The sequence below is a fragment of the Bidens hawaiensis genome, unplaced genomic scaffold, assembly GCF_021521415.1.
Source record: "Bidens hawaiensis isolate Kalapana, Puna unplaced genomic scaffold, B.hawaiensis_p1.1 tig00012466_1, whole genome shotgun sequence".
NCBI lineage: Eukaryota > Viridiplantae > Streptophyta > Magnoliopsida > Asterales > Asteraceae > Bidens > Bidens hawaiensis.
In genome coordinates, this window is record NW_027492016.1 from 347851 (window position 1) to 419939 (window position 72089).

General features: G+C 35.4%; 6 protein-coding genes and 5 pseudogenes across 11 annotated transcripts; 6 read left to right on the forward strand and 5 right to left on the reverse strand.

Annotated features, from left to right (window-relative positions):
• The first annotated feature begins 668 nt into the window (after positions 1-668).
• On the forward strand, positions 669-2982 carry LOC143541027 (putative 3-beta-hydroxysteroid-Delta(8),Delta(7)-isomerase). Its single transcript, XM_077033946.1, has 4 exons — positions 669-813; positions 2137-2283; positions 2379-2487; positions 2559-2982. The coding sequence occupies exons 1-4, from the start codon at positions 669-671 to the stop codon at positions 2821-2823; spliced, it is 666 nt and encodes a 221-aa protein (XP_076890061.1). The 3' UTR covers positions 2824-2982.
• A 2798-nt stretch (positions 2983-5780) lies between these two features.
• On the forward strand, positions 5781-6352 carry LOC143541028 (uncharacterized). Its single transcript, XM_077033947.1, has 2 exons — positions 5781-5968; positions 6085-6352. Exons 1-2 carry the CDS (start codon positions 5787-5789, stop codon positions 6266-6268), a joined length of 366 nt encoding a protein of 121 aa, XP_076890062.1. The 5' UTR covers positions 5781-5786; the 3' UTR covers positions 6269-6352.
• A 6937-nt stretch (positions 6353-13289) lies between these two features.
• Positions 13290-16385, forward strand: LOC143541010 (GTP-binding protein BRASSINAZOLE INSENSITIVE PALE GREEN 2, chloroplastic pseudogene; annotated as a pseudogene). The gene is made up of 3 exons (XR_013136683.1): positions 13290-14732; positions 15711-15878; positions 15975-16385. The product of XR_013136683.1 is annotated as a GTP-binding protein BRASSINAZOLE INSENSITIVE PALE GREEN 2, chloroplastic pseudogene (transcript).
• A 164-nt stretch (positions 16386-16549) lies between these two features.
• On the reverse strand, positions 16550-18621 carry LOC143541011 (uncharacterized; annotated as a pseudogene).
• Positions 18622-21727: 3106 nt separating this feature from the next.
• Positions 21728-22435, reverse strand: LOC143541030 (protein EARLY RESPONSIVE TO DEHYDRATION 15-like). The gene is made up of 2 exons (XM_077033948.1): positions 21953-22435; positions 21728-21882 (listed from the first exon to the last, which is right to left on the reverse strand). Exons 1-2 carry the CDS (start codon positions 22302-22304, stop codon positions 21728-21730), a joined length of 507 nt encoding a protein of 168 aa, XP_076890063.1. The 5' UTR covers positions 22305-22435.
• Positions 22436-29552: 7117 nt separating this feature from the next.
• LOC143541031 (uncharacterized) lies at positions 29553-31838 on the forward strand. The gene is made up of 3 exons (XM_077033949.1): positions 29553-29734; positions 29849-30130; positions 30667-31838. The coding sequence occupies exons 1-3, from the start codon at positions 29609-29611 to the stop codon at positions 31771-31773; spliced, it is 1515 nt and encodes a 504-aa protein (XP_076890064.1). The 5' UTR covers positions 29553-29608; the 3' UTR covers positions 31774-31838.
• Positions 31839-34779: 2941 nt separating this feature from the next.
• LOC143541012 (putative methyltransferase PMT6) lies at positions 34780-39855 on the forward strand (annotated as a pseudogene). The gene is made up of 8 exons (XR_013136684.1): positions 34780-34997; positions 35089-35191; positions 37212-37714; positions 37807-38096; positions 38594-38981; positions 39063-39309; positions 39377-39515; positions 39627-39855. The product of XR_013136684.1 is annotated as a putative methyltransferase PMT6 (transcript).
• A 1484-nt stretch (positions 39856-41339) lies between these two features.
• Positions 41340-42414, reverse strand: LOC143541032 (transcription factor MYBC1 pseudogene; annotated as a pseudogene). Of its 3 annotated transcripts, none has more exons than XR_013136689.1 (2): positions 41650-42414; positions 41340-41533 (listed from the first exon to the last, which is right to left on the reverse strand). The product of XR_013136689.1 is annotated as a transcription factor MYBC1 pseudogene, transcript variant X3 (transcript). The 3 variants fall into 3 exon arrangements; XR_013136687.1 differs by having other exon boundaries at positions 41340-41536; XR_013136688.1 differs by having other exon boundaries at positions 41340-41536; positions 41628-42414.
• Positions 42415-45409: 2995 nt separating this feature from the next.
• On the reverse strand, positions 45410-48750 carry LOC143541033 (actin-like). The gene is made up of 4 exons (XM_077033951.1): positions 48694-48750; positions 48216-48609; positions 45731-46344; positions 45410-45647 (listed from the first exon to the last, which is right to left on the reverse strand). Exons 1-4 carry the CDS (start codon positions 48748-48750, stop codon positions 45582-45584), a joined length of 1131 nt encoding a protein of 376 aa, XP_076890066.1. The 3' UTR covers positions 45410-45581.
• A 3898-nt stretch (positions 48751-52648) lies between these two features.
• On the forward strand, positions 52649-55734 carry LOC143541034 (uncharacterized). Its single transcript, XM_077033952.1, has 2 exons — positions 52649-53677; positions 55569-55734. The coding sequence occupies exons 1-2, from the start codon at positions 52722-52724 to the stop codon at positions 55573-55575; spliced, it is 963 nt and encodes a 320-aa protein (XP_076890067.1). The 5' UTR covers positions 52649-52721; the 3' UTR covers positions 55576-55734.
• A 1301-nt stretch (positions 55735-57035) lies between these two features.
• Positions 57036-60021, reverse strand: LOC143541035 (uncharacterized; annotated as a pseudogene).
• Positions 60022-72089: the final 12068 nt, after the last annotated feature.

Sequence of the window (72089 nt, forward strand, 5' to 3'; positions counted from 1 at the left end):
GCCTATCTCCGGCCGGCTCTGGTTACATTTATCTCGAAATGCGGTCTCCATTTTAGTCTGGTACTTATCACTTCGGTATGGTCTTGAACCCAAGACGACCCTAGCAACAACACCATTGCCGTTGCTGCCTTCGTTGTTGTCACTACCACCTCTTTCAATGCCACCTTCATAAAAACATTGTTTTTTTCTATCTAAAACGATTCAACCCGAACCAAATTATATCTTTTTAAAACCATCTGTTTTAACTCAATACGTTTTGTTCATAGCCCGTTTCGTTCCGAACCCATTACCCAACCTGACCGATTTGTCTTGTTTCTAACACTTGCTAGTGTTAAGATCTAAAGTTGCTATAAGTTATCAAATAACCAGGACGAACATATCAAATTATGACTTGTAATTTAATTTAGTAAATATAAGTCGAAACTAGATAAAATACGCGCAACATAAATGTAAAACCGGATATGATATTCGTACATTCTTTGGTTATCCTCACGCCCTACATACGATCATACAGGAGTTAAACGATCATATGAAACCCGTGTGTGGATAACCAAATGCCTAAATATAATAAAATGGGGGTTTTCACTTGAGTTGGATCAATCCAGCCATCTAATCTAAATTCTAAACCGAGTTATTGGGCGAGTTGACTTGTAACTGTAAAAGCGAGCATGGCCTCGGAATCGATTCATCCTTTCATTCCCAAAGATCTGAATCTGCCGGATTATGTTCCGATTCAACTCTCTCAATCTACCATTCTCGGTGTTTATGGCACTGCTTCCGTACTAGTCGTCTCCTTCGTCTGGATCCTCGCTGGTAAATCCATAGTGCGACTTATATTCCACTACTTATTTTATATGTGTATCTGCATTCCATTCCAATTATTTTTTTTTGAATTCACTCAATTAATGCATTATTTTTACTAATTATTCATTTACACTCTTTGTATGTTCAGTTTTTCTGGTCAGAATGAATTGGTGGTTTTAGATTATTAACCTCTTCTAGAATTTTTTTTTTTTTTGTAAGTTGTAGCACAGTCATTGTTTGTTTTATGTGGTGTGCTTCAAGTTTAAGATCCTTTGAAGTTGATAAGTAACCAATTTCACATCTCAAGTCAATATGCTAGATTTTGTTTGCAAACCCTAAATCAAAGGTGTTAGCACTAGCTTCACTTTCATACTCAATACTCAATTATATTAACTTTGATGTATGATTAACTAATTTAATATAAACACAAATTGAATCAGAAAAAAAAAAAAAGACTAATTTCTGCTGCTAATGATAGTCAGCTGAAATAACAGGCAGCTCAGCTGTAGCATATTTATGTTGATTTTTATTACTACTTTATGGATCTTTCTTAGTTTTAGTTTAAATATATATAGGAGGTGTTGTATGTTTTTCACTGTTAACGCCAAATCCTAATTCAGATAACTCTGTTAATTCAAACTTCAGGAATGGCCTCTCTCTCTCACACACACACACACATACACAGGGATACACACCATAATATGTTAACTCTATTATATGTGATGTGACTTGTGAGATGAGATTTAGGAGCCTTAGTTTAGGAAACACTCACGTTAATTTAATAGGCCTGCAACGAACAGAATTTTTAGCCAACAATTTAGCTGGAAGTCAGTTTTTGTTCATTTATCTAATAAACAACCGAACATGAACACATGTCTCGTTTATTCATTTATGTTCGTGAACGTTGGATTACGCTCATTCATTTAAGTTTGCTTATGCTCATCTGCTTCTGCTCATTTTGTTCTTTTGCTTACATTTCTTAAAGTTTGTTAAATTTACGTTCGCTAAGATATTCATTTAGATTTTTTAGGACATTAAATATTAGTCTAGTTTTAATTAGCTCAGTTATGTTTGTTCATCTATGTTCAATTGTGCTCGTTCGTTTACATTCGTGAACCATTTGTTTATTATTCGAACAAACAAACATAAATGAACACGGGCACATTCATTTCCTTAATGAACCAGAGAACCCTGTTTGTTTGTTTGTTTACGTTTGATCGTTTGTTCAGTTAAAGTTAAATGAACGAACACAAACATGCTCCGTTCGTGCTCGTTTAGTTCGTTTACAGGCCTAGAACTTAATGGAAGCTTGTTCTTATAATGTCGTGACAGGGCGCTTTCCCAAAATATCAAAAGTAGACAAAATTCTCATGTGCTGGTGGATTTTCACTGGCCTCACGCATATGATCCTCGAGGGTTATTTTGTTTTCACCCCCGAGTTTTTCAAGCAGAAGAATCCTACTTACCTTGCAGAAGTTTGTAAGTTCTTGATATACTTTCTACATTGTAGCTCTAATCATTTATGTATTTTAATAAACATTAAAATCAATTTCATGTTTCTTTACAACTCACAGGGAAAGAATACAGCAAAGGTGACTCCAGATATGTTGGAAGGGATTCAGCAGTAATTGCTGTTGAAGGAATTACAGCTGTTCTGGAGGGCCCCGCTTGCATTCTATCCGCGTATGCTTACTTTTCATTACCTTTTTAACATAATTAATATTCTCATTTATTAAAAAATTGAAATTTTATAGGTACGCTATAGCCACAAGAAAATCATACGGTCACTTGCTTCAGATAGCTATTGCTCTTGGACAGCTCTATGGAACAGCTGTTTATTTCATAACATCTTACCTAGAAGGTGACAACTTCGCTGCAAGCACGTATTACTATTATTTTTACTACGTCATCATGAATTCGTTTTGGGTTTGGATACCGTCCCTCATTGTGATCCGGTCCTGGAAGAAGATATGTGCAGCAGTGCGCATACAAGAACAGAAAAAGACCAAAACGCGTTAAAAGTTGATGGATTTATCATTTTGCCCTTTATGTCACTTATTGTTATGATTTATGAATGTTAACCATTTTGGAATTATTTATTGTTATCATCAGGAATTCTCAGAACTTAACCTCATTTCATTTAGGATTTGCAAACCAGATTTCATTTAGGCCTGTTTTAAAGCTTGTATTGTTATGTTTTTGTGTTTCGAACAGTCAAAGTAAGAGAAAGGTTTTTGGGTCACCTTGATACTTATGATACTTATGGGGCATATTCTAGGGGTGATTGAACCCAAACATGACACACATATATATAATATATTTATTCTTGTTAAAGACATCAGCCATAAACTGGTAACATTTGAAATCGTGCAACTTGAGCATAACCTCTGTAACCCACTTATCTAAACGAGTCAAATGGCTTGACGAGTTACATTTAATGGGCTATATGGATTGGCGGGTTGGGTCAGATATGTTTAATTATACGTCAACATGAATACAAGTAGTTTAAGTAAAGTGGTTAACATGTCAACCCAAACATGACTTGTTTATTAAATAAGTTATATGTCTCACGATCACACTAATGTCCCATGTACATGAGACAACAAAATGATATGCTTAATTTACCCACAATAGTCTCGTAAAAGATGGAGGTATCAAGCTCGTTAAAGATTATAATGTATATTCAAATATGGGATATCAATAAGCCAGATTGGTTCAAGGATTGGCTATAGGGAATGAGACAGGTTTAGATAATCCCAACCCTATACTCGGTTACAAAACCCTGTCCCAAACCCGTCAGGTTTCCATCGGGTATCGGGTAAACCCACGGGTTTACCCGTCCCAAAACTAGTCGGATATCTATCCAGTTTTGGCGAAATATAAATAATTGAATACACAAAATATACAGAACCAAAATTGCCAGGTTTATATTTTGATTCTCATGTATTTATATTATTTCATTAAGCTATTGCCCAGACCATAGTTCACTCTATACATAATTCTCAATTCACTTTTTTCTTTTCTCCACATGACCCTTCTCAACGTCCAGGCTCTGTCATTTTAATATATGTTTATAATTCATTTTTAATATAGCTTCATATATATAAAAATAAAAGAAGATTATGTCGGGTTACACTCGGGCATATAATTAGGTAAGCAGGGTATGTTATCGGGTAATCAGGTATATAACAAATCCTGTGCCCGTCCCAAACTCGCGGAAAATTTCAAAACTAATCCCAAACCCGTCCCATACCCTAATAGGGACGGCTATTGCCTACCCCAAATATTTCAGGTTTCGGGTTTCATTGTCATACCTGACTAGGTTCAAGGATTAGTTAGGATATGTTCGTTTTAGGAAAAATGCAAATATACAATATCGGCTTTCAAAGTACAAATTTGGTTCTCGCGATTAACTTAATTGAATCTCATTATGAAATAAAACTCCTCATATAACATCAGGGGGTGTGTTTGTATGCTAAACATCTAATAAGACTTAAGTGGGTGTGTTAATGGAGCTATTACCCATTCAGCTAAAGACTATCGCTTGAATATACCCCGCCTTCCACGCACACAGCAGTTGTTAATCAATCAGCAACGCTCTCCCTTTTCTTCACCTCCGAGTCACCGTTGGACTCCGCCGCCGTCTCTCACTCGCTGCTTCTGTTGCCTGTCTTCAGGTTCTCATCTTATCTTAAGCTTGATCGTCATGTAATCGGCTTTTGTTTCCAATTGCTTTGAATTTAATCGATCGAAAAGATATGGTTCGTTTTGCTAGGGTTCCAATTGTTTTGAATTGGTTAAATCGGGATGTATTAAATATGTTTGGTAGAGTGTTTGCTTTGGGGTGTATAAATAATTTTCTTTTCTTCATTTTGTTTGGTAGTTGTATATTTTTTTTTTACTATTCCTTTTGGATTACGAAACTTGCAGAATTACAATATGCATAAATATTTATAATCCAATTTTTTTATATAATAATACTTGGACAATTACATCAGTAGCCTATGTTTCGAAGCCCTTTATTGCTTTTGTACTATTCACATTCTCCTAACAACCGACTCCTAGAAAAGGCGCATTGGTTAAGCTGTATTTGACTATGCAGCAGCAGCTTATCATTTTTGGGTGCATACAACAAAAGACAATTGTTTGGTGAAAATTTGAACATACAGTATATCTCACACATATGCTAACCTATTATAAACAATATACAATAACCATCACCGAAAAGAATGGAACAAAAACACTTAACTTACGAAGTTTAACATTTCCATATAAAAGAACACCACCACTATGGAATGGTCTTATATGGCCTAAGTGAAGTAATTTTGTTTCGTTTTTTTCGGTGATAGTTATTGTATATGGTTTATAACAGGTGACCATATGCGTAAAGTATATTGTATGTTGCTTAAATCTTCACTAAACAATTATCTTTTGTTGTATGCATCTAAAGATAATAACCTGCCAATTCAAATATAGGACAACTGATACGCCTTTTCTAGGTTCAGTTGAGACTGTAAATGATACAAACAAAAAAACCCGCTTAGATTTTACAAGACTAGGTAACTACGTATGTAATTCTACGAAATATGCACACTCTTACTTTTTTTTGCATTCAACTCTTCTATTACCAAAGGCATTAATTAATTTATTTTTTTGGTAAACTGGGATTAAAATTAAAGATGCAAGAAGATGAGATCTGAATGATGCATATAGGTTCTGGTTGGGGTTACTCTTGAATAAAAGAAAGAAATATATCAACCTCTTAGTATGTAATATGTATCATTTGGAAGAGTTGCAACGTTTTGACCACATGAAACTTTATTTTAACAATCCAATGGGATAATTTGATTATCATTTACATATTAGTTATGACCTTAAATACAATTACATAGCGAAGTTGATATAACATGTATGCCTTCATAATTCTCCTTGTGTGTGGTCAAATTGTTTTGTTTTTTTTGCAATTTTGCAGTGTAAGAGTTATGGCATCAAAGTTGAATATGTTACGTTCAAAGACAGCTGAAGCTTCTAAACTTTTATCCAAAAATGGAAACACCTATTACCAGCAAATACTAGAACAGAACAATAAATACATTGCGGATCCACCAACTATAGGAAAATGCCAAGAGTTATCACATCAACTATTTTACACTCGCCTTGCCAGGTTTGTTACTTTCAACCTGTTTGACCCGTTTTCTTTTTAGTCAAATCTTATAGATTAACACGCTCGACTCTTTAGAGATTAATCGTAACCCAATTTATACTGTTTTCTTGAACTAGTATTCCTAGACGATATGATGCATTTTGGAAGGAGCTTGATTACGTGAAACAACTGATCAAAACGAAGGACATTAAAACTGAAGATATGGGGATTGCTGCGTTGTTTGGGCTCGAGTGTTTTGCTTGGTATTGTGCTGGAGAGATTGTAGGACGAGGATTTGCTATTACCGGTTACTATGTTTAACCTCTGATGTCAAGGCTAGCTCGACATGATTCAAGTTAATAAGGTAGTCTGCTTAGAAATGTAGTTTTTGTTGCTAAAAGAATTTAGCACACAAAACTCATGTGTCATGTGTCAGGATCGCTGCCAAATAATTTGAACTTTTTTACTTTACAAGTTATAATATTTGGTGTGAGTGTGCATCATATAGTTATCATATTGATATGTGACCTTTATATTTGCATGCGGACAATGTTAATCAACTAATCGCAACTCAATTGGCTATGTTTTTATCATGGTTTGATGACAAGGAAGTCCTTATTTAACCGTATTTAGCGAAATTCTTGACGATTGGATTCATAGGGGAAACATTCAGGGAGCACGTATACAGGCATAGACAAGTGGCAACTACTGATTGCCACATAATAGCATCAACGACAAGTTCATATCAACCTAGGCTTGTTGTATCGTGTTTGTATCAAGTTGTTTTGTTAATCCTTCAGGTGATCAACATGACTTTCTGGTCTAGGGCATTAGGCTTGCTCAATATAGATGCAAATATGCACTAGAATTTCCAAAGCTTAATATAGAGACATAATTATAGAAATTGTCTTTTATCTTTCACCTAAATTTTACTCGTTGTCGCTGATCTTCAAAATTGATCTTTTTTGTCCTTTATGTTTCAAAATCCTTCAGCGTTTGTTTTTTCGTCTAACCTAGTTAAAAATCCTTGTTAAGTCAGGTCATGTGCCTTACACATAAGGGCAAATTAGTAATTTTACCTATTAAATTAAAAAATTGTTTTAATAAATAAAGAAAAACAATAAAAAAACTAAAAATATATATTTAATTAATTCTTTCTCTCTCCTTCCTCCACCTTTGCTACCAAGCTCCGGCAGCCACCACCGCCACCGTCCCCACCTGCTACCACCACCAGTCCCCACCTATCACCACCACACCTTCACTGTTGTTCAGCATCACACCAACCGAACCCCCAGCCTCCAAATCCAAAATTGTACAATCACTGTCACAACCTGAAACCACCGGTGCTGCCACTCATGAAACCACCCATTGGGTGTTACCATTGTCGACGATTTCTTGAAACCACCCATTGAGGAGCAGAGGACTTGTTTATCCCAGGCGGCGGCAGGACGGAATTGGTCGATTGTTTAGTTTCAAGTTTGTATTCGTCTTGCTGCTTAGTGCCTCTATTTTCTTGGCTGCGGTTTTTTCGGTTGTGAATTTGCATCATAGGCAATATGGGTTTGATGCTAAAGCTTCAGTTAAGAACAGTGGTAAGGCTATTGTCACACCCCGCCAAGGCGGAAGCGCGGGCGCATGACGTCATGTATACCGTAAGCATATGATTATCGTCAACATAGTAGCATTAAGATACCAATAGTCTTAAAAAGAATTTATAAACCGTAACATGTTTTTAAATAAATTAGTTTAAGATAAAATTGGGATTCTTGTATATGGCCCCAAATATTAATAGGGTTATACAAGCGAAACCCCTCCAAAAGATATTCTAATTGTGCCTTGAGGTCCCGTCTTCATGATTCCTTAAGTGCTTGTTAAATCTCTGAAAAACATACGTTTTAAAATGTCAACACAATGGTTGGTGAGTTTACCGATTTTTAGACTCGATATGAAATCACGTTATTCATAAAGCATTGAATCACTTCACAAGCAAGTATACGATAATCTGTTGAAACAAATACGATGATCCTCCGTAGACTAGCTAATTCTATGAATTAATATGACGAACCCTGAGCCTATAACCAAACCACGACTTATATCCTTTTTTGCCCTGTTCAAATCTCACAGATGGAATATACGCACCCTGTTTCGATGCAATATCGGAGGTTAGAGCGACTAACCTAAAATAGGGGGAAAAGTCAACGACAATAGTACTATCCGTATATTCCTGTGGCTAACTCCGTTAGCTAATGGTTATAGTATGTAAGCAAGGGACTTATAGCACTACATAGTTCAACTCATGTTCGCATAAGGATTAATGTTTTGTTACTAATTATCGTATATAAAAGCAGTTGTGTATGTTTTCCACCCCGGATTTATAAAACAATAAAACGGTAAAACAGTAAAAGGGGTTAGTGAAACTCACCTGCCGAGTTTAGTTTTGTACAGGCTAATAATTTGATTAAGTCCAGTTCCCGTGACCTTCTAGTGTCCTAAACACGAAAGGTCATATAATTTTAGTTATCGACTAGCAAGTCTGTTTATGCTAGTCGCTTTCACCCAACTAGCCGTTTCGTTTATTATATTTGTGTCGGTTGCTTTCACCGACCGGAGTTTCGTTTATTACATTTGTGTCGGTTGCTTTCACCAACCAGACGTTTCGTTTAATCTTTGGACGACCCGTTGGTGATACGATCAAAATACCGTTTTTCTAAGTCGTGGAATATTATCTTGTAATAATCGTATGTCGTCTTAAAATCCTATTTTCGACCTAACACACTCGTTTAGACTAGAATGTACATATTTATAATTATATGTTTGATATGTAGAAAATAAACATTTAATACAAACCATAGTTTTATGAAGTATAATGTGGTTATATTTTCGATTATTTGTTTCTAAAATACCCTTTTTGTATGTTTAAGATTCTAATTATTTATATATTTTCAAATACGTATTTTCATTTTACTAAGTATTTATATCTATTTGTCCAATAATTGCATTTCTTCCAAAATTTATTCTTTTAAACATGTTTTTAAATCTTTAACCAACTTTATATATTTGTCCGGCATATATACGTAATTGTTTTAAAAAAAACAAACTATCCACGTCTGTTTAACTAATCAAAGATCCGTATATAATTTTTAACACAAGTATGTTTTCATCATATCGTGAGTCTTTTAAGTGTTTTTTTTTAGCAAGCTTTTCATGATAACGCACATCCATTAAACTTGTTTTTCTTTCCATTATTTAATCTAAACTTTTGGGTGAATAACACATGAACTTGTTATGAAACTAAAGTGAAACATAAGGTTAAAAGAGTTTTTAGCTCACTTAGTAATATGGATTATGTTTAGAGAATAAGAAGACTGAGAGCTTGTGCTTGTTCCACTCTGTGATGCTCGGTTCAAAATTTAACGCTCCTTACTTTAGCTTGGGAACCGGAACCGGGTTGGTGCACGTTCATTTTACGGGAAGAAGCCGAAGCGTGTATCACGCCGGTTTCAGGTCTAACACGGTCTGTAGAGATGTCTCGTGTCAGTTTCGAAGCCATAATCGGGTGGCGCGCTGGTGGTGAGCGGTGTTTGGTGGTGGTTCCGGGAGATGCTTCAAGAGAGAGAGGCGGTGAGATAGAGAGAGAACCGAGGGTGTGCATATGTAACCAAAAGAGAGATTAAAAGAGAGAGTGTTGCAGGTTCTTTGTGTGTGTTGGGTTCTTGGACTTTCGTTTTTTTTTTTTTTTTTTATATCTATGAAAGAGTATGGGTAGGTTTGTAGCATGATTAAACATATATGGTATGGGAGTTGTAGTGAAGAGAAATATATAGAAGGTTGAATAATGACTAGGGATGGGGTGTGATGCATGATGATGGTTTCTTATCATGGAAAGTTGGTAACGTGATGTGGTGATGGTTGTAAGATTTACATAATTAGATTATACTATACAATCCTTGTGTGATCATATAAACCTTAAATTGTCAACAACCAACACAAAAACAAGTGGTAAATGGTGGGAAACCTAGACTAATAAAACATAATTGTGTTTACTTAAAACTCAATTTTTCTAGTTAGTTTAAATATATGTTTGGCTCATTTGAAAATATCAACAAAGTTAGTATTGTTTAGTTTATTCAGCGTGCGATCCGTAAATCCCCATAATTACTTAACGTCTGTGGTATGAAACAATGGATTTCCTCAACTCGTGATTAATAAATGACGGCGCTTTTAAAAAAATTTAGTTTAACGTAAGTATACTTAATTAAACCTTAAAGTTGTATGGACGTTGACCAAATTTGATGGGTGTCATAGCTGTGCACTATGGGCGCGGAAGAAGGGGGAGAGAAGGGTGCGGTGGGCTCCAAACACCATAGAGGGGCGCGGAGGGGGGGGGGGGGGGGGAAGGGTGTAGGGGACGATGGGCGCGGTGGGGGGATGAGGTGGGGGACCCACCACCAACAGTCTACTAACCGTTTAAAAAAAATTAAAATTAACATTTCTATATAAATTCAAACATTTTTCACAATTTTACTCAAACAACTTTTATATTCACACCAAATTTAACAATCTTCACAACATTCATCTTAACACCAAATCGTGAATCCTAACTCGAAACCGAACCTGAACACGAGCTCAAGCTCAACACCAAACCCAAACCCGAACCCGAATCAAAACCCGTGGGATCCGAGTTGTATGTGGTGGGTTTGTTCGCTCGCAAATAACGTCGACCTTAGCAACCCGTTCTATGCAAACCAACAACGACAGGCGATTCCTCCAACCATGCCAGCGTTTACCCCCGATATGTTCTTTCGGGCGCCAATGCCGTATACGTCCTCGCAAGTACCACAAACCCAAATACCCGAAACGTAAGTCCGGCGTCCAAAAATAAGTCATAAAAAAAGGAACCTGGGTGACGTTCGAACAACCGAAAAGGGCGAACGACAAATGTGGGAAGCGGACGAGGTAATGGCGTTAGCCTTAGCGTGGATCGACTCTTCCGATGACTCGATTCAAGGTATATTATAAAAATATTTATATGTTTTCCATGTTATATTTTTTTGTTTACTAATATTAAGCTTTTATATGTATCGAAGGTGATGGCAAACATTCACTGGAGTTTTGGGTACAAATACGCACCAAGTTCTTCGCTTTAATGGGTCGAGGAGAGTATCGCGGGAATGACTCCGTCTACAACAAATGGAAGTCATTACGCACACAAATAACCGACTTCATAGCCGTTCACACCTGCGTTGTGAACAACAAAAAAAGCGGCATGGGCGATGCCGATGTGTTGGAGGCATTTTTATAATAAAGATTTTAGCATGTTGGATGTTTGGAGACAATGCATAAGCTCACCAAAGTGGCATACGGTCCTGACATCATCACCACCGCGACCGTCCAAACGGTCAAAGACAACGTCTACTTCGGCCGATCAATCGCCGTCACAGCCCATGTCCGATGGTCGTTGTCAAATTAATCTAAACGAGTTGGATCCAGAATTAATTTTTGACGAACCGGATGAGTTGCCACGGCCGGTAGGAAGAGATAAAGCCAATGCGGCGGCTAGAGGTGGAGGATCTTCGTCCAGAACCACGTCCTCTAAGAGTTCCGACACGAGCTCGCATCTTGAAAACTTGGAGCGGAGGCTAGCCGAGATTGCCAACATTAAAAAACAAAAACAGGAGGGCCTCATGAAGGTGCACGAAGAAAGAAAGGCGATGCTTGCGAAATACGAAGCGATGCACCAAGAGTGAACGAAACAAAAGGAACTCGAGCTCATCACAAAAGATCTATCACATCTAGATCCTTGTCGCGGGCGGTGATGGAAAAAAGAAGAGCAAAAATATTGGCCAAATATGCAAACGAGGACGAGGACGACGAACATTAGTTATAGTTTTATTTTTAAGGTTTTTTTTGTAGGGTTTTTATTTTTATTGGTTTTTTTATTTGTATGTTTTTTATTTTTATTTGTATTGGTTTTTTTGTTTTATAAAAAAAAGAAAAAAGGTTGGGCTTCGAATCCCCCTCACCATAGAGGGGCATTATGCCCTAGGACTTCGACGCCCCCAGTGCCCACGTGGCGCTGACGTGGCACTATGGAGGGGCTTCGAAGCCCCCCACCATAGCACGCAACCTAAGTGGGTTTCATTCATTTTGTTAATTTCAGGATATAATTTGGGGTTTTAGGGTTTGTTTTCATTTATGATTTTTAATTGCATTGGTGTAATTTTTGGGAGATTGGATCTGGGTTTCATAAAATTAAATAAAAAATTATAATAGTTGCTGGAATTGGTAGATGGAAATTGAAGATAGTCATAGTTGTGCTTTATAATAACATTTTAATTTTCGATTTGTGGTTTTCTTTGTCAGAGAATACGGCGGTGGCGGCGGCGGCTGCCGGAGCTTGGTGGTGGCCGTCGGAAAGCTTGTCTTTGGAGGAAGAAGAAGAAGAAGAAGAAGAAGAAGAAGAAGAAGAGAGAGAGAGAGCATAATTATATATTAAAATTTTAATTTAATAGATAAAATTACAAATTTGCCCTCATGTGCAAGGCACATGACCTGACTTAACGAGAAAATCTAACCGGGTTAGGCGAAAATGACAAACGCTGTTGGATTTTGAAACGTAAATGACAAAAAAGATCAATTTTGAAGATCAGGAACAACGAGTGAAATTTGTGTGAAAGATAAAAGACAATTTCTATAATTCTGTCTAATATATATGCAAGATGTTTTTGGTTGTATTAAAATGGGTGTTATGTTTGTCTAGACCTACCTTAAGATGTGCTTGATGTTTAGGTGTTTTATCTACTTATGATTGTATTGTTAAGTTAAGTATTTTTAAAATATATTTTGATTGATTATAATAAAAGTTTGTTTTAAGATGTATTTTGGTTGGTTATAATGAAAGTTTGGTCATTTAGTACAATTATTATGCGTTCTGACTAAACAGATATATTTCATTTAGCACAAAAAAGTTCAAAGAGGTAAAATAGTCATTCTGCACAGTTATTCAGAGGTCCAACCAAACAACACTTACGGGCTAAGAGCCTCTTAATTATTTAGACCTCTTAATAGTTTAGCACCTGTCAAATAGCCCATAAATAAGAACATTGGTGTTGCAAAGCTCACATTGTGTCATGTGACAGACACATTATTGGTCCACGGCATTTTGCTTTTTGTTTTGTTTTCTTTTAGTTCCGTTGCTGTAACGTACGTAACGGAAACCGATTAGTTCCGGTATCTTTTCGTAACGCGGTTTTACAAGGCGAGGTAGACTTGCTACTAGTAGAGTACCAGTGGGCTTGTATGCTCCCACAGTCACAGGGTTGAGCGGAACTCCCTCAAAAAAATGTCAGCTTTCTTCTTATCTACTACTTCTTCTTCTTCTTCACCTCTTGTTCCCTCTGCAACTCCAACTCTGATTCTAAACCTACACACTGCTTCACAATCACAATCAATTCGTCTTCTCAATTCCACTGGTTCCATTTTTAATCCAACAACACACAGACATCATCCATACGTTACATTATTATCAGTAAACGCCAGCTCATCCACAACACAACCAACCCATGCTAAAACCTCAAGAAAAAGAAACATAAAACCCCTTCTAAGCGAGGGTAGAGACGAAGACGATACGTTAGGCCTTGTTTGCCCTGGATGTGGTGTCTTTATGCAGGATGATAACCCTACCCTACCTGGGTATTATCAGAAGAAGAAGATAGAAGATGTGCTTGAAGAAGAGCTATTAATTTTAGACGAAATCGAAGGCGAATTAGAAGACACAGATGAAGGAGAAAGTGAATTGGATAATAATAATAATAATAATAATGAAATTGACAATCTTTCAGGTGATGATGAATTTGATGATGAGTTCGATTGGGATTCAGATTTTGAAGACGATGATTTGAAGGAATTAGACGGGTTTACCGCCCTGGGTGTCGGGTACGGTAATATTACTGAACAAGTACTCGAAAAGGCCAAGAAAGTTAGGGTTTCAAAATCCGAAAGGAAAAAATTGGTTAGAGAATCTAAATTATTGGAGAAACAAGAGGTGACAGTTTGTGCAAGGTGTCATTCTTTGAGAAATTATGGTCAGGTCAAGAACCAAACCGCCGACAACTTGATACCCGATTTCGATTTTGACAAGTTAATTAGCACCCGGTTGATGAAGCCGACTGGGAATGCGGACTCCACGGTTGTGGTAATGGTTGTGGATTGTGTGGATTTTGATGGCTCGTTTCCGAAACGAGCTGCTAAATCTTTATTTGAGGCGTTGGAAGGTCGTGATGGTTTGCCAAGAACCAAGAAGCTGCCTAAACTGGTTCTTGTGGCTACGAAAGTGGATCTTTTACCTTCGCAAGTATCGCCCACTAGACTCGACCGATGGGTTCGACACCGGGCTAGGGCTAACGGTGCACCGAAGCTAAATGGGGTGTATTTGGTTAGCTCGCGTAAGGATTTAGGTGTTAGGAATTTGTTAACTTTTGTTAAGGAGTCGGCGGGACCACGAGGGCATGTGTGGGTGATTGGGGCACAGAATGCGGGTAAGTCGACGTTGATTAATGCCTTTGCGAAGAAAGGTGGGGTGAAGGCTACTAAGCTTACTGAGGCTGCAGTTCCTGGGACGACGCTTGGTATTTTGAGAATTGGAGGTGTGCTGTCGGCTAAGGCCAAAATGTATGATACGCCGGGGTTGTTGCATCCGTATTTGATGTCCATGAGGTTGAATAGAGAGGAGCAAAAGATGGTTGAAATACGAAAGGAGTTGCGCCCTCGAACTTATTGAATTAAGGCAAGCACTTGTTTGTTTTTGTTGCTATTGGTTTATATTCTTTAGCTTTATGCTTTTATTGATGGTTGATATAGCAATATAAGATGCTGACTAAACATATATAGTATTCTTTTGAGGTGGCAAACTCAAAACGAGCGGGTCTGTCTTATGCTTGTAAACGAACCAAATGTTCAATGACCTTTTCGTGAGCTGTGCAGTAGGAAGTTTGATTATGTTCTTTATTTAATAAATGAACGAATACAAACAACACTGTTTGATGATTTTGTTAAGTGAACAAACATAAACATGTATCTTGTTCATTCATTTATGTTCGTGAACACTCGTTATGCTCTTTCATTTAAATTTGTTTATATTCGATAATTTACGTTTGTTTATATACTTATTTGAATTTTTAGGTCCTTCAACAGATTGATGTTCATATTTCCTTTTATTTGGTTTTCACTCTGTTATGTTCATTTATCTAAGTTCACTTATATTCGTTTGTTTATGCTCCCAAACCGTTTACTAAACATGACCAGTAGTAATTCTATAGTATAGGGTTGAATCTATTGTATTCAATAGGGTTAGTTTGTCAAGTTGAAAGTAGTTTGTTTGAAGTTATAACTGTATTAATAACAAATGTAATAACTGGAATGAGTTAGCTTTGTTCTGATTGGAGTTAATCCACCTTCTTCTCCGCATATTCTTCTTTCTCAAAATCTATAGCTAACACCATTCATTTATACTATTAATGAAGAAACATAAATGAACACGAGTACATTCATTTTCTTGATGAGCGAACGAACAAGAAAACCCCATTCGTTTAATCGTGTGTGTTCGATCGTTTGTTTGGTTAAAGAGTTGGGTATCAGTCGAAATGGGTTAAAACAGGCTGCTTTTTTGTTCTTATTTTAGTTTTGCTAATAATAAATATCATAAATTTGATAACAAAGGCAATATCATAATAACTATAATAATTAGAATTTATATATATCTCAGCAAGGGCAGGCGATTCATGTTGGTGGTCTAGTGAGACTCGATCTAAATCAGGCATCTGTGCAAACAATATATGTCACGGTTTGGGCCTCCCCAAATGTTTCTTTGCATCTTGGTAAGATTGAAAACGCAGACGAAATTTGGAATAAGCATGCTGGTGTTAGATTACAGGTATGCAGTCTGCTTACTTTCAAGCTTTTCTTAAATAAGCATTTTTTATGCATTTATGAAGATGTTTGCTTTTTTTATTTTTGGTTTTTGTTTCAGCCACCAATCGGTGTAGATCGTGTGCCTGAATTAGAGAACTGGGAGTCAAGAGAAGTCAAAGTGTCTGGAATAAGCTGGGACGTGAATAGTGTAGACTTATCGGTTGCAGGTCTTGGTTGGTTTTCTTTGGGTTTAAAAGGTGAAGCAACTTTGACATTGTGGACGTTTGATGGCATTGAGATAACGACTCGAGAACCCTTGGTACTTGATCGTGCACAGTTTCTTGAAAGACCTGGCTTTTTGCTCCCAAAGGCCATATCAGAAGCCATTGCTAATGAAAGTAAAACTAAGTCCCAAAATGAAGACGCGCTAGTCTAGTATTTAGTCTTTAGTTTGTGCTCAACATACTTGTTATTCTGGCTAACACCTAAGGCAATGCCTTGCCATTTTCTTAATGACAAGTATGTGAGCTTTCTAGTTTCTACTGTGTTTATATACGCATGCATAGCTTTGTTTGTACTTCAAATTATTTAATTAATATAGTTTTATACATCTTAACTTCGGATGAAATTTTTAAAGACATACAACCAAGGTATATACTAAATACTGTTATAATAGGTATACAAACAGCAGCATCACTCCTGCACATGCTGCTCAGAATCGAACTCCTGCTGCTCATATATCTGCAAGTAAGTCTCAGAAAGTGAAACCGTATGCGGAAGTGTTTCTGCAACATCGAGATCCGCAATCATATACCTGACACACAAACATATCCATATTAATTGGAGATTTAAAAAATCAAAATCAAAATTAAAAATTGAAATGGAAGAAGGCTTAATTACCAGAGCTGTTGAGACTTGTGCTGAACAAATACCCTGTGTGCTCCTTCACCTGGTTTACCATCATGCACAACGTTTGCAATCAAATCGTATGTGGCACACACTCTTTCATCATCTCAACAAATGAGTACAACATGATGATCAATCATACAATAAATAGTAACAGTAATAATAATAATAAACAAGTCTATCTATTTATCTCACCAAGGGTTGGATTTTTCTCCACCGTGAAGCGACGCATGTGCAAAATAAGATACTGCGGAAGTCTTGTTACACGGTATCTCATCTTGGCTACATGATCAGGACGCACTACTTCAGTTAGGGTCTCCCCATCAAACTTCTTCAGTATGCCCAAAAGTCAAAACCTACAATAACAAAACAACACCATTAAAGCCAATTCATAACTCATCATTTACAGGGACATATTACTTTTAAGAGTCTTCGATAAGTAGACAAAATCACATATATACGAGAGGCAGTCTGTTTTAGTGCTGACCAAAAAGAAAAAAAAATTCAAAGCACAAACCTGCGGAATTATTGGAGGTGGTGGCAAGTCTAGTCCAAGCATCAAAAATGGCATTCTACTTGTCTCGGCGCCGTCTTTCGCAACCTCCAATTCTCCCTAGAGAAAATAGATTGGAATTCAAATTATAAACTGGTTCATGATCAAATATACAATTTAAGAACCTAGGCCGCAAATAATTAAAGTGGTATATACCTGAAAACACTTATGGATAATGTTGCTGCTGTTTCTTGTCCTTTTAAGGTCATTATGCAGCTTATTGAGAAGCCATGACGTGAATTCGACAGGATCAGACCGAAACGGTTTTTTACTAGCTTTCTTCACTGCTTGCAAGAATTCACGAGGAGAGACCTACAACCCAAACAATCAAGTAACTAATTATTAGGTGCATGCACATATATTAGATTATTCATACTACTTGTTATGATCAAATTGATTACCTTTCGTTTAAAGTTCCTCGAATGCCATATCTCCCTTGTGAGCTCACCGAAACGTTGAACAAGTAGAGATTTACAGTCCTTGTAATTTTCAGGAACGAGAAAAAAGTTTCTCAAAGGCTTCATTCGCATTAAAGACTGAATGGTCACATTAATAAAACCAGTGTTCTGAATGTTATTAAGCCCCACCTGACAAATTAAAGAAAATATCACAATCGATCAGTATATATTCTAGAAGGGATTAATAACATAAACTAATGCTAGCAATAATTAACGAAATAATTACCATTCCAGGAAGATAATATGAACCATCAAGCGCCGTCGACCACTGTCTACTTGTATCAAGTTGCACAATTTGGTCTTTGTTGAACTTGGGGTTATGGAAGCATCAAATATCTTCGAGTGAAGCATCATAAATCTCGTAATTATCGGGTAGGCAATAAACCTTTTCAGTCTGAAGATTGATATAGACATGATGCAATGCTTCAAGGCTATGATTATATGCGTGACAGTTATGCCCCCTCCCTTGAAAGTACTTGCCGCAAACCATGCACGCGTACACGTTAAAATTTGACAGAGACTGAGAACACTTTTTTTCAAAGCCAAAGTCCAAGACCTGCAAAACACAACTAAATAATCAATTCAAAATCCTCTACACGACAATATAATAATAATAATAATAATAATAATAATAATAATAATAATAATAATTTAATAATAGAAAAATGAATTATTATTATTACCTGTCGATTAATTGTATAAAGGAATGGGCAGTCACGACGGATTTCGGTTGTTCTATTACGCGCAAATACATGATCGTCATTGTCGTATGCTTGAACTGATTTATGCTTCTTCAACAGTTGGTCTTCATAGTATGCGGTGGTGTTTTGGCGCTTCGTTTTCATCATCGTACGAAAAGACAGACGTTCGTACGTTACTTTGTAACAAAGCAAAGGTTTCGATCGGTTCAAACTTAAGGTTAATTACTTTGTGACAAAGCTTTCACCTACTAGTAGTGTTTTTATAAGGAAAATACTTCAAATAATAACCGACTTATTAATCAATTTATTTAAAAACTATAACTATTTTATTATAGGCTCTCCTTATTTTTGCAACTTATTTCTTTTGAACCGGGCCCAAAATCCATCAACAACCAATCTAAGTAGTTGCAATTATATGCAGGAGAGTTAAGATTTTTGTTTTTTTAATTTACAATTTAAACTCTTATATTACCAAACTAGGATAGAGCCCGTATGATACAGGGATGGTTAAAAAATATAACAAAAAGGTTAAATTTAATAATATGCATAATAACATACCTTATGGATTAATAACATATAAATAATGATAAACAAAGTTTTACAATTCATAAATCCCTTTAAATACAACATTGGATATTGACTCTTGTGATAAGGAGAAATGTTAAGATCATTATATTTAAACATATTCAAAGGTTAACTTATAACATACTAATACTAATATGATATTTAATGAGCTTGTATACATATTCATTCATCTATACGAGATTACTTGCTTACGTGTTAGTATTAACATGTCAGGCCCAAGCCGAGCTCGAGTTTTAGAAATAGACAATGGCGGATTCATAAAATTTAGCCAGTGGATGCCAAAAAATGTTAACCTAGAATGGGTCTGGTCAAACTCAAACAAGTCAACCCAAGATGAATCGGGTCAAACCAAAATGGGACGGGTAACAAAATTACATTAAATAAACTATGTATAGAAACTTAAGTAACAATTTTTATTAAACATAATAAACAAAAAAACATATTACAATTTACCTTTGCGTGGTTTTATCTTTTGAAAACGGTCAATTATAGCCTCATTCATAACACCTGCTAGTGTTTTTTTATCCATCATTTAAATTGAACAGTGTAGAATTATTAATCACTAAAAAATAATACTCTGAATAAATTCATATTTTGGTCTAATTGTTATAAGAGTCATCTTAAGCTCTAAATTAGGTAGAATGTTTTATAACCTAGAACCCAAATCATCGTTCCTCAAATGACAACAAAAATCCCATGTCTTTTGAATTTCAAGAAACACATAAACAATCAAATCAAAATGAAACCAACATAAATCAAAATAAAAAATGTAAACAAATGATGAGCATATCCCGTATTTCAAAATAAAACAAGAAACCGAAATCACAAAAAAAAAAATAAATCTAAACAGCATTTACCTGATCAGATGTGAAAACCTGTTCATCTCTTCCCGTATAAATTGCAGATTCTAAATTTTCAATTTATGATGTGGTCAGACAATTAAGCAGTGCGAGCTTAATTGTTATTTTTCAAAACAAAATAAAATTTAGGCTTGGAAAGTTTGAGCTCAAAAGGTTGGGTTCGGGACACAGAAAATAATAAGGATAGAGCACATGGGTCATTGTGCTTAATATATTAGAATTTTATAACATAAATTAGAGTTTGAGTGGGTGTCTATGCTTCCCCTGGTCCAACACGAGATCCGCTCCTGGAAATAGAGATCGAAACGAGCCAATTTGAACTTGCATAAGTCAAACGAGCCAAGCTCGAGCCTGGTCAAGTTCGGGCTCAGCTCATTTGCACCCGTTATATATATATCCAACACAAACACATATGTATTGGTGTTTGAACCCCATGGTTGTGAGTTGTGACTAAACCTAACTTATAACCACCAGCCTAGACTCACGACCCAAGGATAAATCGGCTCAATTCAATGCTGGTAACTTAAAACCCAACTACATTAGTTCATCAATGGTTAACCGGTCTATTTATCTCCATTAGTGAACTTGTCCCAACTTGTCTAACCACTAGTTATCAGCCCAATTGGTTTACATAAAGTATTGGTTTTAGTATTAACATATTAAGAGAATAATAAGAGCCTAAGAGGCAGAGGTGTACAAAAAAACCGGTTCGGAACAGGTTAACTGGAAACCAAACCGAACCGGTTCTCAAACCAAACCAAACCGCCGGTTCGTGTAGCGGTTTGAGCATTTCGTAGTCAAAATCGGTTTAAAACTGACCAGAACCGGTGTGGATCAGTTTGGCTACTTCTATGCTTAAACAGGTTTCTAGACCGAACCGGTTCGACCCAAACCTGTTTAGAATATGCAAAATCAAGCTGGTTCGATTTTAAAACTGATTCGGTATGTAAAAAAACCGGTTTTGTACGCCTCTACTAAGAGGTGCACGATTCAATAATACACATTGATAACCATAGGCCCATTACACCTTGTGAGCATAGATTTGGTATGGGTTTGGTTAAGATTTGGTTTTTCGGTCTTAACATTTGGTCTTGGTCTTGATAATTTTGGGATAATGATTTGGATTAATAAATGAATGATTATAAGTTACTTAAAATTGGTTTCTCTTGATTTTCTAGTTCGGCTTGATTCGGTCTTCGGTTTTTGGCAGATTGCAAAACCAAAATCGCACCGAAAAATCTATTTTTAAAAGAACTTAAAACCATACAATCTATCTAGGTTTTGATGGTCTTTTATAGGCTTCTATTATTTCAGTTCATGCGTACTTGATAATTTCATATAGTTTCACGTCTTTTGTTCTTTTGATTTGTAATAATGTTACAGTGCTGCTAGGGGGTGTGCATCGTGTCGGAAGTAAAACGAAACATAAAATTAAAAGACAAATGAAACTGAAAGGAACCATTCTAGACTTCTAGTACCGGGTTCTGGGTTTGAACTAAGAACTGGTTTTAAAAAAGTGTAGAACTATGAATGATTGCTACTGGTGGTCCTTTGGTTTATTCTATCAAATATGAGTTTTGCCCACTCCTGCATATGCATTTCACTATATGTTATATTAACTGTAGGTTCTAAATCAGCAGATATGATCACGGCTGGATGGCACAACCATAAAAAGTAAAGACCTTGCTTTATAGTCTATACACAAACTCACAACATATAACCAAAGTTACTACAATCTTTTTTCCTTTTTGTCACTACATACATAACCCAAAGCTAAAAGCAAGGCCGTACAAACTAGTTGCATACGCTCAACGCGGTTGCTGAATGAGCTGTGAGCGCACCCTTGGGCTAAACGACCTAACTGCCCTTTCTGGATACCTAGCCATGTGCATCTCCCTTTGTGACCCGGGTGTCGATGTTGACAAGCTCAAACTGCTCAGCATTTCAGCCTCTGTTTCCAACCCTATAAAAACAGCCATAATAACATTACTATACTCTTCTTTTAAGTGTATCTGTAGCCATTTGCAAATTACCATTAGAAGGCATATGCCTGACTGTTCCCGGCCCAATTTGTGCTCCCATCCCAATAGAGTTCATGAATTGCACATAGTCTGCATCAAAAGCTGACAGATCATAATCAGGAGTGTCGATAGAATCAGGTAGCATCACAATAATGTCGGTGTCATCTGCTGTGTTTCCAATAAAACCATCCGCCCCCTGCTGCTCCTGCTGCTGCTGGCTGAGCCAGTAGTCATGAAACCAAGTTGAAGTTGTTACCAGCTGCCACCATTCTGGGGAGTAATCCTCGACTTGGCGGACTGCAGCAGGGATAAACAACGGGGCATTCGGGTTCAGAGTAGACCTTCCTTGTGAAACCAGTGACATTCTTACCTTCCTACAAGGATTTCAGTTACCTGCCAGTGAAAAAAGTAGTTGGTAAAATAACAACCATAACAGTTATATAAGCTTGCAACCACCTAGTAGATCATCTGTCATCGGTATAATAAGAACAATGCGATCGCATTCACTTGTTCAATATTCTTATAATTAGGCCTGTAAACGAACAGAGCGAACACGGACAAGGATATGTTTGTGTTCGTTTTCGTTCATTAAACTTTAAACGAACATGAACACTTACTCACACAAATATTCGGTGTTCAAAAAACGAACATTCCCGTGTTCGTTAATGCTCGTTTATTTAAAATCTAACCAACAAAGATAAACAAACATAATTGAACATACTTAGATGAACACAAACAAACATTAATGAACACACTTAAATTAACACAAATAAACATAAAAACATAAACAAATATAAATGAACAAACATAAACGAACTTATACGAACGAACGAAACATGTGTCCATTTCGTTCGTTTAGTTAAACGAACACAAACTTTGTGTTCATGTTCGCTCGTTTATTAAATAAACGAGCATAAACAAACTTCCTGTTGACAGGTTCACAAACTGGCCTATCTAATATAATTTTAATTTGATAATTATAATCGTCAAATCACGCGTTTAAAGCTAAAGAAAACATGTGTATAATTAATAATGTTAAACTATATAGGAGACCAAAGTTGGGTAAATTTCTATGTCAATCAATCAATTCATTTTATTTCCGATCCTAAATTGATTCATCGATCAATCAAACAGTTTGGAATTGAATAAGAATAATAAGAAGTTGATGATCGAAGTCTGATTATCCTCCAATTCAGTGAGTCAACGAAGTCAATGACAAATATATCACAAATTGGAATGGATTAAACGGATGGATGATGAGACTCAAAATCAAATGATACAAGGCAGCAATTATTATACCTTTGAGAGATGAACCTGCAAGCAAATGGCTAGGCCAGGGTCCGAAATTAGTTTAATAGAATGGTGGTGATATTTATTTTATAGGGGAGGTGTTACTGTTGGGAGATAAGTTGGAACCGAGTGGGGTGAGGTGGTGGTCAAGCGGTGAGGATGTAATGTGATTGGTTATTTTTAGACAAATGGACTGGACAGATGGCCTATCTTAAATGTCAGCTGGCACTCGCTTGTGGGACCGGACCATATGAATGTATGTGGTCTTTCTCTTCATCCGCGTTAACCACATGCCTTTTTCTAACTTTTATTTATTTTAAAAAAATACAAGCTATAATGTTTTATAGAATTTTTTTTTGGTGGAAAAATCATTTATTATTGAAGAGGTAGGGTACTAAACCCACCTAAGCGTCAAGGCGTCACTTTAGGCGCTGGGTTACATTCGGACAAGCGCCAAACATTCCCTGACACTTCAGGAAATGCAGTGTCAAAGATCTTCATAGGTATGGTACAAAAAAGGAGGTATCATAATGAAAGTGACGCCCAGCCAATAAGGGCATGACAACACATAGATAATAGTACTACATAGTACAAACATCACAATTAGTCAACTGATTTACCCATCAACCTTCCAAGCGCATGTGGAAACTCCCTAATTGGTGAAATTCCTTACATGGCAGACGACCTATATCACTCACATCTCAACGGTATAGGGATCCGAAATTTAGAGCGAGACCACTCCTTAGTGCTCCGTGATAGTCAATATTTATTAACTCAATCCCTTATATTGATTCTCACGCTGGAGGGTGGTTACGAAAAGACCCCCTTTCTCCTTCTTGTAACGAGCTCACAATGTTCTGTTTTGTAGGTGCCTATACTCAGTTTGACTGGATTAGGTTTAACCCCTCGTGGGAAATACTAGACCTCAACCTAAGGACTAAGCGATTAGACCAAGGGTTGAACTGGTGTTTCTTCAACCATTTTGGTGTTCCTTGAAAACTATTTAGTAAAATAGTGTTTTTCATATTTATCTTTTATTTTATTAAAACAAAAAGGTACCAGACTTTTGTAAAACTTTTTTGAATAGGAGAGATATTATAAAGAAAAGGCCGCTGGTAAGAAACTAGGCATCGACACAATCCAAATCTTCAACAAGCCATCGACACAATCCAAATCTTCTCTCGCAGATTGAATCAGGCCATCGACACAATCGGTAAACCCTAGAGTTGATTGACCTTCTGCTAACACCATTAAAGGATTGATTGAATCGATTTCCCGCCGTCGCCAAACATGTATGTGCTCATCTTATAATGATCCACTGAATTAAACTCAGCCAATTTTGAGGATTTTATAGTTTTAAAATGAGAATTTTTTTATCCATAATCAACCTCAGCCAATGATTGATCGTTTGTTTGGTTGTGATTTCATAGTTTTATAATTAATTTTTTTGGTGATAATATTATAAGAAATCAGTAAGGTGTCTGGTTTTCCTTATAGAATTGTCGAATTATCACATAAGTAAATTTATGAGATTTATATGAATGGTGATAAAGTTCGCTCTAATATCTTTTGAATGGTGATAATTTATGACCTCTATTGAAATTTCATTTGTTACACTGGTTAGTCAAAATTATAGTAATAGTTCTTACACGTTGGTTGTTTTTATGATCAACTATCAAGCTTAAAAAGTTAAGAATTCTTATGTTTCATATTTGACGTTGGTTGATAAAAAAGAAAAATTTACAATGAGTTGGTAAAAGATAAAAATTAAGGGGTGATTGATAAAAAAAATATAAAAAAGAAGATATTGATCGTGTAAGAATATAATACAAAAAATTAGATAATAGATTAACTAAATATAAATTTTAAATAGAGTTAAATATATTGATTTAAAAATAAAAGGTGAATACAAAATAAAGGAAAAACACTATTTTTGTCACACCTTAACCTACAAAGGAACATGCCGAGGCGCGACATGATTTGTATCACAGCTCAAAAGAAACTAAATGGATAACTCGTGTTAATATCTAAATTATTTTATTTCATATAACGATCAATTACACAAAAGCTTGACATAGTTCTCAAAGAAAAATAACATTATAATCAAAAACTTAAAAATAAATTTGTTCTTTATTCATCATGGCAACCTAAGGTATAATCTAGATTTTAGCACTTGCTTCATCCCAAAAAGCTACATGCGTCATGCGTGAAAATATATTGTTTGTCAACATAAAGTTGAGCAAGTAATCACGGTTTTTGTATATACATAATTGAAAATGACAATATCTTGCGATAAACATGAATCACTACAACTATCATAACAAGAATATAAAAAGAAGTACATTTCCCTCGTCCCAACGGGTCGAGTTACTCCAGTGGCGTATGATCATATTAAATGAGGATGAGGATGAGATACTAACAACCATAACTAAAAAATAAACATACAGTCACATTCGCACATATCAACTAGTCGAGCATTTGCATATCTATGCATACAGTGGAATTGTAGTGAAAAATCATATTCTATTTAATTTGTGAATGCACAACGCCCCCAAAAATGTAAAAGCGTTTAAAACGGGAGATGTGACTTGTGATTACTCACCTTAACGAGTGGATTAACGAACATGAGATGACGATAAAAACTAAGATAAAAGTGGCCGAGCTCCTCGGGGTACGTCAACAAAAGTCCCTAGCTGATAATGATAAAATTAATTATGAACGGAAATAATGACATTCGGATATAAATCATATGTATATATGTGTTATTTAATGTATTTTAATAGTTTATATATAGCGAGCACAATTACTTTGAGTTCTTTTATGATCACGGGTGTTCGGACCTTAAACGTACTAATTCAGAGCCATCCAGATGAAGATTAAGCAAGCCTAGAGAAGACGGAAACATAGAGAAACATATATGGAAGGTTAAGAAGGATTCAGGAATGGTTTGGATGAGAAACTTGAAGCCGAATCAAAAAGTGAACAAGACGGGTTACCAAGAAAGTGCCTTTTAGTAAAACGGGCATATACCGGCCTTGAAAATGAGTTACAGGACCCATAATATATGAATTTTGGGTTTTTCGACTAGAAAAATTTGAATATGAGGTTCGTTTAGTTCGCGCGACGAACTGAGGGTGAAAAACGCTTCGCGCTACGTGAACCGACATAAAAACGGGAAAAAGAACCCTAACTGATATATAATCAGTTTTTCAACCTCTTTTCGACATACCACTTGTTCCAGCAGCCAGAGAGGGACCCTAGGACAATTTTGCACCATCCCAAAGCTCCCCGTTCGTCAATTCATCGCATGTTCTCATCCGTTCATCAGATAAGCTAGTCAATTGTCATGTCGATGTTAGGCTAAAATCTTCTTGTTCACTTTAGGCTTGGGTTTTTGTGTAAACTAACTATGATTGGATTCTTTGTGTTTGAATGATTAAGAACTTGATTAAGTTTGCTATTTGATCTTGTTTTACCTTTGCAGTTGATTGTTTAAACAGTTTATGTTTTGGTTATCAACTTGTGCATCAACTACTCGGTTGTGCTCATCAACATTTTGGATTAGATTCTTGTGTTATTGATCCAAAACCGTTATTCATTGCATATCAATTGGTTTTCATAATATAAAACTGGTAGTTAGATAAACCGAGTTCAATTGTGTCAACAATTCGGATAGGGTTTCGCTTGTCATCACAACCAAACTGCTAGGTTTAGTAATTACTGCGCAATCAATTAATTGATCCGTGATTAGTTTGTTATCGCATTACCTGAACCTGAAGTGAATCACCTTTTTCATAATTGTTTACAAGAGTTAAAAGTAATCGTGTGTTACCAATACATCTTTCTAACTGCTTGACATCGTCTGTCCGCTTAGTTAATTAATCTTTTAAAGTCATGAGTCAAACTTGCATTTTCCACTGATTCCCTGTGGAGACGACCTTACTTACTCGTACTAGTTATATGTATTTAAGTTTCATAATACTTGTTTTTGATTTGAGCACGACATATACATTAAATAATGGCGACGGTTTATGATAATAATCGGTCTAGAGTTTAATTTATTTATTTACAAAAGTTAAATCGTAAAAATAAACTTTTTGAAATAAATATTTCTTATTAAAATGGGAACAATTACGACAATTATTACTTTGATTATTATTTACGATAAACAAACTTGTTATCTGTAAGACCCAGACAACTTGGGAGTCTTACAGTTGGTCATCATACCCAAATATTTATAAGTAATATAAAAAACCGTTCCCATTTCTTCAAAAACACGTCTAGAGTTACATGCAGCGGAAAATATTCAAATACAAAACCCAAAACGGGAAATATGCCCAAAACCAGATTTTTTAATACGTCTAATAATGAAAGAAAAGTAAACATTTTGCTTTATTAAATTCTTCGACTAGATATGCCTTCAACCATCCGGGTAGTCTCAAGCACGTTCAAGCGGTAATTCCCAACTCCTCAACCTGAAAATCAATCTAACATACACACAAAGTTAGTTTAAGCTGCGTGAGTTCATGTTTTTATAAACGAGATTTATAAATCAGTTTAAAATTTATAAATATAAAAGTAGTGGAGAAAATCATAAGTTAATAATATAAAATTGTAGAGAAAATAATAACTGAACAAATAAATAATTTTCCTCGGTCAAACACGCAACACGGGCCTCTTCACCCCGAGTCTTCCTTGAATAATATATTTGATCCGGTCGCGGTTTAACAAAACATATCACGTAACACGAGCCTCCTTACCCCGAGTCTTCCTCGAGTAATATATTTGACTCGGTCACGGTTTAACAAAACATAATCACGTAACGCGAGCCTTCTCACCCCGAGCCTTTCTCGAGTAATATATTTGACTCGGTCACGGTTTAACAAAACCTAAACACGTGATACATGCCTCCTCACCACGAGTCTTCCTCGAATAATAATTTTGATCTATTATAATATAAATTATTATAATAGCCATATATATTATATAATTATTCTTAACTAAAAACATATTGATAAATAACTACCTAATCAAACATGTATCACCCGGTCAGTCAAATGACTAAATCAAACCAAGAGGTTGAACAAAAAGAAGGAAACTATGAATAAAATGTTTGAAAACTTCTTTTAAGTTAGCATCACACAATTGTCTTATTTCTCTATCAACATTTTATTATTGATTCCTATATATGACCAAAAGTACTTTAATAGAAATAGCAAAATCAAAGAGATTGCACATATCGTAGGACTAAAAACACAAAAGTCAAAATGGATGGATTCCATCCAACTAGAATTTGTACTAAACATATATAAGTTTGTCAAATCAAAAATATTACAAGAAGCAAAGATATATTATAAGAGAAGGGCAAAAAAGTGAGTATATTGAGAACTCGGTCAAACCCTTTTCTATTAAATAATTGATAAATCTATAATGGACGGATGGTCGTCTACCCCCTATTCATGTTTTGGCATTGACGACATAGATGGTGAAGGAAGAAGAACAATGCCATTATTTGGAGGATGGTCGTACCATTGGTGAATGAACGACTAGTTTTCTTACCGATACGGTTTAGATTTCGGAAACAGAAGAAATGACTTGATGACCAACAAGATTTCGTGCTCAGTTACTTGCGAGGAGCCCAAAATACAACAATAGGTTAAAAAAGTTAGCCAAGTGACTTAAATTTAATTGTTGGAGGCGCTTTTTCAAGTATAATTGTAACGTAGAGATATAACATTGTTTATATGGTTGAACACTTTTGACACCGTTTTATGACAAGAAACCATTTGATGTAAAAATTTAAGAAAATGCAACAAATGATAAATCGTTCAAAATACTAACTTAATCATCATCCAACGTCACTTCTATAAGTACATGATTCTCTTATGATCTTATACATTTTTTTGTCAAAGTACTTATAAATCTTAGCACTTAATATTATCCTTAAAAACATGTATAAAATTTATCCTTTTATTCATGATTTTCACCAAAAAGAAAAGCTTTAATTTTAATTGTTGTTTCATTAATCCTTTGTCACACCCTTTATGATCTAATATCAAGTAGAGAAATAATAATAAATCCAACCACTTTACAAACGGAATCTTTAAATAATAATACCATGCGAAATAAAGCCATTGTTTACCAAGTCCACATGCAACAACACATTCTATAACATAAAATCTAAACCGGCCTCCCTAAATCAATCACACCGTCTATTTCGGCACACCATTTACGAATATCAATTGCTACAAACACCATTTATTCAACAACTAATCCTCATCACTCCAAGCAACACATGATATCTTTTTGGGTTTCTTGGCTTGGGTTCCAGTCGTCCTTCATGATTTAAAGGCGGTTCGTCTCAAATTCATTTGAGAAATGGTGATCGGGTCAACTTTGACAAAGGGTGTTAGAAGAACATGGGAAAATAATAAACCCAAGCTGAAGTATCCTTCATCTGATTCATCAAAAACCAATTCCAGTTTCAGAAAAACAAGTATTCAGGTTTTTTTTTATTAATCTTTAGATAACTTTTGATCATAAATTCATAATGAATTTAAAATATCAAATGGAAAGAACTGGATTTTGGTTTTCTGATGGTGTTTCATTATCTGACAGGGAGATAGTGATTCAGAGGTTACTTCATTCAGTTCGTCCGTGCATGGTTCGACATCTAGTGGAACTTCTTCGACTAGTCGATATAGCAGTGGGATTGAAGGAGGAAAACATTTAAGGAAAACACTTGATAAGTTGAATTCACCAAAAGTGGGTGCTTCCGGGAGCAGTGGACCGTCTAGGAGGAAACTACAGTCTCAGTCAAGGAGCTTGCCAAATGATGGTCCGGCTGCTACACGACATCGATCTCAGGTTGAACCATCAGATGCATCACCTGATCTCCAGGCAAGTCTAAAAATTTGTACATATTTAAGATAATAGATGGAAAGTGGAAACAGGTTTTTGGATGATGTCTAATTTGATCTCCAAAAAGAGTAGGTAAATGCTTGACTTGGAATCAAATTAAATATAGAGAATACTCTTAATGAAAAAATTAATTAATATAATACTAAATGATCACAACTGAAATTGACTACGTAATTATGAATTGATCAAAGATTCGCGCGTCTTTATAGTAAAAAAGAAATAAATCAAATTTATCTTAATGTGGAAAATCATTGATTTCAAAATCTAGCTTTAGACGATGGAATTCGGATCTGACAGTTGTGACAAATTATCCATAGAGCCCGTAACTCCAGACGTGGTCCAAGTTAAGCCATTTTTTTTAACTTGGACCGGTTAACCTGTTTGCCTTTGTCAAGTTGGTCCAGTTATAAGTCAATTATCTCTTAGATCATCTCTGTATCACTACTTCATGCTTACACTTTCTCTAAGCCTATTTTTATTATATGTTTGTCATTGATATCTTTCCCTCTGTGCAGAAACCCGTGCCCAAGTTCACAAGATCCGGTAGTTTAAGATCCCTAAAAGTTGTAAGGAAAAAGAACATAACATCTTCCGAATCAAAGGCGCCTTCTAATGTCAAAGATTTGCACTCAAAGAAAGCTACATTTTCTTCTACTCTAAAGGACTCAAAGTTCCCCAAGCAGGTCGAGCCTCAGGCGGGTGTAAAAGAATATGAAGAAGCAAATTCAGCAGCTAAACTCTGTTCATATGAACATTGTTCTCTTCATGGCCATCATCATCATCATGAGCCCCCAATTAAGCGGTTTTCGTTTCTAAAGCGTCGTTCTTCCAAGGACCAAAAGAACATAAATCCTCAAAATCAGCCCACAGATAAACGGCCCGTTAAGAAAAAAGAAGATAAGCTAAACAAAAAGGTGTATAATAAACACGGAAAGGAAAAAGATGTTGATTACTCTATAGAATTCTATGAAAAAACAAGGCCCGGACCTAGTTTTGAACCAAACAGTGGAAATGGTTTAAACCTGGCTGATATCATGTTTGGTGTCAATGGTAACAACAATGAGACTCAAATGAGCATGTGGCGATTAATTCATCGTCACATGGTGTCTGGTAATATAGAACAACGACTACAAGAAGAAGAAAAACAATCATCTTTAAAGATGCTTGCAATTAAAAACATTGTACGAGAAGCTATTGAAAAGATTATTCTTCCAGAAGACGACGATTCAGAAAAGAATCAAGGGGGTGATCAAGCAGAGCCAGATCAAGTAGATAATGCTCAGTTTAGTGCCAAAAATGATAAACCAAAGGGGTGGAGTTATGTAAAGAAAGTTGTGCTTATGAGGAGGTTTATTACAGAACTAGAAAAGGCGAACAAGAAATTTGGTCCCGACAAGCGTGGACATGTTTTGTTAGCACCCGAGCCAGAACCAGAAGCCGAGATTGTGTCTTTAAGGAGTCAAACAACCGGTGAGAAGAAAGACTCAAATGAATGGATGCTTGATTATGCTTTACAACAGGTTGTTGCTGAACTAGCTCCAACTCAGAAAAGGAAGGTTGCTTTGCTTGTTAAATCTTTTGAGATGATCTCTCCAAAATCCGAGAAAGGGGTAGCCATATGAATCCTTAAGTCCGGTTATCTTTTCTGTGAGCAAGTGTACCTTGGATCTATGTAATTCGACTCGGTTTTGTATGAGGCTTTATAAGTTTTTGCAGACTAAATTATACAACTGAGCTGAACATACACATAATACATCTTTAATATTTTTGTAGCCTCATGATCAATACATTACGTGTTTGCTATGCGTGGCAATTGTTTTGCAACAAATCATTCCTTTTGGAAGTACCTAAATCAAACACTTAAGATTTTCTAAAAAATATGAAAACAAGTATAATTTGGGTCAACTTGATGTAGAAAGGTCAGTGGGAATCTAGGATTTTGTAGTGTTGTTTTTTGAAAATGTTTGATTAATCAATTTCACTTAATTTTCAGATAGGCTAACAATATGTAACATATGAAAATTTTACCCGCAACTTGGCGGTCCGGCACTGAGAAGGTTATTGCAAGTGTGTCTAGTCAATTGAAGGTTATGGGTTAAACTCACCTTAGCCAAACATTTGCAACAAATGAGGAAAAAAAGAAACATAACTCCCACACCAACATTTTTACTGTGGGACTCAAAGTGAAAGCATCACTTTGTATACTCATTGAAATCGCTAGGCTAAAAGTCCAATTATTAACTTTAACCGAAAATACTACTTGGGTTAGAATACACATTTTTTTCTATTGGATTTTATCTAACATTTATTAGCACATCTAATCTTTTTATCACTCCCGACATGTATGAATGAAAGACTCGTATAGTCGTATAGAATATTTATTTTATCAAAAAAACCATCAAACGACCAAGTAAAATAATGACAAAGTTGACTCTTGACTTACAATATACATTCTAGCAACCATCCAACGCTTACGAAAATAAATGTGCAAAGTTCTGGAAGTAGTTTTTGCCTTTTTGGGACCGCCTAATCGGTTGGTATTTAATGGATCTTGACTAGTTGACTTTTATTTATAAGCTAAAACACTATTAAACCTTAATAGTTAAGTCATGGAGTTTACATTTGCGCTTCTTAATTTTATATAGGCGCCAAATCAACTACTTTACTCCATTTCATTTCACCTCAACCTAAGGAAATTGTTTAACCCTTATTTACCTCTATCTATTTAATGTAAAGTTGATTCTTAAATAATTGTGTGTGTGTAAGATTTTAAAGTCCGTTAACATTTTAACTCATATTGCATTTAACGCCCCTTAACCCATGAAGGGAATGATATGCCACTCGTTAACCTTGCCAACTCAACTTTAACACCTTGGACGTTAAAATATACCTCTTGACCTAATGGTTATACAACACTAACCGCATGTTACACAACACTAGTAATGCAACATGGTGTCATAAATAAAGTTGTCTGAATTGAAATCACTAGGGGTCATGGTCGGGTTACTAGTTACCTCTCACTTATTGTACGTGTTGAACCAAACTATAACCGAACACTTTAGCATAAAATAAGTTATAACCGATCGGTTCTTGTTAATGTCTAAGCATCCATAGGACCTCATACCAAAATGTTTTCGATAATCTTTTGCTACTAGGTTGCTTTGATATATTTGGCTATTTCGGTTAGCCCGTGAATTATAATCGTAACTGACCATCATAACCAGGGAGAATGGTTAACTGGATGGTTGGTTATACGTTCAGTCTATTATACATATTAGTTTGATTTTTTTTATTCATTAAGTTACGACACGAATATTTATTTAACTTTTTTGCAAGGGAACTTTTATTATAAGGTGGATTGTTTCTTTTATTACTCTCACAAGATATATCTATATTATTATATGTAATATACCATTAATGGACAACTTAAGACATTTATTTTAAGTAATTTAAAACATTCATTATCTTAGGTATAACATTTAATAGAGGCAAAAATATCATTGTTACATTAAATCTCACATACATTGAAATTTTAACAAAATAATTACAATTTTCATTCCTTAAAGTTACAACATTGTTCCTTAATATTTTACTTATATATTCTTTTATTTATTTTTACTTTTAACCCAATTACCCCCCATGATTTTTAAACGGTCATAACATTTCATACTTTTATATAATTTAAAATAAATGACATCATAAAAACGAGCATTTTATTATCTTTAATTTGAGTATGATATTGCTATAGTTTTTGAAGTAAAAAAACATTGTATATAGAAGTGTTTGCGATTTGGTTTTGATGGTTTTAAATTAAACCATGAGCCAACTTTACACTTTTTTTTTTGTCGTCGAAAACTGAAACTGAACTGCTTAAAATTAAAACCCAACTAAACCGAACAATTACCAATGATTAGGTTCCGATATAGTTTGTACTACGATAATAAATTGAGTTTAAAATAAGAATAATTAATCTACCTATACATGCACTTCAAACTAAACACCAACTAATACGTTACTTAGGATAATCATAATACGAACAAAAATAATTTTGGTCACATAAATAATAAACCTTATTAGCATAAATAGAAGACGAAATCATAACAAGAACAAATATTACAAAAAAAAATCATACTTGAAATTTGGCAAAATTAAAGTTGTAATAGATGAGTTACTTGTATTAAATAAAACTTTGTTTTAAATATATTGCAACTATATCTAATATGTATTATAAACATATCTGATATTTAATAAGTAAATAATTAACATTTTAATATGTACGATCAGCTCCGGTTCAACCATATAACCAAACTGATGAACAATCTCATAGTGTCGAACGGATAATGAATGCTCATAAATTTGTTACATGGTTACCAAAATATATGTTTTCCGCTGCGAGCACCCATCTATTTTAAGAAAATACAAAAACTATGAAACACGTATGTTTGAAAATTCTAGAACCCAAACGGCGGTCTAAACAAAAGCCACTAGAAGAATATTGAAGCCGTTACTTCTGCGTGGAAGACAAGGATCAAACCCTACAATAACCCCTATATAATAATTCACACTTACTTTTTTCATCCACAATAATAATAAATTCTAAACAACAATTTCGATCAACTCAGCAACTAATGGCTGGCCTGCAACAATTCTACTTCTTCCCTACAGATTTCCTTGACACAATAAGAGACCACCCAACTGTTCCTCTTGCCGACGCTAAGGAACACGATAGTAAGTCGACGATCACTGTCGAGAAATCAAAGGGTAATTACAAGAAGGTGAAGATTTCTAGTGACTCATTGCCAGGAAGGGTGGTTCCTCTCAATAAGCGGAAGAAGAAAGCCCAAGTGTAAATCGTCTATTTTCGTTATCCGGTTAATTTTGATTTGCCTTTGTACAGTATTTCGTGTTTTTTGAGTCCGATTTTTGCATAATTTTAGGGTATTACTTGCCTCTCTATTTGATATGTTACAAAAAATGACATTGTTTATGAAAAGTAATTCGTTTAAACTTGATGGGATTTTGGGTCGATTTAAATGCCATGTTAGTTTGACTAAGAATTAAACTCAAACGTGTGTTCACGTTATTGTACAACTTATTAAATATTAACTACTAATGGTGTTAAGAACTAACACAAGCACCAAGAATAAGATGCTCTAATTGTGAATTAAACTAGGATTAACATATTGGATTTGCCTTTACATACATTTTGAAATTTTTATCATGTCATGTAGTCTTAATATTGTATCACAAAAGCAAGGTCTAAAGTTTTGCAGCACCTACACATAATCATGTGCTACTCATTTTAGTTTTAGATGTCTAAATGATCGGTTTGTAATAAATAATCAACACATCTCAAAACCTTTTTTAGTGGAATCGATTCTTTGTTGTCCGGTTAGTTACATGCCACTATATTGTAATGGTAAAAAATAAAAAAAATAAAAAGAAAAAAAATCTCAAAAGCTACAAAAGTAAAGTCCAAAGTATGATGATTAACAGAAGTAAGATGGGAATACATTAAACGACAAATCCGTGACTAATCCATCTTGAAAGTTAAAGTGAGCTAAGCTCACTGAACAATGGGGTTCAGAAACACCTTTGGTTAGCGGGGGTCAAGGGCGGCAACCCCTAGCTTGGTTGTTTAGAGTTGGTTGAAATTGATCATCATGACCAACTTTGTTCTTCGATACCAAAAGTGATTTGAAGAATTGCATTTGGTCTTCATAACCAAATTTGGTGATCAAAACTAATCTTGGTCTTTGATACCAAAGTTGGTGAATCTACAGGAGTGTCTCTGAGAATCCCTAAAATTTCGGGGCCTAGGGCAAAAATGATATGCTAAAACATGAATTTAATTAATAACTCGTATATTATTTATGTAGTTGTGATAACAATAAACCAAATAAAATTATTGTAGCAAAATGATCTAATTTATATACTTAAAAGAATCGTGAACCTCTCATAGCATTATTGAAAGCAAAGGTCTCGATCAACCTTTTGTAATCCATACTCTCTAATATATCGTTCTTAATAGCAATAATGATCTAAATATGCTATGGTAATGGTAAAATTATGATTTAAATGGATAAATAGCATGTAACTAAATAAATAATCTAACATTAAAAAAAACAACTTTATTTCCATACAATTTGGATTTCATTTATATGGTAATATAGCCATTTTGTGTAAAAAAGGGTTATAAACATGGCATGGAATCAAACTTATTTCTAACAAGTTTATTTGATAATATATCCATTTTGAGCATTTGAGATAATATTTTTCCCACTTCACTATCTTACAATCTGTTGTTGTATTTATCAAAAAGAAATCTATACACATAATATATAAAATATATATATATATATATATTATAAAAAGTTTTGGGTCTCAGGCATTGTGCCATAGCCCTCCTCACGTCTTCCTTGGGCCGAGCCTACACTGAACATAACGAACTTTGGTCTTCAATATTATTGTCGCCGCCACAGCATTTTGCAAAGCTTTCTACCAGTAAATAACTAAAGTTAGATAAAAATATAAATTATAATATTATAAAAGTTGTCATGTTTTCTTCTTTTTCATTAAAACCAGATCTGCACCCAATGCGATAGTTTGAAGTGACGGAACTCCTCTGCCGACAGACACTCTTCTTCTGATTCCGACATAAATTCCGATGAGGATTTAACCAGACTTCTTGAGATCCCAATTCAAATGGGTGGGTTTTCGTTATCGAAATCCGCCCTGGATTTGAAGTCAGGCCAAACCATATTACTCTTTCTTCTACTCATCGTTGCTTCATTCTACACCGGAACCTTCTTCGGCCGGAAACACATCCCTTTACGTATACCAGTCCACTTCCAATTCTTCATCACCAGGTACCCTTTTTACCAATTACTCTTACTCTAGGGTTACGATTATTACTAGGTTTTTCTTTGTACCATGATGTTCCTGTTTGCTAGCTTAAACCATCTCTAGATCTGATTTTCTGTAATATCCAAGTGTGCTGTGTTCAAAAGATTCAAACTTTATGTGTACTTGTTAGAGATTTACAGTATGTCATAATTAGGATTTATTCGTGTTGCTCACGAGCCCGAGTCAGGTTTCTTTATCCCTCCGTTGTAATTACAAGACTGATTATTCTCGTGTGCTTGCAGGCAATGCTGCATTTAGTAATATAGTTGCTCTTACTTATCGCGAATCGCCAATCGTGATTCCCGAAACCGGGATGAACATATGCCATATAGAGTTCAATGAGCATATTCCTTGTCATGATCATTCATACATCAGTGAGTTACTACCAAAGTTAGATCTTTCCAAGAGAGAGGATTTAGAGAGGCATTGCCCCCCGTTAGAAAGACAGTTGTTTTGCTTGATACCGCCACCGAATGATTATAAAATACCGGTGAGGTGGCCGACTAGTAGAGACTATGTGTGGAGGAGTAATGTGAATCATACACATCTTGCTGAAGTCAAAGGCGGGCAAAATTGGGTGCATGAGAAAGGTCAGTTGTGGTGGTTTCCGGGGGGCGGTACACATTTTAAACACGGTGCTACTGAATATATTGAGAGGTACAATCTGTGGTTTCTTTAATTAAGTTTTTGATCTGCACATGTCAACCTGCATAATTTGAGTTTGATAAATCAGTTGTTAATTAATGCAGATTAGGGAACATGACTACCAATGAGACTGGTGATCTTCGTTCATCTGGGGTTTATCAAGTTCTTGATGTTGGTTGCGGGGTCGCAAGTTTTTCTGCTTATCTTTTACCATTAAATATTCAAACCATGTCATTTGCTCCAAAAGATGGTCACGAAAATCAAATTCAGTTTGCTTTAGAACGTGGAATCGGTGCTATGATATCTGCTTTAGCTACAAAACAGCTACCCTACCCGAGCAACTCGTTTGAAATGGTCCACTGTTCAAGATGTCGTGTTGATTGGCATGAAAACGGTAATATTAGGGGTGTGCATGGTCGGTTTTGGACTCAAATCGAACCAAAAATTGAAATTTTTGGTTTTTGAGTTTTTGCAAACCGTTCATTTTCGGTTTTGGTTTTATCATTTGGGCTTGAAATTTTTGGGCCAAAAATAATGAATTTTGGCCCAAATAGTTTCGTCGTTTAATGATTAATTGATTATTATATATTTGGGCTAAAATATTTGAATTACACTATTTATCAAATTTTTATAAATTAGTTTAACATTCAAAATCAAAAATGAAAATCCATACATTCGGTTAGGATTTAAATTACATGCGAAACTCAAACCGATCTGAAATTTTGGTTTTTACGGAAACATAAAACCAAACCGAGTGTTCTTGTTTGTGTTTGGTTATTTTGGTTTCATGTACACAGTACACTAATAATTTGCGTTTATCCCCCGACTTTTTGACCAATATATCGAGCAAATTTGGAATCCTAATTTTTTTTTTTCAAACAATATGTGCAGATGGGATTCTTTTAAAAGAAGTCAACCAACTGCTTCGACCAAATGGTTATTTTGTATATTCAGCTCCTCCAGCTTACAGAAAGGACAAAGATTTTCCATTGATTTGGAAGAAACTGGTGAATATAACTTCTGGAATGTGCTGGAAGCTTATTGCTAGGAAAGTTCAAACAGCAATATGGATAAAAGACGCCAGTCAATCTTGTCTTGAAAATAATGCAGAGAAAAAGCTTGTGAGTATTTGTGATTCTGTGAATGAATAATAATACACCCTCATGGAAAACACCATTGAGGAACTGCGTTACACCTGCTACCACAAGTTCTGTGTCTCAGAAACTACCTCCTATACCTCATCGTCATTCGGTTTATCTAGAAAGTCTCAATAATATAGGTTTGTTAATATCTTACTAATAATATAAATAATCAAACTGCACATCCTTGTGATTGATGAAACATATTATGGTGGCTTTAGGTGTCACTCAAGAAATGTTTCTAAAGGATACGCTTTATTGGCAAGATCAAGTTCGTGATTACTGGAGGTTGATGAATGCTGACGAGGCATCGATTAGAAATGTTATGGACATGAATGCCCTTTATGGTGGATTTGCAGTTGCTTTTGATACTTGGCCTGTTTGGGTGATGAATGTGGTCCCCGCTACAATGAACGATACTTTATCTGCTATATATTCCCGGGGCCTTGTTGGCACCTTTCATGACTGGTGAGTCACAAATGAACTAAATCTAATATACCACCTTAATTGCTCATAATAATAACCTTATCTGTAGGTGTGAACCGTTTTCATCATATCCACGAACATATGATTTGTTGCACGCGAATCATCTTTTCACTCATTATAAAAACCAAGATGGTGGTTGCTTGTTGGAGGATATCATGCTCGAGATGGACCGCCTTATACGACCTCAGGTAACCTTTTATTTCCTGTTTTGGTAGTTTTTTCCTGTTAAAATTACCTATTTACCCCTTATGATAGCTACATATGAAATAATATAACACTTTGGGACCTCATTTACACAGGGTTTTGTGATTATAAGAGACAATGAATCTGTTCTATCAAGAATAAGGGATCTTGGACCAAAGTTTCTTTGGGATATTACTTCACATGCACTAGAAAATGGACAAGGGGGTTCACAACCAGTTTTGATTTGCCAAAAGAAGTTTTGGGCGATCGTTTAATATTATGTATACGCAGACTCGATTGATTTTGTTTGTTCATTGTATATCTTGTGGGATAAATTACTATGAAAATGGAGGTCATTTTAAGTTATAACCATGTAATATAGGAAGAGCTTATGTATAACAATGTAGTTACTTTTATTTATGGAAATCTAGTGTAAAACTCACTCTGGTCATACAAGAACTTGTCACTATTTCATGTTTTTTAACAAGAGGAATCGATTGGCGTTAAGCTCGAGTCCTTGCTCCTTGAATATCCATCAACATTTCCTACTTAAGATCCCTCGTGTACTCGTGTGTCTGAAAAAGTATTTAAGATCTTGCTGATAAGAGCAAAGGTTGAATCTTGATTTATAGTTGATCATATCTTGTTAGCTAATGAGGAGTTAAAGGGACCCGGGGGGGGGGGGTACGTATTTGATTCTAAAGGATTATATTTGTAATAATCAACTAAGAGGTTAGTTAAGTTGATATTAACGACTTCGAAGGAACAAACAACATCATTATCAAAAACTTTGACAACTCTCTCTCAAACAACCACCTTGTATCAACCGTCTGAATCTTATGTCATTGTAAACCAAATACTTAGAGACACTCATGCCTTTGCAAAAATGAAGATAAGGCAAGCTCATCAATTCTCAGTCAACACTCTCTTAATTCAAACATGTCAGTTTCAACTAGATCGAACATTATAATTCCAACAAGATTGCCGCACTGATGAATGATAATAAGTTGCGCATACTTATGGGACTTGTAGTAATAATACTCTGAAAAGGTTTATCTGCTAAAGTAGTTGATAAGATAACGAGGGGGAATATTTTTGGTGTGTCAAGACACAAATGCAAGAATAAACAATTGTTTTCAGTTGAGTTGGATAAAAATGAAGATGAAATAATAGAGTATGTGGCCAACCAGAATCACACCTATCAATACATGCTACCATCCTTTTCAACAATAAAGGTTGTGGCTTTTGTGGGTACTCATTGTCCACCAGTGGATGTTAACACAATGAAAGTTATGGCTGCACTGCCCAACAGTCGATGTTAATACAACTTAAGTGTAGTGATATCCTTATGGTCAAGAATTAGGTAGTCAAGAGTGTATTTTGTGCTTGCTAGATCCTGAAGGACTACACTAGTAATAACCAACTAACAGATTAGTAATTAGCTGGAAGGACTATACTTAACCAGTTAATCTTTCTCTATCATATCTTGACCCATGTAACATATTTTAACATAACATAATAATAGTGTATAATATTTTATTGTGATTATAACCTCAAAGATCAGTTCCAAAGAGTACAAAAACCCAAAATTTGCCATAATTTTGCTCTTGGGTAACCAAAGTTCTTGTATAAATCTCTCTTTGATCATACAAGAACTTTGTAAATAATTTCAGTTTTTATGCTCTTCAACAAGAGGAATCAAGTATTCAAGATCTTTTGAATGCTGATAAAAGCAAAGGATGAATCTTGATTTATACTTGATTATATGTTGTTCCTGGTTAGATTTTAACATAACATAACATAACATATATTATATTAGTATATAATATTTTTATTGCAATTATAACCTCAAAGATCAGTTCCAAAGAGTCTCTACAGAAACCCAAAATTTACACAAGGCAAACATCATCTTTTCACATCTTCATATGTATCATCATCATCATCATCATCATCACTCGCCTTCCTGATCATCAACAAGGCCATCTCAGTCCAATAAGAACGCCTCAAATCGTCATTGCAGCATCTACTGTAATAATCTAAATCACAAGTAAAACGAATAACCTTTCAGGATTAATATCATCTAACAACTTAAGCCCAATTTCATAAACACAATACACATAACAAAAATCAACAAATTACCCAAATTCAATCATCCCCAACCGGGAACAAAGTCAGCACCCTTTTCTCATTCGCAGGCTGCGGATCATCCACATAACCATTCCGAATTGGAGTCCCTACCATATGCACCGGCTGCCTACTCAAAAACGTCGACCCAAACTGCCGCTGGAACTGATGCGCCATCTGCTGCTGGTGATGCTGCTGCTGAAGCGCCGCCGCTGGCATATACGGCAAAAAACTATCCGAACCCGGAATCGACTGATGCAGAAAATGAGGCGGCACCGGGGAACTCGCAAACAACCGATCCGTGGCCGAATCCCCACCTGACCCAAACCCGCCTCCACCGTTCCCACCGGACGACAACCCCTGCATCCGTTTCAAGTAAAGCCTATACTTTTGCAGATGACTCGCCACGTTTTCTCGGGTCAACCCGTCAACACTCATGAGCTGCATTATTGTTTTCGGAACCGCGTGTTTGATCCCCAATTGAGCCACGGCATCCACGAACCGCTTGTGGAGCTGTGGGGTCCAAACTAAACGCGGTCGTTTAAGGGTTCGAGCCGGCTCGTCGCCGCCGAGCTCAGACGAGTCGAACTCAGCCGAATTGGGTTGAGACGATGGCGTTTGGGACAAGGGTTGTTGTTGAATATTATTACTAGGGTTCCAGATATCGAAAGCAGCGGCGAGATCAGGGGTGATTAGGGTTTGGGATAAGGGTATGAGTTCTTCGGGTTTAGGGAGCTGGGAGTCCCACTGGGAGAACCAATTGGATCCGTCTTCTTTCATGTTATCAATCTATCTGATGATTGAATTCAAGATTTGGTTTTTAAGGTTATGATTGATTATATTATTATGTAAAGTAAAGATTTGATGAGAGAGAGAGAGAGTGGGGTTGCAGGCTTCGAGGTGGATTTTGCTTATTATATATAACTTGTCATATTCTCTCACCTTATTCATTTCTACTTTTAATACCAATTATGTGAGATCTGGTAACTGTCGTTTCAAACTTGGAATCATAATAATATCATCAAGTCAAGAATAACAATATCTTTATTATTTGATAAAACTACAGGCAGGAGGATAATACTAAATCATATTGGATTTCTTGTTTTTCGTTCCTTTGCTATTGGTTAATGGTTAGATATGATGGGGGCTTGGATTAAAAAAGCTTGAGGTGAAAAAAAGCGAAGAGGTCCTCAGCCGAGGCGAAAAGCAAAAAGCGTAAAAGCGAACATTTTTTGAACACGAAGCGACCATATGTTAAAAAATATTTAATTATTTATAAGCTATATATTATATACAAACCACATTATAATATATATTAAACGTCTAAAATATCAACATATATATATATATCTCAAAATTTCAAAAGTAGTGTAGAACAATTTTTCGAGTACCACATTAATCGTTCAAAATACAAAAGTAGCATAGAAACAAGTTATCAAGTACCAAATTACTCGAAAGTGTTTTCAAAAGAACACAACTTAAAAATGTTTAAGCTTTTAAAAGTTTATTGTCAAATGTGAAAAGTCTAGAAATGGTTAATTATAAAGGTTATGTTGAAAATGAGCTAACTGGTCGCTTTTTGTACATAAAGCCTTCGCCTCCTCGCTTTCTCGCTTCGCACAAAAGCGCAAAAAACGTTCGCTTTTTGCACAAGCTTCACCTTGGGTAAGCAAAAGCGTTGAGGTGCTCGCCTTGGATCGCTTCTCGCCTCACCTCGCCTTAAGCGCGCTTTTTTAAACCAAGGGTGGGGGACATCGAAGCCCCCCACAGTACCACATAGGCATCGGGGACTTTGTAGCTCTTCTTCATAATGCCCTGTTATGGTTTAAAGCCCATTGGGCGTCCCATTATATATATATATATATATATATATATATATATATATATATATATATAAACGAGTTTTCTACCCGACGCGTTGCGCCGGGCAGGCTGGTAAAACTCGGGCGGTGGTAAAACCTAAGCATTGAGGCGGTAAGTCAATGCGAATTTGGTCGATTTTGGTTACGTGCGTTTTGTGCCGGTACAAAAACTAAAAAAAAAACACAAAAGTTATAAATATTAAGGACCAATGAGGCAGCGCCGGTCAGTAAAACTCAAGCGTTGGTAAAACCCGACCGTTGTTGATCCCGGACGTTAAGGCGATCAGTCTATGCAAATTTGGGCTGTTACCGCCAAATTCATTACGAAACCGACACTAAAACAAAAAAAAAATCGACATTTGGTTGGTTCTCGTTACTATAGTGAAACTAAAACAAAACAATAACAAAAAAATCAAAAAAAAAAAAAATTTCCACCACTAAGGTGCCGTAAAATGGCCCAATAGGGTCCTTGCGGCACCAAAGTTCTAAATTATATATAATTATAATATATATATATATATATATATATATATGTGCGTATGAGAGGAAGAGAGTGAGAGAAACAACTGAAGGTGCTGGTTGTTGCTTCTCTCCCCCCCCCCCCCCCCCACGCCCGCACGCCCATGATGGTGTACAGCGTCATCACGCCCCATAGCGAGGGGTCTTAGTAACAAGTTTACTCGTGCAATAAATTTTGTTTTTGATATAGAATATATCATTTTACTTTTATTATTATAAAACAAAATATATATAAAAATATGGTATGGGTCTTCTTTTCTAAGTTCTAACTACGATCTTTCCTTCCTTTGGTGTACTAATTTAATGTGTTAAAACCTTTTATCACCATTGATTTTGCTTGTTACATTGGCCACACGACAAAAAAACTGTAATTGTCACAAGCCACTCATTTTAACCCTTGGCCACTCCATTCTAGTCATTAACATGTGTCACCTAACAACCATGGTCTTTAAATCTCATTGTCTATCCACACAGGTTGATTTGACTTCGAGATCTACTGTTGCAAACGACACCTCGAGCCTTTCCAATTCCTGGGATTAGATATGAATATATAAGTGGAACCACATTCTTATACTTCCTTCAATGTGAATAGGTGATAAGTCGATGGCAACCGCATGATCTGGTGCCCATGCCTAACTAGTGCACATAGTTTTGGTTTTCGCCTCGAAGTAATTTTTCGGGTTACATAAACGTTTAATTAATCTCTTTTGCATCAAATTGATGTAGCAAGCCAACCATGGGTAAGTTATTTAAGAAAAGAAGAAAAAGAAAAAAAGAAACTTGTTGAGTTTCATGGTATTTGGAAGTGACTTGTTGAGTTTATTGGTTTTTAGGTTTTTGAGTGATTCAATTGGGGTTTTATGGTGGCATGGTAATAGGGTTGTTCACAAGCTAAGTCGAGCTAGGGCCAACACCGAGCTTGAGCTAGGCTCGGATTTTAAACCGAGCCATAACGTTACTGGTTAAAAAGGCTTGACCGAAGAGGGTGCGAGTAAAAAGGGATTGGAGCTAAGTAACTTTTTCGTTTTCTTACTAAAAGGGTAAAGTAGTCATTTTCATAAAAACTTGACAGGAACTCATATGTGTTATTAATGGTGAACATTGTACACCATATGGCATATCTATAGTTTCTGTAAAGGAAAATCAATAATAATACGATGTTTTTGTTCCGTTAACCTATTTTGGTCCTTTACAAACAAGCATCAGTTTACGCACCCTCAAAGATCACATACAGTCCGAAAATGAAAATAAAAACTAACCCTAGTCATCAAAGTTTACAAGCAGGAACAGTTTCAATATTAGCAGAACATTTCAAAATCGAATTACAATAAACCGAAACTGCTACAAGTAATTCATTCACAGAAACAAATCCTTACAGCGTTGGTACATTATTCAAACAAAAAACACGACATGTTGATCGCTTACCAAAAACTACTTAACTATTCCAAACATTTGTGAAATTATTCCTTTACTACTTTTCCCATGATTAAAACAATGAATGAATGCAGATAACTAGAAAACAATGTCCCCTTAATACTACCATTTCTCTTACCTCTTTCTCCATGATTAAAAACATTTCCTGTGCACAATCGACGGCCCAGATTCATCATACTCAGCCTTCGCGATCCACATCTGCGACAAAAACAACCATTATATTCACTTGCATTTACAAATAAAACATAAGTCAAAAAAGAAAAAACAAAAATATAACCCACCTGCTGGAAAGTGCTGAGCGATGCCAAAATCGACCCTCCGATCCACACACTATACTTCCTCTCAGGTGGGGCCACCACCTTAATCTTCATGCTGCTTGGGGCTAACGCGGTAATTTCCTTACTCATTCTATCAGCAATACCCGGGAACATAGTTGTACCACCACTAAGCACAATGTTTCCATATAAATCTTTCCTAATATCCACGTCACACTTCATGATAGAATTATATGTTGTTTCATGAATACCCGCAGCTTCCATTCCAATCATAGACGGTTGGAAAAGAACCTCAGGACATCTGAACCGTTCAGCACCGATTGTGATCACTTGCCCATCGGGTAACTCATAGCTCTTTTCAACTGCAGAGCTGGTTTTGGCGGTTTCTAGTTCTTGTTCATAATCGAGTGCAATGTAAGCCAGTTTCTCTTTCATGTCTCTCACGATTTCCCGTTCAGCACTTGTTGTGAATGAGTAACCTCGTTCGGTAAGGATTTTCATTAATGCGTCAGTCAGATCGCGACCTGCGAGGTCCAAACGCAAGATGGCATGTGGGAGTGCATACCCTTCGTAAATTGGGACCGTGTGACTCACACCATCTCCAGAATCCAGCACAATACCTATAAATATGAACAAAAGTGAGCCAAAAGAATGCACATTTTTGTAAACGGGCCATTATTTGGTTGAATAGAACAGGTAGGGTCAGCCGGTCAAATGGGCCACAAAATCTCTAAAAGAATGTACAAATAACGGATGCCAATTTGAACCATTTGAGATGAAACGAAACCCAGATTGACACGTTTACAAGTACACGGGTTGAACTAAAATACCATAAAACAGAAAGAATTCCCATTTTTGTAAAACGAGAGTCGAATTGAACAGGCCGAGTCAAATGACCCACAAAATCTTTTATGAAAGATGCATAAATAACTAATTCCCATTTGAGCTGTTTGAGTTACAAAAAACACAAAAATAACCCAAAGAATCCACATTTGTGAAAAATGGGCCATTTTTCAGTCAAATTGAACAGGCAGAGTCAAATAAGCCACAAGATCTTTGAAATTATACAAATAACTAATTCCCATTTGAACGTTTTGTGATGAAACGAAGCCCAGATTAGCCCGTTTACACTTTACACTTTACTACTAAACGGGTTGAAACTAAAATGCATAAAAGTGAGCCATATAATCCTTTTCTTTCTAAAACAGGTCATATTTTAGTAGACGAACATGCTGAATCAACTGAACCACAAAATATTTAAAAAAATATATAAAGAATTAATTCTAATTTGAATCATTTGAGATAAACAAAACAAAGATTGGCACACTCACAAGTAAATGAGTCAAAACAAAAACACACAAAAAAATCCACTCTTTTTTGTAAAACGGGTCATTTTTAGTCAAATCAAACAGGCAAAGTCAAATGACCCACAAATCTTTTAGAAAGATACATAAATAACTAATTCCAATTTGAACCATTTGAGATGAAACAAAACAAAGATTGGCTCACTCACAATAATGATTCAAAACAAAAATGCACAAAAAATCCATGATCATGAATAGCCGAATCGAACAGGCAGAGTCAAATGACCTAACAAATCTTTCAGAAAATACATAAATAGCCAATTCCCGATTGAACTGTCTGAGATGAAATGAAGCAGAGATTGACACTTAAGTAAGCAGGTTGAAACTCAAATACACAAAGATAAGCCAAAAGAATTCACATTTTTGTAAAATGGGTCATTTTTAGTCAAACCGAACCAGCTGAGTCAAATGACCCCCCAATCTTTGAAGACATATAAATAACTAATTCCCATTTGAAACGTTTGAGATGAAATGAAACCCAGATTGGCCTGTTTACAATTAAACGGGCTGAAACTATAATACACAATAAGCCAAAAGAATCCACATTTTTGTAAAATGGGTCACTTTTCAGTTGAATCGAACAGGTGGAGTCAAATGACCCACAAAATCTTTAGAAAGATATATAAAACTAATTCCCATTTGAACCTTTTGAAATGAAAAGAAAGCAAGAAACCCATATTGACCCGTTTACAAGTAACGGGTTGAAACTAAATTAGTCAGAAGAATCGACATTTATGTAAAATGAGTCATTCTTTAGTCAAATCACACAGGATCCACAAAATCTTTAAAATTATATACAAATAACTAATTCCCATTTGACCCGTTTGAGATGAAACGAAACCTAGATAGGTCTGTTTACAAGTAAATGGGTTGAAACTAAAATGCACAAGCATAAGCCAAAAGAATCCTCATGTTTGTAAAACTCGTCATTCTTTAGTAATCTTTAATCGAATCAAACATGAAACATGCTCAGACAAATGACCCACAAAATCTTTAAAAAGCATATAAATAACTAATTCCCATTTAACCGTTTGAGATTTAACAAAACACAGATTGGCCCGTTTACAACCAAATGGGTCACAATCACTACCTCTAGTTTTTATGTAACAAGTAGATAAGAAACTAACCAGTCGTACGGCCACTGGCATAGAGTGAAAGAACAGCCTGAATAGCCACATACATAGCGGGAGCATTAAACGTCTCAAACATGATCTGAGTCATTTTTTCACGATTGGCTTTCGGATTAAGCGGAGCTTCAGTAAGAAGAACCGGGTGTTCTTCTGGAGCCACACGGAGCTCATTGTAGAACGTATGATGCCAAATCTTCTCCATGTCATCCCAGTTATTCACAATCCCGTGCTCAATCGGGTATTTCAAAGTAAGAATACCTCTTTTGGATTGGGCCTCATCCCCGACATATGCATCTTTCTGGCCCATTCCCACCATGACTCCAGTGTGACGTGGACGCCCAACAATACTCGGGAACACGGCTCTCGGTGCATCGTCACCAGCAAATCCAGCCTTGAAAATAATGAAATCACAAAATAAGATCAAGATTAATATTATTATGATTATTGAAAAAGTGTGAAAATGTGTTTATACTACCTTGACCATTCCAGTTCCATTGTCACAAACAAGGGGTTGAATATCTTCATCCGCCATTATTTAACGTCTGTAACGAAATAATAATAATAATAATAATAATAATAATAATAATAATAATAATAATAATAATAATAATAATAATAATAATAAAAATGTTATATACCTAACAAGCTAACAGTTTTAATGAGATAGTCTGATAAATTTATCAAGATTGCATTCAAGAATTTAAGCTGAATGTAAGGACATCATTTTTTTTTTGTTTTAATAAATTGGGAATAATTTAACATGGACCCTAATACTAATGCAGTTAAGACTAGAATAAAAGGTAACTTGTATGATATAATGATTGAATTATGCATGATCAGTCGATACACATACGCAATGGTAATGAATTGAAATGCACTAACCGTTGAATTTGAAATTGGAAAAATTGATTGATGTTGGAGATAGAAAGAAAGAAAGGATGTAAGGTTGGTTTAAAAGCAGGTGCGGTTTGGAATGATACTCGGGCGATTTGGACGCCTGATTTAGAGATCACAGCCTGTGGTTGCTTTGGTTTCTCGAGTTTTGTAAAATGTATAATTATATAGCATTTTACCTCATTTTGTTGTCAGTTATAATAACATAATAGACAATATATATATATTAGATTGACGAAATTATTGTTGACTACTAAAGTGTATACCTCTCTCACACAAAAGTCAGAGTTTTGAGATAATACTGTAAAATTTATTGTCTAGACGAAATAGACAAAAGTCAGAGTTTTGAGTTACTACAAAGGGTACTATCGTAACTATGTCTAGACGAAATAGATTCGGTATGGTTTGCGAGAGTTTTGAGATAATACTGTAAAATTTGTTGTGAAAAAAAGTAATAGTATTGATATCTTCAGAAGATTTAGTAAGTTTAATAATTTTCGAGGCTAGAGTGAAGAGTGGTGGAAGTGGATTAGGTTTGCATAATGCTCATACTGAAAATGCAATTAGAATAAAGACAATGTTAGACGCAACAATGTATCAAACTTTTGGGGAGATGAAGGCATTTGTATGAGGGCTTATAAATCTCAATTGAGGATATTGGTTTCTCTAAAGCAAGTGATTACTTGCTTGTGACAAAAGTGTCAAGCGCATTATGAGCTTGTTACAATTATAAGGGTAGGATTTGCTAAATAAATTTAAAGAAGAATATACTAGTAGAGATTAGAAGAGCATAGGTTTGTAGAAACTTCGATTCAAAAGAACATGAAATGATAACTCGGTCTTGGTTGGAAATTAAATAATTAATCATAAAATATAATCGTGAACATCATTTATAATCATCTAATACAAGATAAGTAACTTTTTCATGTAAATTATTTTGTCTTTTTCAAAGTACGCTTAGTAAAACTAAAAGATATTTAGAAAAAGACAGAAATACAAATTTTGTCCTTTAAACATATGTAAATTATGAATTGGATCCTTTAAAAAATTTATTTTCACTCGTTGTCCTTTATATGAAAAAATGTATTGTTTTCAGTCCTTTACACTAACGACTATTAAATATTTCAGTTAAGTCAACTCATCTTAAGTGCACCTGAGGGTATAATGGTAAATTCACTTTTTCTTTAAATTCTTTTATATTTATAACTAAATTAAATAGCTGGTTCACTCTATTATTTAATTATTAAATCAAAATAATTATTCTCTTGTAATATATGTCTGTATATAATACCAAATCTATACTCTAAAAATATACATACATACAAAATCTCATTGTGACCAGCACCAAAAAAATGGGTTTTTGTTATTAGAAAATTAATAAAAGCATTCCTCACCACCGCTTGCAACTACATCCGACGCGGCGACGCCCCTTGTAACTTGCCACCACCGCCTGCAACCATCTCCGGCGCCCCTCGTAACCCACCACCACCGCCTGCAACCATCTCTGACGCCCCTCGTAACCCATCACCACCTCCTACAACCTTCTCCGGCACCTGCACGCCTCATGGTGTTGTTCCGGTGGTAGTGTGTAGGCGGTTATCGAAGCCTGAAGTTTCTGTAAGGCTAGGGTTTTGGCTCGCGTTCGGACGCCAACATCGCAAGTCAATTTTGGTTTCCTAAAGGGCTAAAGTGCGCTTCCCAATAACCCTAATTTGATGTTATGTTACAGATCTTTAGGGTTTATAAATTCTTGATGAAGTTTTGATAGTGACTAAAAGGAAGAGGGTGGTTGTTGAGAGAAAATGAGAGAGATAATAAAGAGGTGGATATCGCCGGTGAGAGTGGTAGTGGTGATGGTGGAAAAGAAAGGTTGGGAAAAAGTATAGAAGCAATTGGTATTTTATATTTAGTAATAAATATAAAATAATTAGAATGAAAACTGAATTTACCTTTACACCCTCATGTGCACTTCGCATGAGGTAACTTAACTGAAATATTTAACAACCGTTAGTGTAAAGGACTAAAATCGAGACATTTTTTCATATAAAGGACAACGAGTGAAAGTAAACTTTAAAAAAAATACAATCTATAATCTGCCTATGTTTAAAGGACAAAATTTGTAATCCTTTCTTAGAAAAATAAAAGATTTAAACAAACTTAAATTTATGATAACTTTTTCAACCTCAATCAAAATTTAATCATAAAAGATTGTTTTATACATCATTTATGGCCATCCAATAGGTATAAGAACCACTAAAAGATGTAAAATAGTTTCTTTAGGGTATTGATGCATATCAGTGGATGTCACCCAAGGAAAACGAATTTATGGTTATAAGTTGTAGTGATATTTCGAATGGCTAAGAATTGATGTTTCAAAGGTTAAATACATTTTAAATTAGCTTATTTGATTTTTAATAAAAAAAAAATTACAGCATGCCTTGTAACAATGTTTAGACCCTTAATGTTGGGTTGATAAAGTATTATCACTATTTCAAGTATTTAGGGTGATGATCACGTATTAAAATATGTATTTTAGAGAAAATGACTTTTAAGTATTATATCAATTGTGAAAATAACATAAGGGTCTGGCATGTATAAAATATTTTGAAAAGTCTAGAGGATCAAAATGTAAGATGAAAATTTGTTTAAACTAAATTTGGATGACTTTAGTAACAATAAGCTGGATGTAAAACAATGAATTTATGAAATTAAGATTGAATACAAGGAACTTGATTACAAAGAGGTAGTCATATTATACATATTAAATTGGTGAATTTGGTCACATTTAAGTGGAAAATTGTGGAAAATTGATTACAACGAACTATTTTTGTTTAAATGGACCTCTATTAAAAAACATTTAACGTCGTTATGTTTTTTTCTGAGTTTTAAACCCATGTTTTAGGGCTTTTGATTGAAAGAATAATACGAGTCTACCAATGTAAAACTTATCCCGAAACGGTGATCCAAGCGACGAAACAATTTTTCAATTCGGGTGTTTGAATTTCCAATTAACAAAAATCAAGTCATTTGAATCACCGTTTCTTGATAAGTTTTACATCAATCGAATCGTATCGTTATTCCGATCAAAAGCTCTAAAACATCGGTTTTGAATTCGGAAAAAAACTTAACAACATTAAGTGTTTTTTAACGAAGGTCCATTGAGACAAAAATAATTGAAAGTTGGGACTGCTGATAATTATTTTTAAAGTTGAGATTATTATCGACCAATTCATAAAAGTTGGGATTATTTATTTCCAATTAAAAAAAAAAATGACATAAAACACCATTCAGTCTGAATTTGACAACAAACAAACAAGTATAATATTTTATTAATAATTGTGTGCATATATAAAGAAAAAAAATCCCAAGTTTCCTTCTCCCCTCGTCATTTTACCCCAAATCAAAGCCCCTTCAATTCAATCGTACCAGACCACCATGGAAGCCGATCGCACCCCTCACGGATCATCCGAACATGGCCACCACACCACCTGCATCAACTGCGGTGGCGCCACCTCCTTCCCCCCACCCCCAACCTGGTCCGAATCCTCCCCTCCCCCCACCTACCGCCCCATCCGCGCCCCAGCCATCAACCTCCCACCCAACCAAAACATGCAGCAAACCATCATCATGACACCCGTCCCACAGGCCGAAACAGTCCACCTCATCACCCAGCCTTACCACTTCCAAACCCCTTCCAAACTCATCCAATCCGACGACCACATCCGCCAATTCAAAAACTCCTCCACTGCCAAAAACTACCTAGGGTTTATCGTCTCCTTATCCGAATCCATCCGCGGCCACAAGCTATCCGATCCCTGCCACGTCTCCAATGCCACCGCCTCCATCGTCTCCATCCTCCAAACCCTAACTCAATCCGTTGATCAAATTCCACCTCTCCCGCAGTCCTCTCGTTACGGCAACCTCGCGTATCGCGATTGGCATGCTCGTATGACCGAAAACGCTGATCAATTCATGCTCCAGTTCCTCCCACACGATCTCAGTTCCGCTACCGTCGAATTAACCCCCTACTTCACCGATAGCTTTGGGAATTCGAGCCGAATCGACTACGGGACCGGCCACGAGACGAATTTCGCCGCCTGGTTGTATTGTTTAACTAGGTTGGGAGTGATTACAGAACAGGATTATCAAGCTGTTGTTGCTAGGGTTTTTGTCAAGTATTTGGATCTTATGAGGAAACTGCAGCTGGTTTACTCGTTGGAGCCTGCGGGATCGCATGGGGTTTGGGGACTGGATGACTATCATTTCCTGCCGTTTATATTTGGGGCTTCGCAGTTGATTGATCACAGGTATATGAAGCCGAAGTCGATTCATAACGAGGATATACTGGATAATTTTTCGAATGAGTATTTGTATCTGCAGTGTATTGCGTTTGTGAAGAAGGTTAAGAAGGGACCGTTTGCGGAGCATTCGCCGATGTTGGATGATATTAGTGGTGTGCCGAATTGGAAGAAGGTGAATAGTGGGTTGTTGAAGATGTATAAAGTGGAGGTCATGGAGAAGGTTCCAATTATGCAGCATTTTCTGTTTGGTTCGATCATCAAGTGGTAAGTTTAGTTCTTTAATTCTGCTTGGTAATATATGTTTGATAACTGATACGTGCGTATACACAGCATCTCTGCCTTCTCACAATGAGAAGTACAAGAAATTGATTGAAATTATGATAAAATTAACATAATATGTCTGCATATGCTTAAGAGATTAGCATTAAAAGTAATTTTTTTATGATTTCTTCCTTTCTATTATATCTGCATATGCTTAAGATAGCAGCTATGATCCCAAAAACTTCATAAATCAGTTGTTAACGATTAATCCCCTGTAACGGATGTACTTAACTAGTTATTAAAACAAGCCATCTAATAGATGTTACGTGCGAATCAGCAATTGCTTATCAACTGGATGTGACTAATCCTAGGCTACTTCTTGGTTCTAAACATCACTGAGCATGATAAATAAATTTTTCAATAACATCTGCTAATAATAATCATCTGCCTGATAAACAAGCATATTCTCAGATTGGGAATAGAAATTGAAATTCTTATTTCTAAAGACAAAAATAGATCCAACAAAAAGGGGGAAAGCTAAATGTAATGTGCATCATTTTAAGTTAAGCGCTTATTTTGGAGCACGAGTAAGAAAAGAAGATGATAAAACATGCTCAACTACCAACTAGATATGATTTGAGTCAGCACTAAGTTATTCACCTGTGTGAACAGGGTCAGCAATAGATATGTCTTCAAAATTTAAAGTTGAATCAAAATCTCACACCGAGACATTTCATCAAACAGTTGCTAGATGTTTAGCAAACGTCTGATGAAATGACTTAGTAAGAAGTTTTGATTTTTCTTAAGGTTTTGAGGACACCTCATATGTCTATAGCTCACCATATTCAGACAGGTGAAAAAATTGTTGCTGATTCGTACTATATTTGAAATCTTTTTCATGTTGGCTGTTGAGAATGTTTTACAATCTTCTTTCTTACTTGTGTTTTAAAATAAGTGGTGAAATAAAGTTATACTTTGTATATAGCTTTCTCCGTTTTCGTCGGATCTATCTATATTTGTTTCTGGAAACTGTAATTTCAAATTCTATTCCCAAGTTGAGAATACGTTTAGATATAGAAGTCATTTCTGCTAACTGTCATAATATGAGAAATCTTAATGTATTCAACTTTCTATCTGGCGGATGATCGTTCAAAAGGAAAAAAAAAAAAAAACTCTGTCGTAGAAGTTATTGAAGAATTTATTTATCATTTTCAGTGATGTCAACTCTTTTAGCTTGCTAATTGTCATGTTAATATGTTATAATCAACTTTTGGTTTTACATCACAAGTTTATTTTTCCACAGTTCCAGTTTGATGGTTGTTTTTTTAATTAATTGAGAAGAGTTGAATATAGTAATCCAAAATCTTATTGGATGAACTGATATTTGTTTGTCTCAAATCAAATATGAATAATTAAGATGGGTGCAAATGTAAAACTATCAAGACCTTATATTTTGATTATTAAAACGTATGCCCGCTTAACAACACTTTTGTACAATGTACACAACCTAAATGAGATGCGTATACTAAATGAAAATGTTCTATTTTCAATATGGATGTCAGTTGGCAGTTTTGTAAGTTGCTGCTAGTTCAAGGAAATTTGACTCATTCCACATCTCAGTTAAAAAATTAACAGGACACCATTTAGAACATGTGGTGAATCATATGAGAAACTGTTTTTAAGGCTGTCTTATAATTGGTGGTTGCTGAAGCACAATGGTTAACATTAACATTTGACATGTCATTTGTGATTTGTGCACTATGTGTTAATCCATGTGTCTTAACATCCAAAAACCAAATATAAAATGTTTGTTATTCATCGATAATATTAGAATAACTTGCCACATTTTTGTAAATTTGATTATCCACACTAACAAGCTTTTATGATTACGCAGGGAGTAGATGATAAACAAGAGGTTCTATAGAATGAGAAATGAACGTGAGGTCTTTGTAGTTAGTTTTGAAACAAGTGGTTGGTTGTATTATGTACTGCCACATTGCTTAACCTGCTATAGTATTTGATGCTTGTTTGCTGCATCTTCTATTTATTTTTAATTTGTGTGCAGTGATGGCTTCATATATACATCTCCATGCTAATCGCTATGTGGTTGTAGTAAGGTAATTTCAACTCTGTTATCCCAAGTGTTTTACAACAAAATGACACAACTGATTAACAAACAACCATTTACAAAGTTAAAATGAACACAGTTGTGTAAGTGCATTATGCATTTATGCGGTTCTTATAGTTCTCAAAACAGTAATGGTTCAGACATGAGATGAGCGTGCCCCTATGCATGTATTTTTCAATCAATGTTCTTTTTTATACCCGTCTTGTTGGGTTATTCATTATTATTTGAATTTGATGTTTCGGTAGTTTAAAAACGAAGCTATGGTTGTTAACTGTAGTGAAGTAGTTAAACAAGTGGTTGAAGTCTCAAGCAGGGGCATTCCGATTGTTAAATAAACTACAACAATTACTCCAGTTTCCCTTCTATTCTCAAGTGTGTGTTAGTATGTTTAAAAACAAATAGTGTGAACGGTAAGGGCCGATGGTAACAACTTTCTAGGCGAGATTATTATTGGGCAGCCTGAAAAGGTGGGATTAATAAAATGGGATTAATAAAATTCAATTTTCTTAAATAATTTAAGGAAATGTGTTTTTTTAAGAACCCTTAATTTTACTAAATGATCTTTATCGATGTTGGCGCGTTAACCAGCATCACTGTTACCAGGACGCGTTACCAGCATCACACGTGTAATTGGCATCAGACGCGTTACGAGTGTCGGACGCCTTACCGACGCCAAACTGACACCCGCATGCATTATCGGTGCCTAAAAGGCTATCAATGATGCATGCTTAATTCATCAACCGATGTCGATCTAACATGTTAACCGAAAAAAAGATATAAGAATTTATAAAAGGCAATCAATGATGCATGCTTAAAAATATTTTTTTTTAAGTTTAATAGTCTACTTTCAGAATTTATAAATTTGTGAACAATTATGATGGACATCATAAAATTGTTTTAAAACGATCATGAAAGGGAAATGGATTACACTGGCGCCTCAAACTCAGAGCGTTTAAACTCTATGGCGAAAGCTCGATTTTGGCTAACTTATATTTGTTAGTTACTACTAGCTTACCTAAATATTTTATTGAAAAACATATATTATTACTCTTACGAACATGAACAATTACTAGCGGCAATACGTTTCAGTAAGCATCAATATTACAGTCGTACGAATATCATCATAGACATAAGAACACACTTATAAACAAACATTATAACACAATCACATACTAGCTTTTTGGGGATTGCAGAACTTGATGTGTGGACCTTTCACAAATCTAGATCTAGTTGCAACTTTTATTTAGAAGAGCTCGTGAACAACGGTCTCGATATCTATTCGATCTTGTGGAGACTCGGAAGAGCATTGCACCCCAATTTTCACTATCGAAATCAAACTCTTTTCATCAACATCCTCATTTAGAAGCACCGGATCCAGAATTTGATAAACAGAACCATCAGCCAAGGCATTCCTAGCATAGGAATGCAAAGTTAGACCTTCGAACATTGGATCAACAGGTTTCTTCCCTGTCATCATCTCCAACAACAGGATTCCATAGCTATACATGTCACCACTAGTTGAGACTTCACTTCCAAGTCCATATTCTGAAACAAGAGTTAATAATATAGCTTAGTATAGACTTAAAGAGAACATTAAAATAGACTAGTGTTCATTAGCTTACCAGGAGGTGCATACCCAATAGTTCCTCTGAATACACTTGAGCTATTATCGTTTGCATTAGGAACTCCTTCAAGGGAAAGAATTTTGGCAAGCCCAAAATCTCCTACATGTGCGACCAAATCAATGTTCAATAAAATGTTACTTGGCTTCAAATCACAATGAACAACTATGTTTCCACACCGACAATGTAGATAATCAATAGCACAAGTCACATCCTTGATAATGCTGATTCTTTGAGCAAGAGATAACATCTGGTGCGCTGAATGCAGCCAACTCTCCAAACTCCCATTTGACTTGAAATCATAAACTAAAGCTTTGAAATCATTGCCTTGGAAGTCGATACTTGAGCAAGAAGTTATGACCTTCACCAAGTTGCGATGACGGATATTTTTCAAGGCATCACACTCGGCTATAAAACTCCTTAAACCTCCTCGGAGATTAAGGTTCAGTACTTTTATTGCCACAGTGAAACCATTTTCATCAAGAACTCCTCTATAGACCGAAGCAAAGCTACCTGTCCCGATAAGATTTTCTAGAGAGAACCCTCCAGTTGCCTTAAAAAGTCTTCCATATGATATCTTCTCAAAAGATTCAGTTGATATTATATCTAATGGTTTATCTGTATTCCTTTTAACACAACAATAAAACAAGAGAAATGACACTAGAGCCAAACATGCAAGAGTGAAAGATAGTGAGATCGCTACAACAACACGAACAGAAAGCTTTCTAGTAGTTCTTTTGGCGTTGTTGGTTGTGCATTTGGGTAGGTGAAGCTCAGGTATGCCAGCGCAAAGCCGGTTCCCAATGATTGACACCATACTTGTGTTGGCGAAAACACCTTTAACAGGCACCTCTCCCTCAAAGTTATTATATGATAGATCTAGATGCTTCAAATCCAGTTCTTGAAAATATGTTGGAATAGGCCCGGAAAAGTTATTTTGGGACACGCTAACATATTCTAGGCCTCTCATGAAACACAATGCCTTTGGCATTGACCCATGGAAGAAATTGCTCGAAAGATATAGTTCTTGAAGGCTGATGCAACTACTAAAACTACTTGGAAGTTCACATGATAAACGATTGTTGGATAGATCAAGATATCCTAACATCTTCAGGTTGCCAATCTCTTGTGGAAGAACTCCAGACAGATTGTTTTGACTCAGATCTAGAAAAATGGAAAGTGAAGGCATTTGGAATATTTCTTTAGGTACACTTCCTCTGATGTTGTTTCCATGAAGATCAAGACCTATCAACCTTTTGCAATTGATTAAAGTTGATGGTATAGTGCCTTCCAATTTGTTTGCACCCAATGCTACTTCTGTTAAAGACGACAAGTTTCCTATAGATGGTGGAATAATCCCAGAAAAAGCATTAAAGCGAAAAGATATACGTTCCATGTTTCGTAGCTTTCCTATGCTTTCAGGAATCACGCCTGTGAAGTTGTTTTGTGCTAGATTAATCACAGTCAGCCCAAACAAATTTGCCTATAGATGACGGGAGGTTGCCTGAGATACGATTCCCAAAAAGCCCCATGTATTTCAGTTTAGATGAGAAGTTCCCAAGCGAATTTGGTAACACCCCTGCTAATCGGGTTTCAGCAAGTTCCAAAGTCTCTAAATTGCTACAGTTGGACAAAGAATCAAAGAGATTTTTGCAATCAGCAGGGTTGCTTTCGAAGTTATTTTTATCAAGAACCAAACGCTGAAGTTTATACAGCTGTCCAAAATCAATCTTGAGTCTCCCCTTAAAATCATTAATAGAAACATCAAAACTTTCCAACTCTGAACAGTTTGATATAGAGGGTGAAAGGAACCCACTGAAGTGATTAATATCTATTTCTAGTATTTTGAGATGAGGTTGGCTCAAACATAAGTTTGTGGGTAGAATGCCATGCAGTTGGTTGACTGGGATGTTTAACACTTCTAATTTGGAAAGATTGTAGAAAAACATTGGAAAAACTCCCGTGAGGCCATTTCCTCCAAGGCCTAATTCTCTTAGTTCTTTCAACTGATTGAAGGAACTAGGAATGCTCCCTCCTAACAGAGTTTCAGCGATATAGAGGTGTTCAAGATTGGTGAGATTGCCAATGGATGGTGGAATCCCACCCGTGAAATTATTTTTTGTTAGGTGTAACGTTCTCATCATCTGGATAGAACTGAAAATATTTGGAATTTTCCCAAACAGTTTATTTGAAAATATGTCGAGTAACCGTAGGTTAGAGCAACTTGATAAGTTGGCTGGGATTTCTCTGCTAAAAAGGTTCATGGGAAGGGAAAGCTCTTGTAATCGTGATAAACGACTTATTTCATGTGGGATACCACCATAAAGCCTGTTGTCATCTAAGATGATGTACCTGATGAAGCTGAGGTTTCCAAGAAACGGAGATAAGGAACCTGCTAAACCTTTGCTTGTTAGATTTAAGCTTGTAACTCTTTGGTTTCGACGATCGCATGTCACTCCTTGCCACGTACAAAAAGGAAGAGAATCATTCCACGATCTGAAAACACCTTGAGGGTCATCTTTAATCTCGGATTTGATTTTCAATAATGCAACACGATCATCTGAAGGAAGACTCGAACTAAAAAGAACAACATTCATTTGTATAAGAACAACAAGATGCAAGACTGTTTTTAAGAACATAATTCCTGGTGTTTGAAGATTTATATATAGAGCTTGAACCCAAGATTCTGAATGAATGAAAGGAAGCTATCTATTTATTTTATATCAAGTAAGCATTGGAAGACGGAGACATTTTCGAATTGTTAAAAAAAATAAAACCAACTATTAATTCTGGGCAAGATTTTAACACATATTATATTTAAAAAATTGCGCAATTACTCAAAAAGATATTAGATGCTTTAAGACTTTTCGTCTTTGCACTATTGTAGTTCACACGGATTTTAGTGGATTTTGATTCAAAAATCCAGAAGAAATAATTAAATGTTTCCAAAGCAAGTTATGCCAATAGAATTGAAGCCTTGTGGGCAACTGGGCAGTGGGCACTACTATACGATTGAATTTTTTTTTTGAACCACCAACTAAGTAACGCCTGCTACAACAAAAACAGGTATTTGTTATGGCCAAATTTGTAGCAATTCCGTAGCTAACACCCATTTTGCTACGAATTTGGTTTGTAGGTACAAGTCTCGTAGCTAATTTACTTGCTATGGAATTTAGCTACGAAATCATATTTTGCAACGGTTTTTGCTACAAAAAGAGACGTTACTATTCTAGATACAAAATTTGCTAGGAAAAATTTCGCCACCGATTTGGCTACATGTTAGTAGCTACGGATTTTTAGCTACAAAACTTTGCTAGGGATTTTTAGCTATGGATATGATTTTTTTACAGATTTTAGTTATCGATTTTTTTACAGTTGGTTATGGACATTTTGCTACGGTTTTTGCTACCAATTATGTTGTAGATTTTTGCTATGAGTCTAGCTATGAATTTTGTAAGGATATTATTTCATATTATTTTCAAATTGTTTTCTATAATTCATATTCAATTAAATAGATACAAATAGTATCAAGAACAAATATCCAAACAAATAAAATAATATATATCAAACGTGCACAAACATAACACAATACAGATTCAAATTATTCAAAAACAATACATCAAGTCTCCAATTATGATATTTACATTGATAAACTCATATGCTTAACATAGTGGGAAGTTTTATGGCAACATGTGCATAACAATTGAAGTATCTTTCAATAAAAGGGTTTAGCCTAGTATTTTCTTCACTTTTCTAATTCAACAGCAAAATGTTTCTCTACAATTTCTTTTCTTCTTCGATCTTGTTTTAACTCCATTGTTTACTTCTTCAGCCACGTTACACCTATAAGTAATACATAAACTATATACATAAAGACATGTGAACGATTAGAGCAATAAAAAGTTGGTTAACTTAGATGTAAAAGTAGCATATAATTCATCTTAATTCAAGCTTTAATTAGACCATTTGTTTCCTTCTTACTAAGTGGATTCACTTCCACAACTTTGAAAGCAGATATAACCTGCAAACATTGAATTTCAAGAAACAAAATCGCTTAAAACTCGTTATTTTGAACAATAGGACCCCACAAAAAATCCACAATAGAACATTGACCACAAACTCTTGAAATGTTTATATTGGGGAGAAGAAATATCGATTAAATGAGGGTAGGAGCTGCTACCGGAAGGTGATTCATCATCCAGACAATCAGAATCAAACCATGGATTTCATGTGGCGGGACCGAGATTCAAGTCGCGGCTTAACCGGCATAGCACTTCACCCTGGCCTTTAGCGGTCTTCGATATTGTGAAATCGAATGAAATCTCTGTAATCGCTTCAAGACACGATTTTGGTAAGTGAGGAATATAATTTGGAGGACACCGAAGTGGGGGAAACTGACTTTTTTAGAAAAACTGAGCGGGGGTTTTGGTGGGAGATTGTATTTATCAGCCACATTTTAATAATTTGAAATTTTTGTTAATAATAGGTTTTTAAATATTCTTTGAAAAATAGTGGGCTTAACATACGAATTATTATAAAATAGAAGTTTCTATAAGAGTTATTAACAAACTTTTATAAACATAAAAATAAAATATAAATGCACAATATTTTTTTGGTTAAAACATGTAGTTAGAAAAATAATTGAAGTTTCAATCTTAACCTAGCTACAAATACATGGAAACCGTATAATTGCATAATGTATTTTAGAGTCATGATAACTCTTAACGGGAAATGCCAAGCCTAATTACGTTATATCAAGTTACAATGTGTTAGATGTAATGAAGTATGTGATTAACCATGAGTGACCAAGTTTGATTTTACTAAGTTTAAATGGGTTGCACACGCCTTAATGTGTTATATTTTGAACCTTAAGAATCATCATAACTCTTAATGGGGCTTGTTGGCCTTATTAAGTCGTATTTCCTTTTAATACGTTAAACTTGGTGAAGTTTGTTCATATGATTAACCTCAAATGATCAAGATCGACCTTGTTTGATCAGTTTTTATCTTAATGAGAAAGTTTAACTATGGCTGACAATACATGCCGCAATGAATTTTAGTGAGTCTTACATGTCCAAAAAAGTGATGTTGGATCTTAAGAGTCATAATTGCTATTGGTGGGAGCAAAACAATCCTTATTATGTCAAAAATTTGACCAAGTTTGACTTTTATTGACCAGGATAGATAGTAATTAATTATAACGGGTCATACGTGTTTTGAGGCTTATGAAGCCTTCAAATTCATCATATCACTTAGTGTATCATAAGTTGTTGTATTAGGTCATATTAGGTTTTAACGTGATAGATTTGATAAATGATGGTCATCTGTAGTCTCGAATAACCAAAATTGTTATTGTTTGACCAATTAATACATTGATTAGCCAAATTCACTTTCACCAACATAGATCATCCTAATGAGTTACAATAATGCAAATCTTAATTAGTCATATTGGATTTTGAGTGTCATATTTCCTTAAAAGGAGATAAAATGGACTTTATAGGCCTTATGATTAGTCATTTTAGGTATTATAAGATAATAAGATGTTGCATTTGATTTTATATATCAACAATTACCCACAATCGATTCTATTAAATTAACATGCTCATAAATTATTAAATCAATTATACCACTTCTTAAATCCGGTCCAACCGATCTAGCATGTCCTACCAGTCTAGGGTCTGTCCGGTTACTAACTTATTATAGTTATTTTTAAATGTTTTCCAATATTGCTATAGATTTTTCTACGGAATTATTAAATTAATTAGTTTTTATGTAGTTGTTTATTGATTTGCTACGAATTTTATTAAAAAAAATAAATATTTGAATTCACGATATAGCTACAAAGTTTGTTACGGATTTCACCAAATTAGTTTTAAAATCTATCTTCTTTGCTATGGATTTTTCAACGAATTTTATTTAAATCCTTGTTGATATATTTATTTCCTCAAGTTTAATACGGGCTTTGTTACAGATTTTACTATACATGTTTCTATGAATTTCTCAATATATGTATTCATGATTTTGATACGTACTTTGCTACCGATTTTATGAATTCAGATTTGTTGTACTTGTTTTTTCAAGTTTGCTACGGATTTTGCTAGGAACTTTTTTTGCCACGGAATATGCGTAGCTAAATCATAGCAAAATGTGTCCCTAGCTAATCCGTAGCTACTTCATAGCAAAATTTGCGACCAATTCTTTCCGTGGCAAAAAATCCATAGCTAATACTTGTTTGTGTAGTAGTGGCCGGGTACTTCGTACGCGGCCCCCACTGGCTAAAGGTAGCCCAAGCCGGCCACGAGTTCGGACGGACGGAACCTCTAGCGGTCCACCTATTGAGGGATTCCCCGGATAAAACCTAACCCCCACGCCCGCCAAACGGCACGAACAACGAGGAGCTGGTAAAACCGGGCGAGATCAGGACTCGAACCCTGGCAAGCCAGGGTCATCCCTCATATCTCCCATATAAATTGGTGATACTGAGGTTTGACCCCCCTACCTCTCACCAGTAACGTGAGTGCTCTACCATTGAGCCACATCCAATTTATACTATACGATTGAAAATAATAGATCAACAGTAACTGTTATTCTTTTAATTATTTAATAACTATATATTTAGGGATGAACAAATCTGATTGCTCGGATATTTTATTTAAAGAGGTAAAGGAAAAGCTTCTGATGACCTCACCTCATGTCATGGATTTCATTTTTGATTGGAATAGGTTGGTGCCGAGGAAGGTTGGTTTTGTTTCATGGCACGCGGCTCTGAGTTGGTTACTAACTTTTGACGCTTTGGTAAAAAGGAATATTCCAGTTAGTTCGTCTATTTGACCAATTTGTGGATAGGTGGAGGATCGGTTGAAAATCTATTTGTTTCGTGTGATCTTGCTCAAATCATGTGGAGCATTATTGCCCAATGGTGTAAGCTACCTTAAATCTTCTTATTTAGTTTTAGAGATGTGTTGGAGCTATATAAATCCGCTTCATTATGCCATACCCCAATCTACAATGGAAATATCGGGGCGCAACTGATTGCACAGTAGCTCACAAGACACTATAAATATTTAAGTGACATTATCTAATTATTTTATTTCAAACAACCATTGTACATCAAAATATTCAAATCAAAACATTACCAAAATAAAACAAATTCAAATAAATATTGTTTATTTTCTTGATAGCCTAAAGGTATCCTAACTACCTGCTTCATCTTCACCTATCTCATCACATATCTCATAATAATACCTGCAACATGTATAAAAATAATTTGGTAACACATGGTTGGTGAGCAAAAACATAATTTAATTTATATAATAAACAAAAACAATTCTTATGCGGAAACGTAACCACAACAATTAAATTGCAACAATAATAAATAATAATAATCCGTTCATGATGACATTAGGTCAAGCTATTAAGATGGCGTAAGATCTAACCAGTGAGGATGAGGATAAGGATGATGCCACCAACAATAAATCCAAAACTAAAATTGAGTAATCGTCAAAGGAATTCAAGTTTCAAATATGTTTCTGATCTTGATCTTGATTCTTTGCTAGCTCATTATTGAACTGATATCATAGTATAAGGATTATGCTACAATAATCTTTTTCATCTCAAACACCCTCTATAATCATAAATTAATCCACCACAGTCCGTTTTCCGGCCATCCATAGTTCTCTGTCAAATCACAACGATATCAAGTAAGTAATATATGGTTTTGCTTAGTTATTCAGTGATTAATAAAACCCCCAACATCAATTAAGCAATCATGGTCTGGTTTTCTTGAATTGAACCTTAGGGCTTAATGTTGAAGATGAACTAGATTATCAATATATTTATACATTCTGTTTCTGTTTGTAAACAAACAAACCAAATGGTCTAGCACCATCATGTTAAATCATGGACCCGAGTTCAAACCTGGGTCATAGCATGTTTTAATATTAATTTTTTTCATCCCTTTACTTATTAGTAAAAATCAGCTTAATATATTAAAAATCATTAAAACAAATAAAATTTTTTAAAGTAAATAAATTAATAATAAATTATTTTTTATCAATTTCTTTCAAAAAACGACATTTCTTTTCATGTCCGTTAAAGTTTCGTAAAACTCGTTAAATATTATATTATAATTCCATGGCGTTAACTTTTTTCGTTAATACGCTAACATAGTGATATTCGGAAATAAAGTTATATTTTAAAACCGGTAAATAAAATAATAATTTTCGTATAAGTTACTAGTTGAAATAATATGTAAATATTATAAACGTTAGCTTATATTTCGTTAATCGTAAATCTGTTAATATTAATTAGTTCGTTAGCTTTAATTCGTTAACCTTAATTCTTTGGAGTTAAAATTCGTTAGTTTTTAATTCGGTAACATAATTAGTCCTCGAGATATAATTCCCATTTAAAACATACATTACAATATCGTAAATCTCATATTAGTGTTAAAATTATAATTTATATAATAAACATCGTCAAAATTTCGTTATACTCAAATATAATATAGTTAAAATTTCTTTATCTAATTATTGTTTTAACTTCATCAATCCCGATAGTTAGATTTTGTTTTATTTTCAATTATAGTTTGCGAAGTTCGGTTGTTTTGATTTCGTTATTGTGGTTTCTGCTTTATTACACGCGTACCTCCGATTTCAAGGTGCGTTTCTCACACCCCCTTTTTAAATGTTTTTATACTTTGGGGTTAGTATGCATATCCTATTTAAACGATTTCTATTGCTACTTATTCAAATTACAATTCGCATTATGGACTTGTGTGTTTACTTGCTTATGTGCGTTGTGTTATTATCCAAGTACGTTGGTTGTCCCCAACTGGAAAGGACCTTGCATGTGTTTTGCTATTATCCGAGTACATTGGCTGTCCCCAACTGGAAATGACCTTATGTGCGTTGTGTTATCCGAGTACGTTGATCGGCCTCAACTAGAAAGGACCTTGCGTGCTTTGTGCGTAATCCCGAGTACGTTGGTTGTTACCAATTGGAAAGGACTTACTTGCGTTGATTACACGACTCATATAATTGTATGATTTTTATTATTATATCAAACTGTGATGATTCTCACAAACTACTTGTAGTTGACTGCTATTTTATATGCATGCTACATGTGCTGTGATCAGAGGTTGATTGCCAAAGGAAGACGCTAGTTTAATATTAAAGAAATAAACGAAGTTGTTACAATTATTTGATTTTGTTTGGACATGATTGATTATTTTCTTGAAACTTGTGTACTTATGTTTCTTTAAACGAATTAATGATATTATGGTCACTTAGTAGTGCCACGTGTGTTTGAACAATCTGTACGTCACACTCGGGCGTTTCTGCTTAAGCCGGTGTGTTACAAACTCGCACCACGGGATGGTTCACAGCTTTAACAAAACATGCACTGGCCATCAGGCCAACATCATAACTTTGTTACATGATGGAAACATAAATTGATAAACATATTGTGTTAGAAACTCCAAAATTGATAAAACCCTAATTTTATTTTAATCTCAATTAAGGATCAATTGTCTTCTGTCAGTAGAAATTGACTTAGGGCTTTTGATCCTTGTTCTATTCCGATCAAGAACTACAATTCAATTACCTGATAATGTTCTGAATTGAAAGTGAACGATGGGTGAGGGTTTCGGCCAAGAACATGAACTCAATCTTGATCTTAAAAGGTTTCAGTGGTGAAATTGACTTAGGGGATAGGTTAGCGTTGCCGTGAGGATTGTGTGGTCTCGTTAATTTTTTTATGGATGTGTATATATAGCGTAACGAGGTCGAGTTAACCGTGGTTTGATAAGATCGAATATTTGAATCAATGAACTGTCATATTCCAAGATAAATGATGTTTTAAACAAATTAAGGATTTTATGATATCTATTCTCATGCTTTTTGGCTAATTTCACGTAACAAATTGGAAGGGGGGGGGGGGGTACCTATCGCCGACGTGAGGGAAAAGGGGAGTAAGAAGAAATATTGAAATAATTTACAGCTAGGTCCTTGGTCTAATGTTGGATGATCAAACGTGGTACAAACTTAAGGTAAGGGTGCTATTTGCACAAATTTGATAGTTCAAAATAAAGCAAAGGCAAGAAATAAAAATAGTAATACACTGATTTTATTAAATGCGGAATCTGGTTATAATCAGGTATATCTAACGAATTCAATAATTTATAAACCGAAAATTTGACAAATGTCACACATTACCAAAGGAGATGGCAAAAGTGTAAGTGCACGGACTTGGTGTTCGCAGCTGTTCGAATAGGATAGGGCTAGTTTAGTCTTTATACTTAATGTATAAAGACACATTCGCTAAGGATGTTTAGCGAATGGGCCCCATTCGTTAGAGACTAGACATATTCGTTAATGTAAGAGCCCATTCGTTACTATAGTGCAACGAATGGAGGCTCATTCGTTAATGTATACCTATTCGCTAAGGGTGTTTAGCGAATGGGGCTATGGAAAGACCTTATTCGTTAACCTTGTTAACGAATGAGAGGTCTCATTCGTTACTACAGTTCTAACGAATGAGACCAGCCTATAAATAGGCCTTCCATAGTGAAATGCAAAGAGATCAGTGCCATATTTATGTATTGTAACGTTACCATGCCGGGTTCTCTCCAGGCTTAATGTATTGATCTCCATTAACGTATTGAATGAACACGACTTAACGTATCGATTTGCGACTAGGTCTTGGCTCGTAATAACGTATTTACATCTGGTATCAGAGCAGGAGGTTGCTCGTGATACGTGTTCTTCGTGTTCTTCAAGGTCCGGTAACTGTATGATCTGATTTGCAATGATTTCATGGATGAATCATGAAATTGATGTTATATTCATACTTCTGGATCAAATCCAAAGCTTCGTTATCAATTTGGTGTTTAATTATGGTGAATTGATTGATCCGCCATTGATGACCTTGGTTGAAGCTTTCAATGACAGATCTGAATTGACAACGATTTAATATATTATTGATAAAATTGGAGATTGAATCAAGTTCCTGATACAAAAGCGAGCATAATAGTATAATCTGGTGGTAATTTGATGAAGATTTGATGAATCCACCATGGATGAGCTTGAAGACTTCGGCCACTGTAACTGTTTTTTTCCGGTGAAGATCGGTTTTCCGGCTACAGTAACCACTCAAACGGCTCCTTCGTTAAATTTAAACTCATTCGTTACGGATTTTTAACGAATGAGCTCATTCTTTAAAAGGTTAAACGAATGTGAACTTCATTCGTTATGTGCTGATTCGTTACGGAGATGGACTCATTCGTCATATATACTCATTCGTTATTTTTTTTTCTGACATCCGTCAGTTCCATAACGAATGTGAGTTAACGAATGTGTTCCTATTCATTCAAGATTTAACGAATGTGGAAGTGTGGTTATTTATAACGAATGTAAGTCATTCGTTCGTGAGTAACGAATGTGGATAGATGCTGGACGAATGTGCTACTGTAGTAGCGAAAGAGACCAGGGTAACGTTAAAAAAAAAGAGTATTTTCAGAAAATTTTCTTAAACGAAATTTTTTGGGGATATTCTAAATATGCGGGATACTCTTCTGACAAAATTTGGTGACATATTTTTCGACCGACTTTTCACGCATATCGAGGGGCCGAGGTGGAGTAACCGATTAAGTTAACGAGAACTTTATTGAAGATTTTCGAAAAATTGTTCAAGACCTTGCCTAATTTGTCAAGAAATGGGGGAGATAAAAATTTCAAAGAGGTTATTCGATTGGTATCTTTCTACGTTTGCAAGGATTTCTTGAAAAATTACTGCAATTCGGGTGGTAATTTGTGATTGTAAAGCTATGTTTGACCGAGTTCAAGACTGTGTTTGTTCTTCAATTATTGATTGATTTGTTCGAGATTGAAACCTGACTATGTGGGATACGAGTGTCTGTCCGATTACTTCTTTCTGAGGGACTTTGATCCTGACAATGTTGGCTACGAGTATTCGGCGAATTGCTTCTGTTGTGGGGGACAATTCTTGAATGGGTTGATCTTGTTGAGGAATATACGAGTCTTGTCATCTGATTGAAGAATGTGATTGTTCAATGTTGATTAACGAAGGTTGGAACTCTGAATCATATGCCCAAAGCAGTAGTGCATCCAAGCGTATTGGTTGCCGAAGAGCTTCAAAGAGTTATATTTTGGGATAGACGTTATTGAGAGAGTGAAGACCGATGTGAAAGATGTGGAATGATCGGGTTGTTCATGAAGATGTGTGACGAGGTTAAACATAAAGACATTTGTACTTTACCGGTGCGACAGATAGCCGATGACTTGTTGCTAATTGATTCGTTTGATCGACCATATCATATGCCAATTGGATGATCGAAATGATCACCTGGAAATGCTTCTTTGAGGGGGAGATCTGATACGAGTCGCTACAAGTTGTTGGTCTGCTTACAAAGAGTTATATTTTGTCTGTTTGCACAAGCCCGAGAATCATCAACCAAGGGGGAGGTTGGTTGTATGGCTAATGATATGCACTTAAAGTATTCACGGTTAAAGTATTCGACTTTAACGTATTCGTCGTTAAAGTAATGGACGCTAAAATATTGAAGACTAAAGTATTGGTCTCTAAAGTATTGAAGACTAAAGTATTGGATGCTAAAGTATTGGAAAGCATTCGACAGCTACGGAAAATGGGGAGTCTGTAAGTGCACGGATTTGGTGTCCGCAGCTGTTTGAATAGGCTAGGGCTAGTTTAGTCTTTACACTTAATGTATAAAGACACATTCGCTAAGGATGTTTAGCGAATGGGCCTCATTCGTTAAAGACTAGACATATTCGTTAATGTAAGAGCCCATTCGTTACTATAGTGTAACGAATGGAGGCTCATTTGTTAATGTATACCCATTCGCTAAGGGTGTTTAGCGAATAGGGCTATGGAAAGACCTTATTCGTTAACCTTGTTAATGAATGAGAGGTCTCATTCGTTACTACAGTTCTAACGAATGAGACCAGCCTATAAATAGGCCTTCCATAGTGAAATGCATAGAGATCTGTGCCATATTTATGTATTGTAACGTTACCATGCCGGATTCTCTCCAGGCTTAATGTATTGATCTCCATTAACGTATTGAATGAACACGACTTAACGTATCGATTTGCGACTAGGTCTTGGCTCGTAATAACGTATTTACAAAAAGTGTTCCAAGCTATATGCTTAATCGCGAAATGGTGTTTGTGAAAAAAGAGAAGCGCGTTAGTCCATTCGAGGACTTCGATTCAATCTCAAGATTGGTGGAGGAAATTAAGGTAATGGGTTTATTTGGATTAAAAATAGAGGAAGAAAATGGAGGCCCTCGTTGTAAGATTGGTGCTCTTTTCGGGTATAAGGGTGTGCGAGTGTTTGTAACATGTTAGGATCTTTGTTTTGTTGTTTGTTTTGGTGAATGTTTGTTTGACAATTTAGCGCATTGCTAGTGTTTAATGTCATGTTTTTGTTGGTCGTTCGAAAAAAAGTTTAAACAATATTTTGTGATCAAATCAATGGTGTTTGATTCTTTTTTTTATATTATAACATTTAAATCAATATTTTGTTGTTTTAAATAAACAAACATTATTCCGCTGCATATTAACTCAAATTAAAAGAATGTATAAACTATTGGTCATACGTCTAGGCCCATGAGGCTGGACGTGACAGATGTTGTGAATCAATTGACGAATAGGGACGGGTCAGATATGGTTTATTTAAAATGAACCGAAATGAGATAGGTTTTGAGTTCTCTTGAATTTGTAATATTCAGAATAGAAAATGTGATTGAAGTATTGCTCCCTTTTTTTGTACTTTTGATTGTATGGTTACAAAGAATAAATACATGGAAAACAATAAACTAAACAAGGAAATAAAATCAAGCTAAATAAGTTAGGATACACCATTGACTCTAGCAACGGTCATATGCTAGAAATTAGGAATGATCTATGAAAATTTTTTTTTCTAACACTCTCCCTCAAGTTGAGTAGTGGGATTTCCGATGTTAAACTTGTCAAGGCATTTGTTGAATATCCTTCCATTGACAGCTTTGGTTAATATATCCGCTAATTGGTCTTCTGATCGAACGAACAATAGTTATATAATCCTTGCTTCAAGTTTTACTTTGATGATATGCCTATCAACGTCCACATGCTTTGTATGATCACGTTTGAACTGGGTTTTTTGAAATTTGTATTGCAGCTTTGCTGTGACACATGATCCTAGCGGTTTCTTTTTGGGAAATCCAATCTCTGTTAGAATTTTACGTATCCATATGAATAGTTGGTGAGTTCAAACAGTTTGATATAAATACATAAAATCCATACAATTAATGAACAAGTAATAAACGAGCAAGTAAGGTCCTTTTCAGTTGGTAATAACCAACGTACTCGTATAATGAGGCCCTTTTCCACTCATAACAAAATGATCCTGAGTGCAAAGGGAAGCTTATTATCATACTTATTGAGGTTACCACGTGCAAGTAAATTCGAGCAAGTAATCAAGTAACACACAAGTCCATATAGTGAATTGTAGTTTGTAAGTGAAATCATAATACTTTGAATTTTGAATAAAATACATATGCTACCCCAAAGATATAAAAACGTTTAAAAAGGGGGTGTGAGAACCTCACCTCGAAATCGAAGACAAACTTGTAATAAATCCGAAA

Bases quoted from the DNA above. Each gene is read 5' to 3' on its own strand.
- LOC143541027 (XM_077033946.1), top strand. From the start codon at position 669: ATGGCCTCGGAATCGATTCATCCTTTCATTCCCAAAGATCTGAATCTG. The intron at 814-2,136 runs GTAAATCCATAG...ATGTCGTGACAG, and splicing joins CTTCGTCTGGATCCTCGCTG to GGCGCTTTCCCAAAATATCA. The intron at 2,284-2,378 runs GTAAGTTCTTGA...TACAACTCACAG, and splicing joins TACTTACCTTGCAGAAGTTT to GGAAAGAATACAGCAAAGGT.
- LOC143541028 (XM_077033947.1), top strand. From the start codon at position 5,787: ATGGCATCAAAGTTGAATATGTTACGTTCAAAGACAGCTGAAGCTTCT. The intron at 5,969-6,084 runs GTTTGTTACTTT...TTCTTGAACTAG, and splicing joins TTTTACACTCGCCTTGCCAG to TATTCCTAGACGATATGATG.
- LOC143541030 (XM_077033948.1), bottom strand. From the start codon at position 22,304: ATGTCACTGGTTTCACAAGGAAGGTCTACTCTGAACCCGAATGCCCCG. The intron at 21,883-21,952 runs GTAATTTGCAAA...CTGTTTTTATAG, and splicing joins CAGGCATATGCCTTCTAATG to GGTTGGAAACAGAGGCTGAA.
- LOC143541031 (XM_077033949.1), top strand. From the start codon at position 29,609: ATGGTGATCGGGTCAACTTTGACAAAGGGTGTTAGAAGAACATGGGAA. The intron at 29,735-29,848 runs GTTTTTTTTTAT...ATTATCTGACAG, and splicing joins TCAGAAAAACAAGTATTCAG to GGAGATAGTGATTCAGAGGT. The intron at 30,131-30,666 runs GCAAGTCTAAAA...CCCTCTGTGCAG, and splicing joins ATGCATCACCTGATCTCCAG to AAACCCGTGCCCAAGTTCAC.
- LOC143541033 (XM_077033951.1), bottom strand. From the start codon at position 48,750: ATGGCGGATGAAGATATTCAACCCCTTGTTTGTGACAATGGAACTGGA. The intron at 48,610-48,693 runs GTAGTATAAACA...ATTATTTTCAAG, and splicing joins ATGGAACTGGAATGGTCAAG to GCTGGATTTGCTGGTGACGA. The intron at 46,345-48,215 runs GTTAGTTTCTTA...TCATATTTATAG, and splicing joins TGCCAGTGGCCGTACGACTG to GTATTGTGCTGGATTCTGGA.
- LOC143541034 (XM_077033952.1), top strand. From the start codon at position 52,722: ATGCAGCAAACCATCATCATGACACCCGTCCCACAGGCCGAAACAGTC.